Below are 72,089 nucleotides of genomic sequence, written 5' to 3'. Positions count from 1 at the left end.
AGAAACCCTCCCACTATGAAGAGGCACTGTAGCTTTTTGACTTGGATTAGTGGTTTCTAAATCTACCTTATTTTCATCGACTTATGTGGGTGAGGATGGAACAATAGTTTATCATTTTTCATATAAAACTATTTTTCAACAAGACTTAAAATTCATTATGTAGTCGTTATCCAGAAAAGTAGCATTTGTAGAACCAAACACTTTATTGTCTACTGGACTATAAAACAGACCACCCTGAGTACCTTTAGAATAGCCAATAAACAAACAAACCTCAATTCATTGTTCTAGCTTTCCTACCTTTTTCCTCAGGACATAAACAAGACACCCCAAAATTCCATAATGACGTAAAACAGGTTCACGACCATTCCATAATTCTAGTGGTATCTTGGAGACAACATTGAGACGACACAACATTTAAAAAATGTCACATGTGGTCTAGGTAGTATGTCTCCAGAAAATATATGGGTAAGAAATCGGTAGAGTTGAATAGCTTATCATAGAACACATATTTTAAAAAACGCTCAATTCACACCCTCAACAATACCGTTTTGTTGCAGAGTCCTTAGGGCAGTTGCTTTAGACAATTCTCCAAGTTAAATTAAATGATCTTGGTTCTGATTATCCAAATATCCTCCACCCCTATTAGATCGTAAGATCTTTAACATTTTTCCTAATTTGGTTTTAAAGTCATAGCAATGAATTCATTGAACTTCTAACAAATTCTCAGAATTCCTATGCTTTAGGTACTTACATGAGTTTCTAGAGAAATTTTCGATGAAGGTGACGAAATACTCATAACCACCCCTCACTTGAACATTCATATTGTAACGCCCTGGCTACCCCAGAACAGTTACGGTGAACGGTGGACTGGAAATTTGACTCATTGCCTGAGTCCTTTGGTCAAAAACGTGCTCTAAGTGTAATTAACGGGTTAAGGTATAAAACCAATAAAAAGGAAATGGAGATTTTATTAAAAACTGCTCTGCAGAGCTAAACAAAACATTTACAAGTGGTGCTCAGTACAAAAAGGTCACTATAGTTGTAAAGTTACAATCCCGCCGACCTAAGCGGCAAAATAAGGTAAACCCCCTAGTTCCTCTGAGAACTCCTTGGCCGTGGTGGTCAAGCGGCCGCATATGTACACAACACCACATCAGCTCTCCACTCAAGGCTAGGTGAGCTTTTCCTTCCCTTTACCTGCACCACATAGCACCCATGAGCCAAGGCCCATCAAGAAAACATAACACTTTCTATAAACATTATCAAATGACTATCATTATAATCACACTGAGCATAAAGCTTTCAACAAATGAGTGAACATCACACGAGGTCCTGATAAATCACACTGAGTGACTGACAAGCAAGTCACTAATTCAAATGGAAGAGTGGCTGATAGGTAAGCCACTAGCCTTCAACAGGCTCTGGTGAACCGTACTGAGTGACTGCCGTGCATGTCACTAACTCAGGTGGGAGAGTGGCTGCTAAGTAAGCCACTAGCCTCCAAGCGCTTATCTTATTCATCGACCCTCGGGGTCGGTCTGACATTAATGCTCCTTGAGTCATTCAATGCTGATAATCGATTAGATCAGATCTTATTGGCTTGCGTGACACACGCTAAGGCCGTCCTGACTAATGAGTCAGCTCAACGTGATCAGTGCCCAATACCACTGTCGAACCTGACTAATAAGTCACAGCTTCACAGTGATACTAGCACCTCTGCCAAACCTGACTAATAAGTCAGTACCATGTACAAGTGAGCAACATATGCTAAACATTCCATATTCAGTCCATGTCCATATTTACACAATCAACATGCTTCATGTATATCCATGCATGTCACACTTGGGGTGCAGCTTTCTTACCTCTGGTTCGAGCAAGAACGAATAAAAGAACAACCCTGAGAACGATCACCCTTTTGGTCCTTTAGTGGTAACCTGGTCATAACCAATTGTGGGATTCCATCAATAAAATGAACGATAAAAGATTCCCAAACCAAAACCTAACCTCCGGGACATCAAACACTACTCAACCGGGTAGTAGGTTCAGCCCCGAGGCCTTAGGCTTGAATCCCCATGCTAAAAACACTATTTTGGCAAAAATGCCCTGTTGGGCTGCGGCCCGCCCTAGCCGCGCCGCGGCGCGCCTCCAAACAGAGGTGGCCACACTCCTGACAGGCACCATGGGCCGCGGCTCGCCTAAGCCAGGTCGCGGCTCATTATGCCCAACAGCCCAGAAATCAGCACGCACCAGAAATTTCCCTGCGTCTTTCCCTCTCAAACCAGTCCTTCAAACCAACTCTAAACCTCTTCCAAACACCCATTTAAACCTCCAAACATCTCCCAAAACTCTCCCTCATCATAACCCAAGTAAAACACCACAAAAACTCCCTTTAATTCCAACTTTCCACACCTAAATCTAGAGCTGAAAACTTAAAACGAAAACAGGGTATAACTAGAAAAATAATGGATAAAACTCACCTCAAATTCAAAACCAAACCCTTTCCAACAACTGAACCAAGTTTACAACCTTAGCTCCTTGATCTCCTAGCTTAATTCCACCCTTTGAGCTCAAAACTTCAAAGAAGGAAAGAGAGAAATGAATGCACGGGAAAGATGATGGAAACCCTCTGTTTTTGCTCTGTTTTGTACGGTTCTACAACCATCTAAACATCACATATAACCCAGCCAAATGACCAATATACCCCTAGGTCTTCTAAAGCTTCTAAAACCACTTCAAGGGTAATTTTGGCACTTTCCACCTATACCGTTAATCCTAATTAACGCTTCCCAATTCCCGTTAATCTCAATATCCTCAAACCTCAATATTTCACATCCCGTTACCCTGTAATACCCGGTAACATTCTAATCATTAAAACACCCCAAGACTCGCCCCGAGTCCCGAGCTTAAGCCCGTTATGACCAAACCGTTATTCAACATTCCTTGATCGTCTCATACCAAATGGCTCGAACAAACCCACATCATAATGTGGTCTCAAATTATATCACCAACATGCGAACAAATAATCAGTTTACCCTCAACGGGCCAAATTACCATCACACCCCTGTGGATAGAAATATGGACTCACATGCATGCATTTCACATCATATCATAATATAATCAACATATACATGCATCTAATCAATTAATAACACAATTAAGCAAGTACGGCCCTCCCAGCCTACTATTCATGCCGTTAAACACATCGGAGGATTTGGGGCCTTACACATATGTCCCCAGAAATTTGAACATACTAGCCCTAGTGGTTCTTTGGCTCATTCTCCTATCATAAAGAATGGACACTTTGTCATTATTCCCTTGAGACTAGATTCACAAACAGGTAGGCACCCTAGGTGACTTCCCTCAAAAGCCCAGCCTTTGTTATTCTTTGAATCCTATAATAGAAAATATGACTAAAGCAAAGAAGCCAAAGGTACGTCATTTTTAACGTTATTGACATTTTGTCGTTTAACGGTCCTAGATTTAGCTATCTTAAACAACTCATTATTTAGAACATAGGGTTCGTTTAGTTACAATAGGTGCCCGTTTTTTATACATCCACCCCACAATTCACATCCATTTAAAGAAATAGGATTTTATTACTTGTGAAAGTAACTACAAATTGTTGTTGATGTAATAAGAAAAATTGAAATTACAATTTCCATTGAAAATCTAAATAAAATAAACATTGTCTTAAAACAATATATTTATTTCCAAAATTCGTTCAAGCTTATCCTTTTGCTTTTTTTTTTATACGAACAACCCTTGATGGATTCCAAGCTTTGGCTTTTTATCCTTCATGGCTTTCCCAAAGCTAAAATGGTGTAAAAAAAATACATGCATGTTTAGTAGATTTTGATTAAGTGATAAAAAACTGAAGTATCATCCTCTAAAATCACATCCATCCAACACAAATTTCGTTATCTTGGGTTCCATATGCCTTGAGTGTCGGGCAATCTTGTTCAAATTCCCAATCTCCATGCAGTTGGAAACACTCCCCTTTTTTTTGTGTACTTATAATCAGGCCCTGCTCCAAGATGCTTTGCAGCATTTTGTGCCTTGTTAGTGGACTTCTTCTTTTTTTGTTTGAAATTCTTGCTCATTTGCTCTTAAAAGAAGAAGCTTAAAGCAACTTCTCCTTGAGCTTGTATAGTAGTATTAGCATCGTTTCCTTTGTTCGAACCACCATCAACAATCCTCTTTGAAGGATTTGGTGATCATTTCATGGAAAAATAGGAATATCTTTCATTATCACGAACTCGATGTTGTCCATAATCAACACCATGCTGATGTTGGACAAACATTTTGTGAGGTTCACACCATAGAGTAACCTTTTAGAGATTAGAGAGAGAATGGGGTGGGAAGCCTAAAGCTACAATTGTCAACTAAGTAGAAATCAATGCATTTCTTGACAAACATTTATTCATTAAATTTTTAGAAATAGCATAACATACAAAATGTTTTGAGATAAGTAAACTACTAAAACACTTATCTTCTATTTCTTAGGTAGTTTAACTAGCCATGATTCCATGTGTCCCGGTAGGCGAGAGTCACAAATATTTTCACTTAGTCAAATAGAGAAACATCTCAATTAATAAAACATCATAGACTTTTATTAACTACATTTCCATCCAATCAAAGTAACGAAAACTAATGTGTCCCGGTAGGCGAGACTCACAAACATTTCTTACTTTATGAGTTTGACCCACTGTTTCGATTATTATAGACGTAATTCCTATAGTCACCGTAGGGATGAGTCTATAGAAGGTTCATCTATAACCATCTATCCTAAGAAATGTAACCATGTTAAGAAGTCCAGTGAACACCTTCTGTAGGGAGACAAAATCAAAGCGCAATGAGGCCCCACTGAGCTCTCACGTTGTTAAATCAACGGTGGAGATTGAATTCAAATTTTTTAAGACTCATTATTGAATCTTTTAGTATTTTATTCCTTGTTGAAAAATATCAACTTAGGTTTGCCAAATTATTAAAATAATTAATAAACCAACTCAGGTTTTCCAAATTATTGAAATAATCAATAAGCCATAGTTTTTATTTTTCCCATTAATTCTAAAATTACCATTGAAAATAAATAAATAAATAATAGAATTAATTTGTTTCTAATCAATTATTAGGTCCAACTAAAAATAATAACCTAAGACAATTAAGTCCAACTTAGGTAAATGAGCCTTAACAGTTCGAGCTTGCATGGAGAAGAGTTGGGTTCAATATGTTGGACTCACTACTAAGGCTCCCTAACTTTCACACAAAGCCTAGAAAGACAGGAATTTGAACTTTCGTTTTATTAATTTTTATTCAATTGATTAGGCCCAATCTAGCAATGCAAAGCAAATGGACCTTCATAAGTGGAACCACCCATAAGAGAGGAATTTAAACTCTACATGTTCAATTGGGCCCAAATAAAACCTAACATTTAATGAAAGTTTTATTTGAGTTTTCCCACATTTTTTAAACACAAAAATTGGGCCATCATTATAGTTATATTTAAAGCCCAAATGCAAAAAAATAACTTAATAACGATGTTTGATATGTTAATGATTGGATAGGCCTAACATGTTACTCTATAAGCACGTACTATTAAATTATGTAAATATACCACATCAATATACTATTTTGCAAAATACCATAATTAATTAGCACATAATTCATCACACAAAATTCAATATAAATAATTAAACAAGTTGCAAAATGTTAAATGAATTAAAATATAATTTATCAAAAGAAATTCAATTTCAAATAATTAATTTAAACTAGGATCTTAAGTTGTTAGGAATGCCAAGATATTTTATTTTTAAATATTTTAACCAATCTTAAAATATCAAAATATCTTTTAACCAAATTTAAAATATCTAAAATATCTAGAATTATCTGATAACCAATTTCAAATATTTTAAACAATAAAAATATCTTGAATAATCAAATAACTGATTTTAATATTTCATTTATATCAAAATAAAAAAATATCTTGATTATCAGATAACAAATTCAAAATATTTTAAAAGGAAAAAAATATATAAAATAATCAGATAATCGACGCCGGGTCCGGCACCGACGCCGTATGGCGACTTCATGTGTGCCCAGCACGCACACTGCCTAATCAGACAAAAAAAAATATTTTAAAAAAATCTGTGCAGTTTTTCAATCCAAAACAAGCAAAAGACAACCAAATTATTGTTAAACTTACATAACAAAACATATACATGCACCAATAACATGTACCATCCAATTAACACCCTAACATAGCAATCAATTTCATGCATGTTGATAACTCTACAAAATAGAGTTATTTTACCACATTTTATAAGCCAATTGTTGCTTAGTTCTTGAGTTTTTAATTAATTTATCAATTTTTTAAGTAATTTTGAATTTATTAGTTTTATTTTGATTTTATGTATTTTTATTTGTTTTTTTGTATTTATTTTGTTTAATTATGTTGTTACTAATTTATGTGTGTTTAATTTCTTTATGTAGGTGTATTTGTTGGGAGCAAATGAAATGTTGATAAAATGTTGGTATAAAGAAATGAAGAAATCAAGCCCAAAATGAAAGGCCCAATCCAATTCTTGACAATGCCATGTCATCAATCCATGTGCTTCTTTCTCCACCATTGGATTTGTAACTATAGGAAAAGATGACAATTTTGAGCATGAATCCATGTGCTTTTTTTTAGACCAATAGGAGTGTTATCCTTTACCAAAGAATTTATCTATAAATAGGAGTCTCATTTCACCATTTCAAGCACACCTTCTCTTACACCACTTCTTCCATCTCTCTATTCTCTCCATCTTTTTCTTTTCTTAGATTAGTTTTTATGTATTTTTAGAGGAATAATTTGGAGGTTCATCCTCCAAATTTTCCTATTTATGTTGTAATTTTTATTTTGTTTTTTTTTATAGTTATGGGTTTCTAATCCACTTAAAATTATTAAGGTGGAGGATGAACCAAGATATAACTATATAGTGTTTATTTTATGTTGACCTCCCAAAATGAGCAATAAAGTTTATGATTTTTCTTCTTCTAAATGTTTCTTTCATCTATAATATCATGTATTTTAGATTGTTAGAACATATTTTACTTGGTTCTTAATTGTGCAAAAGCATAGTATTCTTTGATTAAGATGTGTCATTAAATTGTTCACATCCAATGCTTAGAACAAAAATACTATATTTTGCTTTAGAAATAACATTATTTGATTTTTTTGTAGTTTCATTAAATTGATTCACAACTAATGCTTTGAAGTTATACTATTGAAGTGAAGGAAAATCTATATTTTTGAATTAAAGAGAGCTTAAAGGAAGTATAATGTTTTGGAAAAGGTAATTAAATTGATTTCAATTATCACTAAAAATTGGGAAGTCAACATATTAATAAATATTATTATTTATATTTTGTGGATTCTAAAATCTTAATAATTTTATAAATAACTATTAAAAACAAATCTTTTTAATTTATTTCTTTTAATTTTTTTTAGTATTTTTTTTCTTTATTTTAAAACAAAACACATAAATCTTTGGAACTAGGTTAGAAATTTATTTCACTTTGGTAAAAATAGTTTTCTCTTTTTGATTTAAGTCAACTCCTTTGGGTTCGACCTCGTGCTTACACGAAAACTATTCTATAAATACGATTCGTGCGCTTGCGAGTATAAATATTTAAAACATACCCGTTTTGGGTCCATCAAGTTTTTGGCGCCGTTGCCGGGGAGTTGTAAAGAAGAGAAACAATTTGTGTCAAGGTGAGTAAAATTCTTCTACTAGTTATTTTATTTTTATTGTCAAAAAAAAAAAAAAAAAAAAATATCTAAGTATGCTCTGTGGTTGCGGTTTCGACTGATCTTCCTCATCAGAAAATGTTTCTTGTCTTTGTCATTTAATTTTATTATTCATTTATGCTTGCTAATTGTGTTTATTTCTTGTAATTTTAATTTGCCAAAAAAAAAATTAAAATCTCTTGAAATTCTAATTATGCTCTATGGTTGCAATTTCAATTGATCTTCCATATCAGAAAAGGTTTCTTGAGATTTTCACAAAAAAAAAAATTGTCATTGAGTTATTACCATGTTTCCTGTTGGTAGCATAGGTTACATGAGCCAAAATGGATGCCCTTGGAATAGTACTAGGAATTTTAACAATGTATATCATCCTAGGGAAAGAGAAGACATCAACGCTCAAATCGAAAATTTGTTTAGAACACTAGATGTCTTACAAGCTAGGCAAACTCAAGATGACCATAGGGAGATAAACAGTGCATTTCACTCTCATCACCATGAGAATTGTAGTCATCCCTTGGAAAATCCCATTGATTTTAGTTGGAAGCCTGAGTACAACTATTATGCATCATCGCACTTTGATTATAATGAAACCAATGATGTGCATGCTTATGGGAATTCCTCAGAAATCCCATTTGATCCCACCTATAATCCAAATTTTACATGGAGTCAAAACTTGTCTCCAATGAACCATGTGCATCAATTCAACATGCCTAATCTAGGTTATGCCCAACCCGATCTGTCATATCCTCCTCAACAAGAAATCAATCCATCTCTAGAGGATACCCTACAACAGTTCATGCAGTCAACCCAACAAATTTTACAAAATCAGTCTCGATCCATTTCCAACATCGAGAAACAAATAAGTCATCTTGCAACTGTTTTGATAGAGACGGAAATACAAGTTCTTCCTAGTCAACCCATTCCCGACCCATTAGTGCAAACCGAGAGTGAAAAAATGAACAAAGTTTTCAAAGAACCTGTAATAAGCATCCAATTGCTAATTGAAACAAATGAGTTTGATGAATTGATTGATGGGGCTCATGAGGAAAATGAAAAAAATACAATTGTACCTCAAGAGCCAATAATTGAGCAAATTTTCATACATACTCAATTTGAAAAGGAGGATAAAAAAGATGTGCAATTTTCTTACTTCATTGAAATGCCACCAAAATTGCATGTCTCTAATTACTTTGTAGGTGTGATGCTTTCAATTCTCATTTATGGCATTTGCATCAACATTATAGTTCACCCTACAAATGAAATTCTACACCATCGATTGGGTGTAGGATAAAAATAAAAATAAAAATAGTCGGGCTAAAGACTATAAACTAAAGCGCTTTGTGGGAGGCAACCCATAAGTTTCAAGTTCCATTTTGTATTTCCTTTTGTATTTCACGTTTGTTGTGTGTTTGTTTCATGTTTTTCAAGTTCAAATAAGTTTGAAGGAAACTTCTAGCCCAAAAACGAAGGAGCCAAATCATGGAAGCATACATTCAAGGGAGTTTTCTTAACTTTTTCAAATTTATTGCTCATTGAGGACAATGTTTTGTTTAAGTTTGGGGGTAGTGTTGTGTGTTTTTTTTTATTTATTTATTTTTTTTTATAAAATGTTCAAAAAAATTTTTGGTGATTTTTCATTTTTAGATGATAAATTGAATTTGAATTTAGTTCTTAGAAAAATGTGAATATTTCTTAAGCTCTATTTTTAATCTTTGGGTTAGTCTTGCTTAGATATAGATTTTTCATAAAAGAACACTTTCTATCTTTCTAAGAATTTTTGTGTATTTTAGATTAATTTATATAAGCATAAAATTTTGTAAGTCTCACAAGTCCTAGAATTCGATTAATTATCTCTTGAGGCGAAATCCTAGAAAAGCACATCATTAGGGAAATGATTTAGGCTATCTTTGGAACGTTTGAGCCTTTTGACTTAATCACCGTTACACACATTATTCCCTAGTTTACCCCATTTGAGCCAAACACGAGCCTTGTTATTGTTTTACCCATATGTGAAATGTAAAACTTCTTCATAAATTTCATTCTTTACACATGAGAAAATATCATAGAGCTATGCATCTTGATTTGTTACCAAAGTGAAAATAGGAAAGAAATTCGGAAAGCCACATCTTAAAAAAAAAAAAAAAAAACAAAACAAAAATATTGTGGCAAGCTAAAAAAAAAAAAAAAAATTGAAGATTCCAAATGGGTGGAAAGAATTACTATGGAAATGTTATGGCGTATACTTGAAATATTGTGATGTCTAGTGAAAAGTTCGGAAATACTCATGTGTTAGGAAAAAGTGATCTAAGCTTAAATTCAATATCATTTTTCTCACCTTTTTCTTTACCCGCACATTACAAGCCTATAAAGTCCTATTGATCCTTGATTTTGTGTTGTTCTACATTAGTGGAGAGAGATAAGAAAAACGAACCTATGGGACTTTGGTACGAAAAAAAAAAATTAATTCATCATTCCTTGAGATTTAATTATTTTATCTTTGCATAAATTTTTCCAAAATTCCACATGATTACTTGGTAAATAGTTTTGTGTTTCCATATTGAAAATTAGTTGTTGAAAGCAAGATTGACTATTGGATTAATTACATGAGCTTAATGTCTCTTCATAATTTTCTTTGAGCTACTTTCATTATGCAATTTTTGAGGAAAACATTTGATATCTCCAATTAAAAAAAAAAAAAAAGTGTGTTTTTAATTTTTCTTTTCCTTGAGGACTAGCAAAACATTAAGTTTGGGGGTGTGATAACTCTACAAAATAGAGTTATTTTACCACATTTTATAAGCCAATTGTTGCTTAGTTCTTGAGTTTTTAATTAATTTATCAATTTTTTAAGTAATTTTGAATTTATTAGTTTTATTTTGATTTTATGTATTTTTATTTGTTTTTTTGTATTTATTTTGTTTAATTATGTTGTTACTAATTTATGTGTGTTTAATTTCTTTATGTAGGTGTATTTGTTGGGAGCAAATGAAATGTTGATAAAATGTTGGTATAAAGAAATGAAGAAATCAAGCCCAAAATGAAAGGCCCAATCCAATTCTTGACAATGCCATGTCATCAATCCATGTGCTTCTTTCTCCACCATTGGATTTGTAACTATAGGAAAAGATGACAATTTTGAGCATGAATCCATGTGCTTTTTTTTAGACCAATAGGAGTGTTATCCTTTACCAAAGAATTTATCTATAAATAGGAGTCTCATTTCACCATTTCAAGCACACCTTCTCTTACACCACTTCTTCCATCTCTCTATTCTCTCCATCTTTTTCTTTTCTTAGATTAGTTTTTATGTATTTTTAGAGGAATAATTTGGAGGTTCATCCTCCAAATTTTCCTATTTATGTTGTAATTTTTATTTTGTTTTTTTTTATAGTTATGGGTTTCTAATCCACTTAAAATTATTAAGGTGGAGGATGAACCAAGATATAACTATATAGTGTTTATTTTATGTTGACCTCCCAAAATGAGCAATAAAGTTTATGATTTTTCTTCTTCTAAATGTTTCTTTCATCTATAATATCATGTATTTTAGATTGTTAGAACATATTTTACTTGGTTCTTAATTGTGCAAAAGCATAGTATTCTTTGATTAAGATGTGTCATTAAATTGTTCACATCCAATGCTTAGAACAAAAATACTATATTTTGCTTTAGAAATAACATTATTTGATTTTTTTGTAGTTTCATTAAATTGATTCACAACTAATGCTTTGAAGTTATACTATTGAAGTGAAGGAAAATCTATATTTTTGAATTAAAGAGAGCTTAAAGGAAGTATAATGTTTTGGAAAAGGTAATTAAATTGATTTCAATTATCACTAAAAATTGGGAAGTCAACATATTAATAAATATTATTATTTATATTTTGTGGATTCTAAAATCTTAATAATTTTATAAATAACTATTAAAAACAAATCTTTTTAATTTATTTCTTTTAATTTTTTTTAGTATTTTTTTTCTTTATTTTAAAACAAAACACATAAATCTTTGGAACTAGGTTAGAAATTTATTTCACTTTGGTAAAAATAGTTTTCTCTTTTTGATTTAAGTCAACTCCTTTGGGTTCGACCTCGTGCTTACACGAAAACTATTCTATAAATACGATTCGTGCGCTTGCGAGTATAAATATTTAAAACATACCCGTTTTGGGTCCATCAAGTTTTTGGCGCCGTTGCCGGGGAGTTGTAAAGAAGAGAAACAATTTGTGTCAAGGTGAGTAAAATTCTTCTACTAGTTATTTTATTTTTATTGTCAAAAAAAAAAAAAAAAAAAAATATCTAAGTATGCTCTGTGGTTGCGGTTTCGACTGATCTTCCTCATCAGAAAATGTTTCTTGTCTTTGTCATTTAATTTTATTATTCATTTATGCTTGCTAATTGTGTTTATTTCTTGTAATTTTAATTTGCCAAAAAAAAAATTAAAATCTCTTGAAATTCTAATTATGCTCTATGGTTGCAATTTCAATTGATCTTCCATATCAGAAAAGGTTTCTTGAGATTTTCACAAAAAAAAAAATTGTCATTGAGTTATTACCATGTTTCCTGTTGGTAGCATAGGTTACATGAGCCAAAATGGATGCCCTTGGAATAGTACTAGGAATTTTAACAATGTATATCATCCTAGGGAAAGAGAAGACATCAACGCTCAAATCGAAAATTTGTTTAGAACACTAGATGTCTTACAAGCTAGGCAAACTCAAGATGACCATAGGGAGATAAACAGTGCATTTCACTCTCATCACCATGAGAATTGTAGTCATCCCTTGGAAAATCCCATTGATTTTAGTTGGAAGCCTGAGTACAACTATTATGCATCATCGCACTTTGATTATAATGAAACCAATGATGTGCATGCTTATGGGAATTCCTCAGAAATCCCATTTGATCCCACCTATAATCCAAATTTTACATGGAGTCAAAACTTGTCTCCAATGAACCATGTGCATCAATTCAACATGCCTAATCTAGGTTATGCCCAACCCGATCTGTCATATCCTCCTCAACAAGAAATCAATCCATCTCTAGAGGATACCCTACAACAGTTCATGCAGTCAACCCAACAAATTTTACAAAATCAGTCTCGATCCATTTCCAACATCGAGAAACAAATAAGTCATCTTGCAACTGTTTTGATAGAGACGGAAATACAAGTTCTTCCTAGTCAACCCATTCCCGACCCATTAGTGCAAACCGAGAGTGAAAAAATGAACAAAGTTTTCAAAGAACCTGTAATAAGCATCCAATTGCTAATTGAAACAAATGAGTTTGATGAATTGATTGATGGGGCTCATGAGGAAAATGAAAAAAATACAATTGTACCTCAAGAGCCAATAATTGAGCAAATTTTCATACATACTCAATTTGAAAAGGAGGATAAAAAAGATGTGCAATTTTCTTACTTCATTGAAATGCCACCAAAATTGCATGTCTCTAATTACTTTGTAGGTGTGATGCTTTCAATTCTCATTTATGGCATTTGCATCAACATTATAGTTCACCCTACAAATGAAATTCTACACCATCGATTGGGTGTAGGATAAAAATAAAAATAAAAATAGTCGGGCTAAAGACTATAAACTAAAGCGCTTTGTGGGAGGCAACCCATAAGTTTCAAGTTCCATTTTGTATTTCCTTTTGTATTTCACGTTTGTTGTGTGTTTGTTTCATGTTTTTCAAGTTCAAATAAGTTTGAAGGAAACTTCTAGCCCAAAAACGAAGGAGCCAAATCATGGAAGCATACATTCAAGGGAGTTTTCTTAACTTTTTCAAATTTATTGCTCATTGAGGACAATGTTTTGTTTAAGTTTGGGGGTAGTGTTGTGTGTTTTTTTTTATTTATTTATTTTTTTTTATAAAATGTTCAAAAATTTTTTTGGTGATTTTTCATTTTTAGATGATAAATTGAATTTGAATTTAGTTCTTAGAAAAATGTGAATATTTCTTAAGCTCTATTTTTAATCTTTGGGTTAGTCTTGCTTAGATATAGATTTTTCATAAAAGAACACTTTCTATCTTTCTAAGAATTTTTGTGTATTTTAGATTAATTTATATAAGCATAAAATTTTGTAAGTCTCACAAGTCCTAGAATTCGATTAATTATCTCTTGAGGCGAAATCCTAGAAAAGCACATCATTAGGGAAATGATTTAGGCTATCTTTGGAACGTTTGAGCCTTTTGACTTAATCACCGTTACACACATTATTCCCTAGTTTACCCCATTTGAGCCAAACACGAGCCTTGTTATTGTTTTACCCATATGTGAAATGTAAAACTTCTTCATAAATTTCATTCTTTACACATGAGAAAATATCATAGAGCTATGCATCTTGATTTGTTACCAAAGTGAAAATAGGAAAGAAATTCGGAAAGCCACATCTTAAAAAAAAAAAAAAAAACAAAACAAAAATATTGTGGCAAGCTAAAAAAAAAAAAAAAAATTGAAGATTCCAAATGGGTGGAAAGAATTACTATGGAAATGTTATGGCGTATACTTGAAATATTGTGATGTCTAGTGAAAAGTTCGGAAATACTCATGTGTTAGGAAAAAGTGATCTAAGCTTAAATTCAATATCATTTTTCTCACCTTTTTCTTTACCCGCACATTACAAGCCTATAAAGTCCTATTGATCCTTGATTTTGTGTTGTTCTACATTAGTGGAGAGAGATAAGAAAAACGAACCTATGGGACTTTGGTACGAAAAAAAAAAATTAATTCATCATTCCTTGAGATTTAATTATTTTATCTTTGCATAAATTTTTCCAAAATTCCACATGATTACTTGGTAAATAGTTTTGTGTTTCCATATTGAAAATTAGTTGTTGAAAGCAAGATTGACTATTGGATTAATTACATGAGCTTAATGTCTCTTCATAATTTTCTTTGAGCTACTTTCATTATGCAATTTTTGAGGAAAACATTTGATATCTCCAATTAAAAAAAAAAAAAAAGTGTGTTTTTAATTTTTCTTTTCCTTGAGGACTAGCAAAACATTAAGTTTGGGGGTGTGATAACTCTACAAAATAGAGTTATTTTACCACATTTTATAAGCCAATTGTTGCTTAGTTCTTGAGTTTTTAATTAATTTATCAATTTTTTAAGTAATTTTGAATTTATTAGTTTTATTTTGATTTTATGTATTTTTATTTGTTTTTTTGTATTTATTTTGTTTAATTATGTTGTTACTAATTTATGTGTGTTTAATTTCTTTATGTAGGTGTATTTGTTGGGAGCAAATGAAATGTTGATAAAATGTTGGTATAAAGAAATGAAGAAATCAAGCCCAAAATGAAAGGCCCAATCCAATTCTTGACAATGCCATGTCATCAATCCATGTGCTTCTTTCTCCACCATTGGATTTGTAACTATAGGAAAAGATGACAATTTTGAGCATGAATCCATGTGCTTTTTTTTAGACCAATAGGAGTGTTATCCTTTACCAAAGAATTTATCTATAAATAGGAGTCTCATTTCACCATTTCAAGCACACCTTCTCTTACACCACTTCTTCCATCTCTCTATTCTCTCCATCTTTTTCTTTTCTTAGATTAGTTTTTATGTATTTTTAGAGGAATAATTTGGAGGTTCATCCTCCAAATTTTCCTATTTATGTTGTAATTTTTATTTTGTTTTTTTTTATAGTTATGGGTTTCTAATCCACTTAAAATTATTAAGGTGGAGGATGAACCAAGATATAACTATATAGTGTTTATTTTATGTTGACCTCCCAAAATGAGCAATAAAGTTTATGATTTTTCTTCTTCTAAATGTTTCTTTCATCTATAATATCATGTATTTTAGATTGTTAGAACATATTTTACTTGGTTCTTAATTGTGCAAAAGCATAGTATTCTTTGATTAAGATGTGTCATTAAATTGTTCACATCCAATGCTTAGAACAAAAATACTATATTTTGCTTTAGAAATAACATTATTTGATTTTTTTGTAGTTTCATTAAATTGATTCACAACTAATGCTTTGAAGTTATACTATTGAAGTGAAGGAAAATCTATATTTTTGAATTAAAGAGAGCTTAAAGGAAGTATAATGTTTTGGAAAAGGTAATTAAATTGATTTCAATTATCACTAAAAATTGGGAAGTCAACATATTAATAAATATTATTATTTATATTTTGTGGATTCTAAAATCTTAATAATTTTATAAATAACTATTAAAAACAAATCTTTTTAATTTATTTCTTTTAATTTTTTTTAGTATTTTTTTTCTTTATTTTAAAACAAAACACATAAATCTTTGGAACTAGGTTAGAAATTTATTTCACTTTGGTAAAAATAGTTTTCTCTTTTTGATTTAAGTCAACTCCTTTGGGTTCGACCTCGTGCTTACACGAAAACTATTCTATAAATACGATTCGTGCGCTTGCGAGTATAAATATTTAAAACATACCCGTTTTGGGTCCATCACATGTTCATTCATGAAAATTGTTAACTCCCTTTTTCGCAATCAATAAGAACACAAGGGTTTTTACGTGGTTCAGGTTATACAAGAACCCTAGTCCACGAGTCTCTGGTATTAAGAGGAATGGAAGCTTGTGATGGCAAGCTCTAATGGTCTATTCTCAGGCAGCGTCTAGATTGCTCTAAGTACAAGGTGTTTTCTCTCTAGAAAATCAAACCCTTTACACTAAGACTCCCAGCCCTATTTATAGAGGCTGGGGTCATTAATGCTAATCATCAGTAATTAATACGCATTCTTCCCATTACTAGGGGATTAATATCAATTCAATGCATTGGGCTACATTGAATATAGACCACACCCCAAGCTAGATTTGTGGGGTCCACTGTAGAAAAGTACTACTTTATGGGGAACATGCCTCAGGTACTGTCAGGGCGTGCTGTAAGTACTTCCATGTCAGACAGCGTAGTGGGAGTGCAAGTTGTCGATTCATACACTCGACAACACTATTGACGGATCGCCCATAAAGGTTGTCAGACGATCCTCTGGCTCTGAAAACCCGCATTTGCTGACACATTGCGCTTTACCTTAGGTTTGAGAACCAGAACCTCATACCTGTTAGACGACTGGGAGATGAGAGCCCCGCCTTAATTGTACGAGCTTAAGAACCTCCAACTCTGAGGACAAACCTCAGAGAGTAATCTACCAAGGCATCCACGGCCCACTGCCAGAGGAAGGTCTCACTTAGGAGGACCCTCACTCCGACTGGAGGCCTCAGGCAGTAACATCCCCCGATGATGTCTGCGAACTTCTGAGCCAGCCACTGGGGGTTGCCATGTGTCAGAGGTGAAAATACAGACAACATTTTCCCCCAAGTCTCTACTTGTCCTCGGGCAATGGAGACTTAATTTAAGGGTGATTTTAAAAAATGGAGGGAAAGACATTTTGGACTTCCTCTGACATCACTCTGAAAAGCAAACCCATGTATCAATGCCCCATTGCTGGCCCTATCAGTCTGTGCATTTAATTAGGGTTCAACTCTGAGATCCCAAACGTCCACTTTGCACCTGAGGCGTCTTTTCCCAAAGAAAACGATGATTGATCCGCGCCTCTTGAACCCTAACCATTGGATCATTCGCATGATCTCACCAAGTCAAGCCATCCGACGGTCATGGGGATACTGCTTCCCTCGTAAGTTTTACTGGGTATAAAAGCCAAGGAAAGCCATTTTCAACCTCACACGGTAACCATACAAAAATCAGAAAAAACCTCTCCCATAACCTTTTCTTCTCTCGTGCCTACCCCTCATATTCAATCCTTTTTTCTAGGAGCTCTAGACGACTGGCGTGAATCGTCATACTTCTGGGCAGACGACAAACAATACTTTAAGGTCAGGACTCGCCTCAGCACGTACCTTCGTTTCATCTCGCGACCCACCTTTTTGTTTTTGTGTGTGGTTGAGGTTTTTCGATATATGTTTAGGGATGCCAGTGGTATGGAATTTTAAACTTTGTTTCTAGTTTTGACTAGTAATTTTAGGCACCTTTTGATGTTAGGGACATTCAAAATGACCCTCAAAAGTCTTTATGTCAACTTTGCTTGTCTAAGCCTGTGACCAAAATCTGGGAATTTCCCAGATTTTGGTAGGTTCATCCCTTCCAGCTTGTCCTTAGGCATTAGGGATACCACGCATTTCCAAAACTTTTCTATTCTTCCTGAGCAATATCCCTAGAGCCATGCGTGTTTTGGCCATCTTTCCTTTGGTCAGAATACTAACTGCTTGGTTTTTGTCTCAGATGTCCGAGGAACTCCGACAACTACACAAACATAGATTTTATCTCTTCGACTAGGAGATTTCTGACATGGCCCGAGTACAAGGTGCCTCCGAAGGCAACACAAGGACGGGAGCCGAAGAGTCAGCTGGAGAGTTAGTAGTTTTCCCTGACACCCAAGTGGCAAAGAGGCCTGACACACTCAGAGGCAGTGGGTTAATCGTGGAGGAGGTTAATAGGGCCTTGCTTCCACACCCTACACAAAAGTACGAGGGTGATGCATTCAAAGCAAAGGATTACCACACTCTGCTCCAACACCCTGATGCCATCGAAGCCATCATGAGATAATATTCGGTCGGAGACAAGTGCCTCATTCATCTCTGTCAGGAGTCCAAAGAGGGTGCACCGTAGCGTCAACGACCTAGGCACCTGGAGCCAGGCCCACCTAATGGCAGGGTCTACCCTACCCCTCAAGCAATACTTTGTGAACTTCCTGAAGTTTGTGGGGATAGCCCTTTTCTAGCTTTCCCTCAATGTCTATAGGGTGCTTGCAGGGATGTACATTATGTACTAGAAGCAGAAATGGCCCGAGCCTTCACCGGCAGAGATCCTCTACTTCTACAGTTTCTGCACCACTCCTCGAAAGAAAAGCTCCAATTAAGATGGGTACTATGCCTTGCCAAAATACGCAGTCTCGTTGCTTGACTACAAGGCTCCTCACCATAACGAGAATCATTCTTGAGATTACAAGGATGCCTTCTTCTTCACGAACGACTTCCCGACTCTCAGTAATTCGACCATGATTCTCGACTTCGCCCGAGTTGGTGAGTATCTTCCCAAATGCATTATCCTTTACTTTATTATGACTTTTTTGTCTTTGATACTTAGTCAATTCATTTTAAATAGGACCCTTCCGCTGAACCCACTACGTCCAACTCTTCGAGGATCATCTCTAGGCGATTAAGGCTCTTCCTGATCGAGACTTCGACCATAGCGTCTAGGTAAGCAAACCTCATTAGGTTGGGGCTTCTCAGCGTAGAACAATGAACCAACAACTTGGAGCTGACCAAGTATCGCCAGTCCAAAAAGTCTCGGGAGTTTGCGTCCCGTCACATCAGCCACATAGACGGGTTGGCCAAGAAGGCTTTATAGAAACAGTTGGCGAAGGAGAGGCTGGTGAATGCGCACACTGCGAAGGAGGCCTGAGAGGCACAAGAGGATCGGGAGCATGAGGAAGAGCTTTAAGCAGGAATGGAAGCTTCCCACCTTGACTTAGGTAAATCAACTCTCACCCTGACTTATGCTTCCTGAGTAGGTGATAGGATAAGTCCCAAGCACGTTTGGGGTTCTCCAGCTCTCCTCCATTGTGGTCAAATTTCACATCGGCACTGGACTAGGGAAGAATTCTAGGATTACATAGATTTAATAGATGTGTACCTCCACCACCCGAGGAGGTAATAAACTTCTCAGGGCTTCATACCTCTAGAGCGAGTGACGTCTTTCAACTCGAGCTGGTTTTGCCAATATGGTACCAGCTTTAGTTGTGAGGTGGGGAATAGGATAATACACCCTCACTATTTGCAGTGAGGCTCAACTCACGGTGGGCCTCCGAGTAGCTTATGTTATTGCATTACCCTACTGTGTAGAATGTACGCTAACGGTTTAATTTGTTCCTATAGCTCATATGGGATTGGCAGACATTGCCCAGTTTGTGCTAAGCTTAGGAGCACCCCCAAGCTCTTCGACGGAAGAGGGGAGACGTTATTCTCTGCCATGCTAGGGGAGATTGTCGCTCCTCTTGTCGCCGAGCTCCTTTAGGGGGTCAACTCCACTATGTGTGAGTAGACCACCCAAAGCTTCTCCAAACTAGGCGACAACAACGAGGCTTCTCTGATGGCCTCGTGTTGATATGCCTTTGTCCGGGTAAGTTACTTATTCCCGCACTTGAACTCTACTCAACAAGGCGTTATTAGGCTAACACTTTCCCTCTTTCTAATTTTTCATTTTGTAGTCTGCGTTGGCCTGTCAGCGCTTGGGAGACATCATGATGGAGAAATTGTTTGCAGTCCAAAAGTCCCCTGACAAAATTGTCTCCCTTAAGGAGAAAATAAAAGGCCCTCGGGAAGAACTTGCCCAGGCCAAGGTTGCCCTTGAAGCCGAGTGTAAATGCTATCGGGAGCTTAAGGAAGCTGTCCAGAAGGCCACCGGGGACATGAAACGGGCCAAAGAGGAGATGAAGGCAACCATTGAGAGCATCCAGCGAGCCCAGGAGGAGGCTAAGAACGCCACAGTTGAGGTCGCCAGAGTGGTCCTGGAGAACTCCCAACTTCAGGAGCAGGTTAAGGAGGCCATCGATTGAGATGAGCTAGCAGAGAAAAAGGCCCTCCAGGACATGGAGTTGAACAGGTCCACTCAGCGTCAGGTGGAGAAGCTTGAAAAAGAAACCAAGACTATTGTCGAGGATGCCTTCTACGTGGCCTGGTATCACAACCAAGACATGAGCTTGGATTTTTCTAGGAAGCTCGAGAAGTACATACTCCTTTTCAATGAGCGCCTCCGAGTGACCCAGGCAGTAGAAGTGGCTTCAGCTGCCGAGGCGACCCAAGTGGCTCCAATGGCTGAGACGACTCCATCTGCCAAGACCACTCAACAAATTGAGGTGACTCCAGCTGCTGAAACAGCCCAGGCAGAGGGTGCCCTAAGTGGAGATCTGATCATTGTACTGGTGGTGGAGGTCCTCGAGGACTGATTGTAATTTTTACACTTAGGTTTGCGTGCGACAAACCTATTGGGTTACAGACAAACAATCTCTCAAGCCCTCGAGGTTAGTTGTAACTATTTGCCCGTTTAAGATTTATGTAGCTTGCCTTGCTTTTTATTTGGTTTGGTTCTATGAATTCACCGTAACTTAAATTTCCACGAGAGTAAGCACTCAAACCTATCTAACCACTTTGTTCTATAAGTCTAACGTGGCCCGAATTCCACGAGAACAAGAACTCAAGTCTATTTTAAACAGTTGGTTCTGTGAATTCAACGTAACAGGAATGTCACGATAACAAGAACTCAAATTGTTTTACAGGTGGTTCCTACGTTTATTCCCTTGTAGGCTCATAGTCCTAGAAGTAACTTTGACGTGAAATTTACCATTGGTTCTAACTCGACATCCTATGCCCCTACAATCCAAAGATTTGGGCTTCCAGGGGTCCTATCATGTGAAACCATCTGCCCCCCAAGAATGCACTACTCGGGAGGTCTGTCATGGGTTTCAACACTACTTTCTGAGTGCATATCTCATGACTTCCAGACCATCTCGCACCTCCTCGGGAGGTGATGTTAACGAGGAGCCCAAGCATGGGCTGCCTGGGTATCTGCTTGTATCTCGTAGATTAGGATTTGGTTATTACTCTATGGGCAAGCGCTATCGTCGGGAGGTAAGTTGAATTCTTAACAGTGCGTTATACTGGGTTTTCTAGCTATGGGATATAGTGACACTAGGGGCGCTTCGCTTGTCGACTAGCCAATCTCCCTATGTCATAGATTCTCGAGGCCAAGTATGGGGTACTCAACCTCCCGTTCGCATCTCGAGATCAATAGACTTGGTTAGATCTCCTCGGGCTCGATGTCCACGGGAGATGACAAAAGTCTATTCTCGTGCTACTTGGGTTATCTAGCTCCTAGGTGCTAAGCTCAGTTATGCCTGGAACAAGCTGCCTTCTAGGCTAAACTTGACTAGTTTCCTAGGATTTTTTATTCTCGGGTTGGCGAAGCTAAGCTTACTACTCTTGACAAGTTTAGTTTCCTAGGTCATTCCCTGTGAAGCGTTATGCTGCCCTAACTCCATGCCCCCTAAGTGATCAGAGGCTAGTCTACGATCACTTGTCCAAGCGAGCGAGTGCTCTAACATAGCATTAATAAATTATAAAGGAAACCAAAGAATACAAGCAAATAAAAAATTTCTTACCGTGTTTTAGATACGCGGTTTCCATTACATGTTCTTGAAGGCTACAGGGGGTATTTTAAAAAATAGACAATGTTTGATGCTCATATTACTGGTAATACCGCTGAAGATGGTCGACATTTCAGGCATGGGGAATCAGCTCCCCACTTAGTCGAGCTAACTTCTATGTTCCTGGACACATAACGCTTTCATCTTGGTATAGGCCCTCCAAGTTGGGTCCGAGCACTCCTGCATCGGGGTCTCAGGTGGCTAAGAACACTCTTCGCAACACCAGATCTCCGACCCCAAATTTTCTATCTTTCACTTTGGATTTAAAATATCTGGCTACCGTCTGCTGCTAGGACGCTACTCAAAGTTGAGAAGCTTCGCGTATCTCCTCCACGAGGTCCAGGGACTCCTAAAGTAAAGCATGGTTCGTGGTCGGGTCATACGTATCCCGACGGTATGTGGAGATTGCTGCTTAAACTGGGAGCATAGCCTTATATCCGTAGGCCATCGAGAAGGGAGAATGGCTAGTGGAGGTCCTGGAAGTGGTGCAATAGTTCCACAATGCCCTAGGAAACTCCTCGGGCCAAGCTCCTATTGCCTGCTCCAACCTTTTCTTCAAAGTGGACTTGAGTGTCTTGTTAACTTCTTCCACTTGGCCATTGGCTTGCGGATGGGACATGGAAGAGAAGTTCTTGATGACACCATGCTGTTGACAGAAACCTGTGAACTCTTCACTGTCAAACTGCAATTTTTTGTCGAAGACTATCTTCCTCGGAAGCCCATACCGGCAAACGATGTTTTTAATGAGGAAATCCAAAGCCTCTTTGGAGGTGATTGTAGCAAGTGGCTTGACCTCAACCCACTTCGTGAAGTAGTCGACGTCCACTATGGCATATTTCACTCCTCCTTTCGCTACAGGGATGGACCTGATAAGGTTGATGCCCCAGACAACAAAAGGCCATGGGCTGGTCATCTGTGTAAGCTCATTTGGAGAAGCTCGGGGGATATTGGCAAATCGCTGGCACTTATCGCATTTCTTAACATAATCCATTGCGTCTCCATTCATGGTGGGACAAAAATATCCTTGCCTTAAGATCTTCTTGGAAAGCCTCTGCCCCCAGCGTGATCTCCACAGAAACCTTCATGTACCTCTCGGAGTATTAAACTGGCTTCTTGCTTGGACACACATCGAAGCAAGGGCAAAGAATAACCTCGCTGATACAGCCTATTGTGCATGATTACGTATCTCGGTACTTGAAAAAGAAGCTTCCGAGATGCCTTCTTATATTGGGGAAACTCCTCGGAGATGAGGTATTTACCTATTGGCTCCATCCACCCATCTTGTGGTTGTATAGATTCCACCTCGTCTGGAGCCGAGATACATGGAGACCCCAAGTAATCAATGGGGACCACATTGAATAACTCAACATCTTTGGTCATGGCCAGCTTAGCCAAGGCATCAACATTGGAATTTTGCTCTCACAGTAGCTGCCGAATAGTGAATCTTCGGAAGTTATCCAACATTTCTTGAATCTTTGCCAAGTACGCTGCCATCTTTGTTCCCCAGGCCTAGTACTCTCTGAGAACTTGGTTTACCACGAGTTGGGAATCGCTAAAGATCTCAAGTCCCTCGACCTTCACCTCCAGTGCCACGCGGAGCCCAACGATTAAGGCTTCATATTTTGCTTCATTATTAGAGGCGCTAACCCCAAAGTGGAGGGCACAATGCACCCTATGCCCCTCCGGGGAAACCAAAATAAGTCCCGCCCTGGTTCCATTTTCGTTCGAAGATCCATCTACGAATAACTTACAGGCTGGTCCGACCACTGGGGTACTCTCTGTCGTCTCCTAATTCTTGTGCACTCGATGATGAGATCGGCGAGTGCCTGACCTTTTATGGCAGTCCTCGGATGGTAGGTGATGTCAAACTGATTTAGCTCCACCGACCACTTCAAGAGCCTTCCCGATGACCTGAGCTTCTGAAGGGCTTGTCTAAGGGGATGGTTTGTGAGGACCTTAATGGAATGCACCTGGAAGTAGGTTCTTAGCTTTCGAGAGGCCAACATTAAGCATAAGGTTAACTTCCCCATCAGCGGGCACCTAGACTCTGCCCCGAGGAGTCTTTTGCTAACATAGTAGACGGGGGGCTGAACACGGCTTTCTTCCCTTACCAATGCGGCACTAATGCCATCTTCCGAGACAACCATGTAGAGCAGGAGAGGCTACCCGTCTACTGGCTTGGACAGAATTAGAGGGTATTCCATGTGCGCCTTGAGCTGTTGGTGTAATGACCCAACTATTTCTAAGACCTTGGACCATTAAAACTACTAGACATAGCTACTATTTTGGGAAACATACATTATAAATAACATAACTTTATTTAAAACCCAAAATATAGTACCAATAGAAAATAAGGTAAAAATATAAAATAAAATGTGATATGGTATGAGATCCCATTGTTTATAAAACATAAACTTTAATTGTGTAAATACTAAATGCGGAAATACATAAAGACATAAATAAAAAGACTTAAAAACAATGTCATCCTCGATTTTGATCGTCACGCAGTCCATTCATCCTCAACACACAAGCCAACCTGCCATGAATCTTTCCGCCTTCCATAATCATTTCCCAGCAACAAGCTAAAAATAAAGGAATAAGCCTAATGCCCAGTAAGGAAAATCTACTAACATATATCATAAATGATAAACATAAGACTATAACATAAACATATAATATAAAACATATGACTATAAAAATGTATATCATATAGGACTACAACATAATGGCCATTAACTCATTAACATGGCATGTGATAAAACCATCTAAGTCCTCTGTCTACTAATCGAGGTAGGATAGATCACATGGTAGTATATGATAACCCATCTAGGTCCTTTGTCTACTAATCGAGGTATGGTAAATCATAACTCTAAACAATGAAAATGATAAAAATTCTTGGGGCTTGCTATCTAAGCAAGTCATATGCCCAAGCGACTATAAAACATATTCTTGGGGCTTGCTATCTAAGCAAGTCATATGCCCAAGGACTACAAAACATATTTATACATATACATATTATAGCATAAAACATATCATAACAAAAACATATAAACACATATAATCTATCCTATTTTCCTTACCAAAAACCGGGATATTTAAGAATAAGAACGGGATTGGAACACTCCTAAAAACCAACATCAAAACCATGAGTATTTCTAAAGAATGAACATGAAAAGATAACTAAACCATCCAAGTAGAAACTTACTGAAAAGAACCTTAAGTTTCAAGAAACTTAAACACCTAACCAAGAATTATAAACAATAGTTAGGACCTGAAAAGAAAAAAAAAACTAAAGAACCATAAAGAATTGAACATAGGGATAAGAATACCTTGAATGAACTTATGAATTGATCTAAACCTCGATACCGAAATCTCACTATATCTCACTTCCCAAGTGTTTAGAAAAGCTTAGAATGATAAAGCTTTTACCCAAAACCCAAGTGTTTCTCTCTATAGTAACCTTAGCAACTTGGAGGCTCTGAACAAATGCTTGAAGAATGAAGAAAATGGCTGAGTACTAGGTCCTATTTATAGAGTTCAAGGAGTTAAACTAACCCCTTTTAATTTGAATAAATAAATGAATATAAAATGAAAAAGATTTGAATTTTCGCTCAATAGACGCCCAGAACTCGGTCAAAATCGTTAAAAGGCATGTTTATGTGGTTAAGGCTATTTTTAAATTGAAAATTCCTCAAACTTCTAAAGATGAGAGTTGGATCTGATATATCGCCTCCCCAATATTCCCGAGCCTCGTTCGATCGTTCGTACGAAGTCGACGTGTTTTCCGTATCTTCCGTAGGTGATATATCGGCCCCTAAAGCTGCGATATATCGGCATGCGTTGATATATCAAACATGTATTTGCACTTTTTTAGCATATTTTGAATTGACAAAACTGCTTTGACTAAGTCTAATGTGATCCTAACAGTTTCTGGAAGGTTCTAGAGGTTCTAGATCTTTCTTTTATTTAATCTATTCATCAAAAATACTTAAATCCTAAATAAACATGATTATGACAAGTGTCACATTCTTAATAATTATATCTAAACTTAGGTTATAATAAATATATTTCTTGGACAAGCAATATTAATCAAACCTTATGTTATAATTAATATTCTTAAACTATAGGTTAAACTTATAAAATCCATATATGTTGCTATGAATGTCCAACTAAGTCCCGGCTTGAACCAAAATCCATGGTAACTAACATACTATAAACTAACACTAACTGCTACTACTATCTAGCTAAGTAAAATTCTGGGACACTATAATTCTCCCCTACTACCAAGAATTTTTCCCCCGAAATTTACTTACCAAAAAATTATGGATATCGTGCTAACATGTCTTCCTCCAACTCCCACGTTGCCATTCAGAACTATTACTCCATAGGTCCTTAACTATAGGAATACTTTTAAACCGTAATTCATTCATCCCTCTATCTAGGATGCTAACCGGTTGTTCCTCGTAACTCAAGTCTTTCTGGAGTGCTATCGTATCATACTTGAGGATGTGAGATGGGTCTGACATATATCTATGTAGCATTAAGATGTGAAACACATTGTGGCTATTTGCTAGAGCTGGCGGTAGGGCAAATCTATATGCAACTGTTCCCACCTTATCCAATATCTCAAAAGGACCTATAAACCGGGGACTAAGCTTACCTTTCTTCCCAAACCACTTCACTCCTTTCATAGGAGATATCCTTAAGAAGACTTGATCTCCGACTTTGAATTCCACATCACGCCCTTGGCATCCACATAACTTTTTTGTTGGCTCTGAGCAGCGTGCATACGCTTTCTAATCAGCGCTACTACATCATGAGCCTCTATAGCAGCTTCGGGTCCAAGAAGTTTCCTTTCTCCTACCTCGTCCCATTGTAACGGCGATCGACATCTCCTTCCATAAAGTAACTCATAGGGTGCCATCCCGATCGTTGACTGGTAGCTATTGTTATAGGAGAATTCTATAAGCGGCAAATACTTACTCCATGATCCTTCGAAGTCAAGTACATAAGCGTGCAACATATCCTCTGAAATATGTATGGTACGCTCGAACTGATCATCGGTCTGAGGATGAAATGTTGTCTAAGACTTAACTTGGTACCCATAGCTTGCTGCAAGCTTCCCCAAAAACTCGATGTAAACACTGATCCTATATCGGATACTATGGTCCTAGGGATTCCATGCAGTCGTAATATTTCTCGAACCTAAATGTCTGCGTACTGGTTAGCAGTGTACGTAGTTTTGACAAGCAGGAAGTGAGCTGACTTGGTTAGTCTATTTACCACTACCCAAGCCGAGTCGTGCTGCTTATTTGTTCGTGGTAATCCTATCACGAAGTCCATGGCTATGTCTTCCCACTTCCATTCTGTAATACTAAGTGGTTGCAATAAGCCTGCAGGCCGCTGATGTTTTGTTGTCACTTGTTGGCATACTAAGCATTTAGACACATACTCTGCTACATCTTTCTTCATTCCTAGCCACAAATACAATGCCTTAAGGTCGTGAGTCATCTTGGTAGACCCTGGGTGAACTGAGTATGGGGTATTGTGTGCTTCTTCTAAAATCTTCATCTTAATTCCATGATCATTTGGCACGCATACCCGGTCCTTATATCTCAAGAACCCCTGTCCCGATATAGGGAAATCTGTGGCCTTGCCATCTTTTACTGCAGCTATGTGAGATACTAATGTGTCATTATGCCCTTGTTCGATCCGTTTATCTTCTAACAGACTAGAATGGATGGACAAGTTAGCCAGTTTACCAATGACTACTTCTATTCCAGCATTGATCAGCTCTTGTTGAAGCTGCTTTTCTATTCTGAATATTGCTGCTAGATTCCTATAACTCTTCTTGCTTAGCGCATCAGCAACTACGTTTGCTTTTCCCGGGTGGTATAGGATTTCGCAGTCATAATCCTTTACTAATTCTAACGACCTGCGCTGCCTCATGTTGAGCTCCTTCTGCGTGAAAAATATATTTTAAGCTTTTTGTGGTCCATATTAATCTCACATCGTTCTCCATAAAGATAGTGGCGTCATATTTTGAATGTGAAGACCACCGCTGCCAACTCTATATCATGCGTTGGATAGCGTTGCTCGTATTCCTTTAGCTGCCTTGAGGCGTAGGCTATTACTTTGTCATTCTGCATTAGCGCATAACCCAAACCTTGCTTCAACATATCACAGTAGACTACAAACTTGTCGTTGGGTGTCGGTACACAAAGTACTGGTTCTAACCATAGCTTATCCTTAAGCAACTGGAAGCTATCTTCACACTTATACATCCAGTTAAACCTTTTCTATTTCCGGGTCAGGTTGGTAAGCGGAGTGGCTATCTTAGAAAAGCCTTCTACAAACCTCTGATAATAGCCTGCTAGCCCAAGAAAACTTCTAACCTCTGTTGCATTCTTAGGTCTTAGCCAATCCTTTACAACCTCTACCTTAGCTGGGTCTACAGCAACTTTGTCCTTAGATACTATGTGGCCAAGGAACGCTACTTGCAAAAGCCAAAATTCACACTTCTTTAACTTGGCGTAAAGTTGATGCTCCTTCAGTCGCAACATGGTCATTCTTAAATGTTCCTCATGCTCGACTTCGTCCTTGGAGTAAACCAAAATATCGTCGATGAACACTACGATGAATTATTCCAAGTAATCCTTGAAGAACCGATTCATTAAATCCATAAATGCGGCTGGAGCGTTGGTAAGACCAAAAGACATAACTAGAAACTCATAATGTTTATATCGAGTTCTAAAAGCTGTCTTGGGAATATCCTCTTTCCGTACCTTGAGCTGGTGATACCCAGACCGTAGATCAATCTTAGAAAACACGGTCACTCCTCAGAGTTGATCAAACAAGTCATCAATCCGGGGTAGCGAGTACTTATTCTTAATTTCCACCTTATTCAGCTCGCGGTAATCTATACACATTTGCATGCTTCTGTCCTTCTTCTTCACAAATAGAACCGGTGCTCCCCATGGTGAATGGCTTGGTCTAATGAAACCCAATCCTCTGAGTTCTTCTAACTGCATCTTTAACTCCTTGAGTTCGGTTGGTGCCATCGGGTATGGTGCCTTTGAGATAGGCTCGGTTCCTGGTACTAGCTCGATTGTGAAGTCAATTTCCCGAGTCGGCAGCAACCTTGGTAAGTCGTCAAGAAATACTTCTGGGAATTTCTTTATATAGTGGATGTCTCCAACCTATAGTGGCGTTTTCTTTACCACATCCGTGACGCTGGCTAAGAATGCGTGACATCCTTTTTCTTTCATCTTCTAAGCTTTGAGGGATGAAATAAGTGGTGTTCGTAGTCCTGAAACCTTCCCCATAAAGCATAGTTTTTGACCATCAGGAGTTTCAAAGATCACTTGCTTGCATCTACAGTCGATGGTTGCACCATGCCTTGCTAGCCAATCGATGCCCAGTATTACGTCAAAGTCTTTGATCTCTAGCTCTTTCAGGTCTCCTTCTAGTTCTACATCCTTAATTTTGATCGGTATGCCTCGTATCTGTGATGATAGGACTACTTCGCCCAAAGGCAATTCTGTCACAAACCTAGTTCTAAATCTTTCACAAGGTTTGTCTAATTTCTCTATCATTCCTAACGAGATATATGACTGTGTTGCTCCCGAATCAAATAATACTGAACATATATTATCGAGGATAGGAATCTGACCTATGACCACTTTGTTACTAGCTTCAGCTTCTCCCTAGGTCAAGGCAAAGACTCTGGCAAGAACCATCTTGTTGTCCCTTTTCTCTTCTTGCTTGAGTTGTGGACATCCCTCTTCCGATGACCTTCCTGGAAAAAATTGTAACATCCCTTAGTGTTTGTACTGCCCTCGCCAGGATGTTTCTTTTGACATTTGGAGCACTACGGGTATACTACATAACCCGACCTATTGCCTCCATTGTTTGTCTGTGCTCTTTTGTCATTGTCGGATTGCTTGTTGTCAGGATGCCGTCTTTTCTGACCATTATTGTTGCTATGCTGATGGCTGTTGTTGTGGTTTCGACCGTTCTGAGGTTGATTCTGCTGTTTAGGTTCAGGCTTACTGGCCTCCTCCTTACTAACATTTGCTTGAAGCTTTTCCACTTCTATAGTCGTTTCTAGAGCATCGGCGTAAGAAGTGGTTCCATGATTTGCTAGTCTGACTCCTTGCTCAATCTTTGGTCTGGGTCCCCTAACAAACTTGGTGACCCTCAGGAAATCGGTTGGGACCAACTCTAGTGCAAACTTGGCTAGCCGGTCGAACTGTCGAGCATATTCTGCTACTGATAAGTTACCCTGCTTCATATTGGTGAACTCTTCCACCCTCGTAGCGATGACTACCGAGTTGTAATACTTCTTGTGAAAGAGTTCCACAAATCTAGTCCATGTCATGGTGGCGACATCATGAGTCTACTGAACTAAATCCCACCAGATTCTAGCATCCTTCTTTAGAAGATAAGAGATGCAGGATATGTGGTCCGCGTTGCCGAGATTCATATGAGCTAGGATCGGCTCTACATTCCTGAGCCATTCTTCTTCCTCGAAGGGGTCGGTTGTCCCTTCAAAGTTGGGAGTGTGTTGCTTATGAAACTGCTCGTAGATTGGCTCCATGTACTGAGCTAGGTAGGGCGTATATTTCACCATTGGCCATCCCCCATAAGGACTTACTTGTTGGGGCTACGGCTGCGGTTGTGGCTATGGCTGAGTTTGCGGTTGCGGCTGAGACTGAGTTTGAGTCTTTGGCTACGGCTGAGCCTGGTGTCGTTGTTGCTACAGCATTTCTTCCACTAATTGCTGTAGCCTGACAATTTCAGTGGTGTTGTCAACCGGAGGCGGCGATGCACTTCTTTTAGCAGTAGTATTGGTAGCATGTGTTTCCCTTCTTTGAACTGAAGAGGCTTCACTAGTCTCATGAGCGATGTTGGAGGCATTGGCATTTGTGTGTGTAGACCTTCTAAGATACATCTTCAGCGGAATTCTAACAGTCGAGAAAAACATTTTAGAACTTACCCTAATAGACTCGAAGGCAAAACTTAATCTAAGCAAACATAACTCAGACCTACTAGTTATGATTTCTTATGAAGTATTATGTAAGCCTTCTTTATAATTAGGGTGTGTTTCTATACATAGAAAAATAAGCCATCTTTATTACTTTCTTAGTCTGATCCTAATCATCCTATATGACTTAATTCTCAGGCTCGAAACTCATTGCTATTCCAAAGTTAACCATATTGAGGGAGGGCTAGGATCAGTAAAATCGTTCCCACTACTATGGCCCCCTAACTCTCAATATAGAACCCAGTCCATTGATTTGTATCCACCCTCATCAAACTTGGTCATTATTCATTAGAGAAATACAAACCTCCAAACTATTAAAAAGTAAATTACCAAATATGAGTTAGATTTTATATTCTCATTCCCACCAAACTAAACTCCCCATCGGAGACCGTGAATCGAATTCCTATCCCATCACAAACACCAATGGATAGGATAGCACCAAAAGTAGGAATGCGACCATACTGATTCAACTTCCGAACAAGAATTTTAAGACAAGGATGGTGGACCATCATCTGCGCTTATCACATCGGTAGAATCCAATCTTCAAAGTAGGCACTCCCACACAAACTAACCATTAACATTTTCAACCTTGCAACTTGTCTTTAGCTTTTTCTTTTCAACTATTATAATATTATATTATAAATATAGGAAAAATAAACCTATTTTCTAAATTGGAAAAAAAAAATACTCACTAATACATATATGTTTGTAATATAGTAATTTATAAAATATATGTTTTTTTAACTGTATAAAATATATGTTTATATATGTAGCTAAGCAAAAATGGAAAAAGTTAGGTAGTTTTTCAAAAAATGATACAAATAAAGAGTAATATATTATATATAAATATAAAATTATAGGGAACGACAACGCATCCTTTTTTTTTGCAACACCGGTACATCCTTTTTCTATTTCGGTACCTGGATAGATATAATCCCAAATTTTTTTATATGACGGTGTACATTGTAATAATTTAGAATATCCTGCAAATTTTCAAGAAATTCTGAATAGTTTACGAAGCCGAAAACAGAATTCAAACTGTCAAATTTTACACGCGTACACAAAAAAACAGGCACGTGTGCAACAGACAGTTTAGATCATGTTTCGGTACCATAATTTATTCAGAATTTCTTGAAAATTTGTAGGATGTTCTAGATAGCTATAATGTACACCATCATCTAAAAAAATTTAGGATTATAACTATTCAGGTGCCGAAATAGAAAAATGATGCACCGGTGTTGCAAAAAAAGAGGATGCGTTGTAGTCGCTCCCTAAAATTATATATATTTATAGTTATTTTTCTAATAATTAAAAAAGAAAATGGAAAACTTTTTTTTTTGGACAAAAATGAAAAATGGAGCAAATGGACAAGAGTGCAAAAGAGAAGGGTATGGGAGAACTCTTTGTAAAAAGACAAGGGTCTCAAATGTTGTTTGTCGATATATATATATATATAAATATGTGTGTTTAAATAGAAAATGCATTGCTTGCTAAAGCAGATGGAATGCTAGCTTCTCTTGGCAAAGAAAGGGCTTGGTTTCTCTATTCTACTTCAACAATGAGAAGACATTTTTTCAACTCTTCCATAGTCTTGTTCAAGTTTAGATAGACTTGTAAATTGTCATCACTTTCTATCTTCATTCCTTTGCTTGTATCCATTTTTGAATCAAAAAGCAAGTTTGTTGAAATCAAACTTTCATTCAATCTAAGCTCTTTGTATATCTTTTTTACCAATTCCATGTACTTGATATCCTTTTCCACCATCAATATTTTCACCTCATGATCAACATATTTGTTGTTTGCATTCCATCTTCCGTTAAAAACTACAAATAATATTATCTTGTCCATTTCCTGCAATAAAAAATAACCCAACCATGTTTATCTTTGATAGAAATGTTTAAAAAAAAAATCAATTCAATAATCTTTTTGCATTAACTCCACTCAACTTAAGACAAGTTGAAGAAGAGTTAAATCAAAGGATGGTCTCCTCAGAACAAGAAGTATACTTCATGGGAGATGAAAACAGAAGATATTTGGGAAAGATTGTTTGAGGCAGATAATATGGTTGTGGTTTCAATGGGAATTTCAAAAGAGTTGTTGGGTCGATTGCAGATACTCCAGCAAAGTTTGAATAGTTAAGCTTCTCGGCTAAGATCAAAGCTTGAAGGTTCCAAGGAAAAACTGAAGGCTAAAGAAAATTCTTTGAGCAAGCTGGAAAGCAGCAATGCAAAATTTAATGACTTGCTTGTTGCATAGACAAACGAACTAAAATCCAAATTGAGAGATGCTGAAGATAAAATAATTCTTGCCAATTCAAAAGCCTTTACTTTGGGTGAAAAGGTCAGATTGCTTGATAAAGAGCTAAAAGAATCTGAGTTTCTGCTGCTGAATGCAAAGTATTCTGCAAATGGTAGTTAGGAAGAGCTTAATGCTCTTTGTTGCATAATCAATGAAATGGAAAATGTTATTGCAGTTTGAATTGAGGATATGTAAAGAAAAAAGTAGGGCTAAAAATGCTGAAACCAAGTGTCCAATATGGAGATTAATGAAGAGCTGGGCCTTCTTAAGAGTGGTGCCGGTGCCTCTGACAAGGTTGATTCCCTTGAGAGGCAGTTAAGAGAGTCTGATCTTCAGCTACAATGTGCAATCACATATGCCAAAGCTAGTCAAGAGAAGCAAAACCTTCTGTATTCTACAATAGTTGAGCAGTGAGGGCGGAGAAGCCAGACAAAGGAGTTTTCATTAGAGGAGCGGGAGATTCTACCACTGGAGCATTATTGTGAGAAGTGTCGGAAGGCATTGAAGAATCAAGAAAGTAAAAGAAACAAGGGAAAGTTGAAGAATAGGATCGATGTTTTTGGCTGATAGCATGTAAAGAATAGAAAGTGTTTGGTAAAGGCTCTGATCAAGTAATGGATTGAGCTACTGAGCTTTGTATTTATAGAGTTTCATTAATACACCAAAACAATATTTTAACAGCTCTAACCAAACCCAGCTGTTCATTTAGGTAAACAATTACATAAAAACAAACTCTAAATTAATTTAACAAAACCTTAGTATAATATCTAATACAATCATGCCAAACAACGAAAGCTTTCATTGAGTTAAAGCTACAGACCTTCAACTTTAATGTCAGGATAAAATCTAATTCCTTGTTCAAGCAGACCGCAGGTGGTTGTTTACTTAGATCAAGACCTGGTCTGTCAAGTACAAACCTATAGAAAATATAGAATGAATTAAACCAACAATTTTGGACAAAAAGGCTAGCACTCATGTCAAACATCAGAGAGGTTTAAGAATTTATTACAGTATATTTAATTCCAAATCAAAGAGCCAAATGTAGCATTAAAATAAAAACATATAAATCCAAAATAATATAAACAAAGATCAACAAACATAGTTGCCAACACTTAGATATACCATAAATTTCTAGTTTACATAGAGGCATTTTATCAAACACCTAACACTATAAATTTATGAAAATGAAGAAAAACTCTCCATGATAATGATAATAATCCCAGTGGCAGTTATTTTGCAATAACATATTCACAGTTTTTTTGAGTAATTTTAACAAACACTTAAAAGACATTTTAAATTATGTACAATATGGAATCTTCAATTTCATATAACTTCAGTAAATTTTTATACACACATGAATGTTCATTTATATGTATGATTGCAACAAACACATACACTTCAAAAAAATTTAAAAAAAAAATTGAGGAGGGAGGAAGAGAGAAATTTAGTCTCAAAAGAATGAAGAACTCACCAAACAGATAATAGGGTGGCTGTGGCAGAGGAACAGAAGTGGAAATTCGATGAACAACAGTGCAGTGGAGATGGTGGAACAACAGTGCAGTGGAGATGGTGGTGGAAAATCGATGGGAAAGGGAGAAATCGTTGGAAAATCGATGGTGGTGGAGATAGTGGTGGAAAATCGATGATGGTGGAGTTGAGAAGGGAGGAAGAGCTAATTATGTGTATTTGAGTAAGGGTAGTATAGGAAATATAACTATAAAACTGAGTATAAATTAACTAAATATTGTTGCTGGGTATATTTAGTTAATAATGTCTAAAAACGGGTAAATATGAAGTTATCCCTATTTTAAAAGGGAAATTTGACTTTTAATGCATACAAGGAGATTGTATTTAAAAAAATATACTATCACCTATATGTCTCATTTTTGTCTTACTATTTACCTTAGTACCCAAAATACTCCTGCTATTTGTTTCGACTCTCTCCCTTCTCTTTCGGTCTCTCTATATTTCCTCTCACTCTTGGTCCCGAACCAAAATAACTCTCAAAACCCACATTTGAATCTGTCACAACCCAACGAAATCAGAGAAGAGAAGCATTGTCGGAGGTCTTCGGAACCAGCACTTGAACATCGGACCGAAATCACCCAGAGGGAACCAAACAACTCTGAAGTAGGCGAAACAACTCCCAAGTACGCGAAGGTGAGGGTTTTCTTTTTAATCTGCAATGTCTAGTTTTTTGTTGATGTTTTGTTCATAAGATAGATCGGGGCTGGGTAACTGAGAAATCTGAGTTTTTTTTTTCAAAAATTTTGACCTACCTCGATCAGTTTTGATAGAACTCGATAGTATATGTTAGGTCTATTTTTTATTGTGCCTCGATTAACCTCGATAGGACTCGATGCTATTAGATATTTCAGTTTTACGGTGCCTCGATAAGCCTCGATAGAATGAGACATAAACCATGATTTAGCATCTGCCTCGATAGGCCTCGACTGACCTCTCGATGGTATTAGTCATATGACTGATTTAGCCCCTTCCTCGATAGACCTCGATGATAATAGACATATGATTGTTTCTAGCATCTTCCTTGACAGGCTTCGATATGCCTCGATAGAATAAAACTTATGGTTGTTTTAGCACCAACCTCGATAGGACTCGATAGGCTTCGATAGAATTAGATATATTATGATTTTGCCTTACTTCGATAGGCTTGATGAAAAAAAAATTGTATAATAAACTCATATAATATCCATAAAAATATTGGGAACACCAAGTTAGTAAGTATACTAAATAGATATGTGTTGCTTAGTATACTTGCTAAATGAATTATTTTCTTGTAATATAAATCTAAGAATTAGAAATTTCATTTATATTTTTAATGTTTAACTAAACCCTAGGTTGGTAACCTCATGTCCAAGGTTAGAATGTCTCCCTAATTATCGGGACGTATTGCCGGTCTCCCATGTGGTGTTAATTCTCATAGTAACAATCTTTCCATTTTGCCTTTTAGATTTATTTTTACTGAGTTTTTCCTTCAATCCAATTTTTTTTATTTTCTTGAGCACTAGCATGTGCTTACTCTTTGTAAATTGCAGATATTATTAGAACCAAGCGTGAGGTGTGTTTTTCAGGGAGAGAAACAGAGAGAAAGTAAGAGAGAAGTTTTTCTTTAGTTGAGTTTTGTTTTGAGAGATATATTCACGAAAGGGTTTTGAGAATAAGAGTTGCCAAAGACAAATTGCTTTGGCTGGGTTTGTAGTGTTCTTACTAATTTGTAATGGATTGAATGGGACTCGTGTGTGGACGAGCTCATTGCTGGATGTAGGTTCCAATCATGGAGCTAAACCAGGGTAAATCTTTTGTGTTGATTTAGTTTTCTGCAGTGTGATTGATCAAGTTCAAGCCTTATTGTAGTTCAATTTTCAACATCCCATATTAGTGGTGGTACTCATGTCCCTTAATGTTAGTGATGGTATTTTTGTTTCTTTTCATTGTAAAAATGTTCGATACTTCTTCTTCCAAAATTGTACAGCCACTAATAGTTCTTATATTGTAAATAGAATTGAGAATCATTGATGGCTTGGCTTGGTCCTAAGGGGATGTTTGGTATGAGGTTTGAGTTTGTGGGAGTAAAGTTAGAAGGAGTTTAAATAACTCGTGTTTAGAAAGGTTAATATTACCCTCAAATCAAACTAAAAAATAGAATTCACTGGGAAATACAAACCTCCAAACTATTAAAAATAAATTTACCAAATATGAGTTAGATTGAACATTCTCATTCCCACCAAACTAAACTCCCCATCGGAGACCGTGAATCGAATTCCTATCCCATCACAAACACCAATGGATAGGATAGCACCAAAAGTGGGAATGCGACCATACTGATTCAACTTCTGAAAAAGAATTTTAAGACAAGGATGGTGGACCATCATCTGCGCTTATCACGTCGGTAGAATCCAATCTTCAAAGTAGGCACTCCCACACAAACTAACCATTAGCATTTTTGAGCCTTGCAACTTGTCTTTAGCTTTTTCTTTTCAACTATTATAATATTATATTATAAATATAGGAAAAATAAACCTATTTTCTATATTGGAAAAAAAAAACTCACTAATATATATATGTTTGTAATATAGTAATTTATAAAATATATGTTTTTTTGACAGTATAAAATATACGTTAAGCAAAAATGGAAAAAGTTAGATAGTTAGTTTTTTAAATAATGATACAAATAAAGAGTAATATATTATATATAAATATAAAAATATATATATTTATAGTTATATTTTTTAATTATTAAAAAAGAAAATGGGAAAACTTTGTTTTTTTGGACAAAAATGAAAAATGGGGCAAATGGACAAGAGTGCAAAAGAGAAGGGTATGGGAGAACTCTTTGCAAAAAGACAAGGGCTCAAAAGTTGTTTGTCAATATATATATATATATATATATATATATGTGTGTGTGTGTTTAAATAGAAAATGCAACTTGTGCTTGAGCACAGCACACTGCATAATGAAAACCGCGTTTGGTTTGAGTACAATCATTCAAACTTCACTCTACAAACACTCCACTCTTCTCACAATTCATAGTTTGTAAATAATATAACATAATGGCAAGAATAGTAGATTTTAAGTATAAAATAACTGAATCCATAGAATTATGGGAATGAATATATATATTTTCTATGCATGTGAATTGGTTACATAACATGGATTAAGCTAAAGACCTTAAGACCCTTTTCATATTTTTTGGAACCAAAGGTAGGGTTGGTTGGACAAGCATTTTGGAATTTAATGCCTATTTTATATCAGATATAGGCTTTGTACATCTGTATAATGGTGATATATCTCTATCTGTCAGTTCATCTCCAGGGTAAGAAAATTTGTCTTCAAAAAGTCAAATTTGAAGTCTTCATTGTTCGAATTCATACTTCACATCTGTAAGATATCTTGATATGAATACAACTGACATTATGGGGTCTTACTACTTGCCAATATTTTATTTATATATAGCAATAAATACAGACATGGTTATTTAGATTGAATCATTATTTAGTGTTCTTATTGCAGCTAATAGCAATGGCTTCCTTACAAAGATTTAGATTGAATTTAATAATCATAACACTTGGTTATTATGCTCTTGTTACTTTTGTTCTATCAACTCAAACCAACTTGGAAACTGAAGTTGAGGCCTTAAAAGCCTTCAAAAGCTCCGTCACCAGTGACCCAGTTGGAGCACTAGCAGATTGGAAACATGCGAGCCACCATTGCAACTGGTCCGGCATTGCCTGCGATCCCATATCGAATCGTGTTGTCTCAATTTCTCTGGTTGATAAGCAGCTCAAAGGCCAAATATCTGCATTCCTTGGCAACCTTTCAAGCCTTCAGGTTCTTGATTTAACTCAAAACTCATTCACAGGCTCTATACCAGCTCAACTGGGACTTTGCTCCCAACTTTCTGAGCTAACTCTTTATTTAAATGCTCTTTCTGGTCATATCCCACCACAGCTAGGAAACCTGAAAAATCTGCAGTCTCTAGATTTAGGTGCCAATTTTCTTAATGGAAGTATCCCTGAGAGCATTTGTAACTGTACTTCTTTGTTAGCTTTTGGAATCATTTTTAATAATCTCACAGGATCTATCCCTTCAAACATAGGGAGTTTAATCAATCTTCAGATGTTTGTAGCATATGGAAATAGTTTGGTAGGTTCCATACCACAATCTATTGGCGAGTTAGGAGCTTTACAAGCTCTTGACTTGAGCCAAAACAAGTTGTCTGGGGTGCTGCCATTGGAGATTGGTAACCTGTCAAATTTAGAGTACTTAGAACTGTTTGAGAATTCTTTCCATGGGGAAATACCACCTGAAATAGGTCGTTGTAAGAAGCTGATTTTTCTTGAACTAAATACCAATAAGTTAACTGGAGGCATTCCTTCAGAGCTTGGTGAGTTGGTTCATCTAGAGAAATTGCAGTTGTATGGAAATAGGTTGAATTCCACCATCCCACTTTCATTGTTTCGATTAAAATCGTTGTTTAAGTTAGGACTCTCAGAGAATGAGTTGACTGGAACTATTCCATCTGAGCTGGAACATCTAAGATCTTTACAAATATTGACCCTCCATTCCAATAAGTTTAGAGGGAAAATACCACCTTCGTTGACAAAGTTGAAAAATCTCACTTACTTGAGTATGGGCAACAATTTCCTTACTGGGGAGCTTCCATCAAATATAGGATTGCTTCATAATCTGAAGAACTTGAGCATGCCTTCCACTCTCCTTGAGGGATCAATTCCATCTAGTATCACCAATTGCACCAAACTTCTAGGCATAGATTTAGCAAATAATAGTTTCACTGGAGAAATTCCACAAGGTTTGGGACAGTTGCAAAATCTCACTTACCTGATTTTGGAAAATAATAAAATGAATGGAGAAGTCCCAGATGACCTCTTTGATTGCTCAAATCTTGTGAAGTTAGCTTTGTCAGGGAATAGTTTTAGTGGATCATTAAAACCAGATATTGGCAAACTCTTCAATCTCCAGCTATTCCATGCTTCCTCAAATTCCTTTATTGGACAAATTCCACCAGAGATTGGTAACTTAACCAACCTTTTTTCCCTGACACTTGCTGATAATAGTTTTTCAGGACAACTTCCACCAGAGTTTTTTAAGCTCACTCAACTCCAAGGTCTCTCTCTGCGTGACAATGATTTAGAAGGTGGCATCCCAAAGCAATTTTCTGAGCTGAAACAGCTTGCTATACTCGTTTTGCAGCGCAACAGATTTACAGGTCCAATTCCAGATGCCATCTCAAAACTTGAGTGGCTTACAGAATTATATCTTCATGAAAACATGCTCAACGGATCAATTCCTAGAAGCCTAGGAGGTCATGGTCGACTTTCAGTTTTGGATCTCTCCCACAACCATTTCTCGGGATCAATTCCCACGTCTCTGATCACGAATCTAAAAGGCATGCAAATGTATTTGAATCTTTCATTCAATCACTTGGAAGGAAGTGTTCCACAAGAGCTTGGCATGTTGGAAATGGTGCAGGAAATTGACATGTCGAATAACAAACTTACCGAGATCATTCCCAACTCCATCAAAGGATGCAAGAATTTAGTTTCACTTGATCTGTCAAGCAACAATCTCACAGGTCCAATTCCAGGGGAAGCTTTTGCTAGAATAGACCTGCTTACCAACTTGAACCTTTCAAGTAATAGCTTAGATGGTGAACTACCTGAAAAATTGGCCAGCTTGAAGCACCTTAAATCTCTCGACCTTTCTCACAATCAGCTCGAGGGAAACATCCCCTTGAGTTTTTCCAACTTTTCCACCTTGATACACTTGAACTTGTCTTACAACCACCTTGCCGGCCATGTTCCCGAGGCTGGAATTTTCAAAAGCTTAAATACATCAAGCTTGGCAGGGAATTCAAACCTTTGTGGAGCTAGACTTCTGAAAGCGTGCAGCCAGACCGGTTCACACCGGTTATCAAAGAAAACCGTGGTGATTCTCATTTCACTTGGATCTGTTGCTCTACTTTTAATTCTCATGTTAGCTGCTCTGTGCCTTCTTTGGTGCACAAAGATTCCTAAAGCCACGAAAGTTGAGAATCCAGAACCAGATAACTCTTTGGTGTTGCCCCTCAAGAGGTACAATAGAAAGGATATAGAAATAGCTACAACTTTCTTTAGTGAAGACAATGTGATAGGTTCCAGCAGTTTGAGCACTGTCTACAAGGGCCAAATGGAAGATGAAAAGATTGTAGCTATAAAGAGATTGAACTTGAAGCAATTCTCTGTTGAGTCAGATAAGTGCTTCTATAGAGAAATGAAGACCCTGATCCAACTAAGGCATAGGAATCTGGTGAAGATACTTGGCTATGCTTGGGAGAGTGAAAAATTGAAGGCCTTAGTTTTGGAATACATGGAAAATGGGAACTTGGACAGCATCATTCACAACCATAGGGTGGATCAATCAAGATGGACATTATCAGAGAGAATCAATGTTTGCACTTCAATTGCCAATGCATTGGAATACTTACATTCTGGCCATGATTTTCCCATTGTTCACTGTGATTTGAAACCTTCCAACATCCTCTTGGGTGGAAATTGGGTAGCCCATGTGAGTGATTTTGGAACTGCTCGAATTCTTGGTGTTCATCAACAAAATGGAAGTATTTCATCATCATCAGCTTTCGAAGGCACTGTTGGGTATATGGCACCAGGTAACTCTTTCACAACCCAACTATTATAAATCAGACTTCCATCTTTTATCCATTAGATTTAATGCTTCCATGAGTAGTAGAGTACCAATCAGAAGACTTAGAGGCGATTGGCAGTGCTAGTATCATTTTTATGAGGGTATCTAAGAAGAACTATAATACGGTGTTATGACAACAAATTTATACTTGCTTTATTCAGGAATTTCATTTGAAAATAAATAAATTGACTATGTAGAAGAGTAATAATGGTTAAAGGGTAGTATGCATTTGCAACTTATTTGAATTCATCTGTATTTCTTCCATCTCTAAACTTCTAATCATTGGAGTTCATCGCTTTAATCAATATCAATTGACTAAAACATGTCTCTATTCTCATCAGAATTCGCATATATGAGTAAAGTCACAACAAAGGTGGATGTGTTCAGCTTCGGCATAATTGTGATGGAGTTTTTCACGAAGCAAAGGCCAACAGGATTTATTGAAGAGAGTGGGATACCTATCAGTCTGCGCCAACTAGTGGAGAGAGCGCTTGAAAATGGAAGAGATAAGATGCTTCAAATTCTAGACCCAGAGCTGGTTTTGAATGTCTCCAAACAAGAGAAGGAAATACTAGAAGAGCTGCTGAAACTAGCCTTGCTCTGCACCAGCTCAAATCCTGAAAATCGTCCCAACATAAAAGATGTTGTGACAATGCTTTCAAAGCTATGAAGAGTATGAGAAATAATGTTTATTAGCCAAAAAAAAGTGTCTTTCTTTTCTTTTCCTATTGGTGCATTGATATTACCTCATTTTAACTTAAAATTTAGTATTTCAAGAGACTAGTCTGATGGCATAGAAATGTTCTTTTAAGGTCAGGATTCAGGCTTTGTGCTCTTAGCTCAGATGTATAGAAAAAGGGATTGTGACAATCATTTTGTAGACTTCACCATGTAATACTAATCCAAGAGCAATGCAAATTTGAGTTTACAATCAAATTCATCTTCACAAATTATAATACTGCTTTACCAATTCCATTCCTGGATGTTAAATGTACACGTAACATATTCTAATTACACAAAAATGAAACTTGAAAGCAAGAAGAAGAGTTAGAGAAGTGAAAAAACAACTCTTGTTGTAGTACTTTTAAGAATGCTTTATTCATTTATTTACAGCATGCAATGTGACATTTTTTCACTTGACATAACATTATTATTCTTGAAAAAGAAAGAGTACAATCACTAACTAGTTGATAGTGAATCCCTTCTACACTAGTTAATTTAAGAAGTTCGAAAGAGAAATGAATCACAGAAAAGTAAGGAGAACAAAACAAGAATAAAAACACAGTATGCAATAATTCATGGAAGATGAAGGCCTACGTTGTTGGAGGAGGATCATTGAGTAAAAATTCCTCAATAGTTGATGGGAACTCCAAGCCACCAAAACCACCATCAGCACCTTGAGAAACAAAAGCAGCTTTTCCCAAAAGCAAAAGTGACAACCTGAAAGGCTCAATCTTTTCCTCCCCATCGTTCCCACCATTCAAAAAGTAGTCAATCCAACCCTCCAACCTCTCCACTTCCTTGGCACATTTTGGCCCCTTCACTTTAGCAATTTTTGAGTAAAACCCATTCTCACAATGGCAAGAAGAAGCTTCCTCTTGCCTTTCTTCACCATTTTCAGACAAACCCAGAAGTTGAATCAACCCTTCAATATCACAAACCGGGTCAGATTGGGTTTCAGTGACTGGTTTGGGGAGCTCTGGAACATTAGACTGGATTGGGATTTGATGTGTTGGGAGGAACTCAGGGGAACATGAGAGAAATTGTTGAGGAGGTTCACTGCTTTCTTGGAGTGTAGAAGAGTCTTGGTTGTGGTTTGAGTGGTTCAATTGGAGATATATAGGTGAGCTTAGTGATGACTGTGTTGATAAACTGTGAGTGGATGGTTCTGGTTGTGGATGTGATTGTTGTTCTTCCAACTTGAGTCTCTTCTCAACCTGTGATAGTTATAGACTGTCAAAGAAAGAATGTTTTAAATCAAAAGAAGAAACATCAATGAGAACACTTGCATAAAACAGAATAAAGAAAGCAAAAACTGAGACCTGTTTAAGGGAGGAGAAGAAACTAGAGTGCAGAGATGGAGGTGGCCTCATATTTTTGGCAATACTTTTGTTTTTGCTTTTCTTCCTTGAAAAATACTAAAGAACTCTCAGTCATCTATAATGTTTTGTAAAATACCATCTTTTTAACGAGTACTTTACAAAAATAGCATTAATTAGTTTGAATTGGGGCTATGACAAAACGTGGAGAAGGAAAGTGATTTTAAGGGTATCGAAATCGAATCGAAATTTGGCGGGAAGAAGGAAAGTGACTTACGATGCGAAGAGCAGAGGAGACAATCGGCGACGAACAACTCTGTCTGATTCAGAGGATTCCAATGGGGTTTGTTATTGTAGATGATCACACCACCATGGTTGTTTACAGCATAGCATGATTTGTACGTATATTTTCGAATTGAAAATGATTTGTGATGGGTCTGGCTCTATGAGTATTCGTAGATTTTTTCATTAGGGGATTATATAGAAACTGATACTGATACTGAAACCACCACCATGGCTGATATATAGACATATATATATATATATTTATATATCTAACTCAATCCAAGCTTGGGGTTCTGATATTATGCTTCTTCACTGTAAAGGGGCGCCTGGGTCGAGGAGGCTTTTGCAGCTTCATGAGGTTCATTCAAACCAGGGATCTTCTTCTTCTTCTTCTTCTCTCTAATGGTGTTGTTGTACCCAGGCAAGAGGGGCACTGAGAAAGTTCCTGTTTGCAACTTCCATGAGATACTTTCACTTTGATTGTTTCATCTTGATTTGGCTATGTTGTATTGCTAAAAATCAAAACTTTAGGTCTTAGAAGATTACATTCTAGACAAATTGTTCCACAATTCTGATGTTGGGAGTTTTGTGTTTTCTTTTGACTGATATTAGGCCTCTTATTAGTCCCTTTTCATATGGTATTTCTTTTAGGACTATTGAAGATTGATCAAATTGATTAACTTCACTGCTTTTGTTATAATGGCATTTTCCTCCTTCCTTGTTGCTCTATTCATAATTGGTGTTTTTTAACAACTTAAATATTGGTAAATATTCTAGTCAATGGTCAACACTATTTGTTATCTGATTTTGTATATCCCAACTAATTGAAAGAATATATTAATTTGTGGCAGAGACTATGATGGAATGTCTCGTCTTATAAATATAAAGTATCGGTCCCCCAAGTTCACTGTTTATTCTGACTTTCAGTAAGTGAGAACTTGGATGACCGTCTACTGATTTTAATTTATCTTCGAGATTATCAATAACAATGACTGGAGATACACATATTCAATCATATTAATTTATATATAATAATATGTTTATTCCGTATTAACAAAATATTCATTTGCTAAGGTAAAAAATTGAAATGTTACAGAGTATATATATAAGCACTCACAAAGCTTAAAAAGATTTATTATTTTAAATTAAAAATAACAAACAAAAAACAAAAATATGAAGCCAAAATGACTAACCTAACCACCAACTAATTAATCAATTTTTCTATAATCTATTTATCTTTTTCAAAAATACCATAGTTTTTATTTGAGTAACCAAACACAAACACAACTGATCATGTTAAGAAACAAATATCAAACTCACCAATTCTACATGCAAAGCAAGATTTTGAAGAACTTGAGAAAAAAGAAAGAAAGAGAAATTTCATATCAGTCACATCAACAATAATAGTACAAGTAATCCACATTCTTGAATCAATGACCAAAAACATTAAAAAAGAACTCTTCACTTTCCGGGGACGAAGTTGGTGGCGTATGACCAGGCATTGTTGTTGACTGGGTCAGCAAGGTGGTCAGCCAAGTTCTCCAAAGGACCCTTTCCAGTGACAATGGCCTGAACAAAGAATCCAAACATGGAGAACATAGCCAACCTACCATTCTTGAGCTCCTTAACCTTGAGCTCAGCAAATGCCTCTGGGTCATCAGCCAGGCCCAATGGGTCAAAGCTGCCACCTGGGTAGATTGGGTCAGTCACCTCACCAAGAGGCCCACCAGCAATACGGTAACCCTCAACAGCTCCCATCAAGATCACTTGGGTGGCCCAAATGGCCAAGATGCTCTGTGCATGGACCAAGCTTGGGTTCCCCAAGTAGTCAAGCCCTCCCTCGCTGAAGATCTGTGACCCAGCCTTGAACCACACAGCCTCACCAAACTTCACGCCGTTCCTGGACAGCAGCTCTGGGAAGACACAGCCCAAGGCTCCAAGCATGGCCCATCTGCTGTGGATGACCTCCAGCTCACGGTTCTTGGCAAAGGTTTCTGGGTCAGCTGAAAGCCCAGCAGTGTCCCAACCATAGTCACCAGGGAACTCACCAGTCAAGTAGCTTGGGGGCTCACCAGAGAATGGGCCCAAGTACTTAACTCTGTCTGGGCCGTACCATGGGCTTCCGGATGACACCTGCTTCGAGGCGGATTTCCTCATGCTGACACGTCCCCCACCGGAGATTTTGTTGGCGGTCGGCGCCAGCTCGACGGCTTTTCCGGCGAAAGCCGGGGAGGAGAGAGCCATGGTGGAGGCAGACATGGTTGAGAATTTGAAAACAAAGTAAGAGCTTCACCAAATGTGTTTGTTGTAGGGGGTTGGATATGTGAGCTAGTGTTGGAATGAGAAACTTTGGTAAATTTTGTCACATATTAATAGGGGTTGGGCTTCGTGGCATAATCCATTATGAAAAAAAAAATAGATGATGTGTGGATTAGAGGGGAAAAAAAAGGGTCCTTATCTTAGGAGATTAAAATGTGTAATCTCATTGGTTGTGACACTTTTTTAGTCTGATTTTCCAAGCCCATGTGGCTCTCTTTCATCCACTTAATTCAATACCCACTTGGATTATTTTGTCTGCCAATGTACCTCAAAAAAAAATCTCTCCCAAAGCTATATTTCTTGATAGATTGGCCAATAGGATTTGTACACTTGTTGCTTTGGATATATAGCCTTTATCTTAGGAAAAAAATTGAATAAAAACAAAAATTATTTAATATTTTTGTGTAAATAAACAGAACCACATATATGTGTGGTGGAAATGTTTCTATGTAATATAGATACGTTAGAACTCAAAAAAAAAATGTTTGTGTATATATATATATATATATATATGAGAATTGTTTTATAGGGCTTCACTTTAAGCTCTACTGGTAGGGCTTTCAGTATTCGTGACCTTTGAACAGTTTTCGGCGCGATTTTTTTTATGACCGTGTATATTGTAGCTATTCAGAGCATCGTGATTTTCAGAAAATTCTGAATAGTTTACAATACTGAAAATTTGGTTCAAACATGCTATTGCACGCGTGACTAATTTTTTTATGCGCGTGGAAATCAATATGTTTGAACCTAGTTTTTCAATATTGTAAACTATTCGGAATTTTCTGAAAATTTGTAAGATGCTCTAAATAGCTACAATATACACGGTCATTAAAATAAATTTGTGCCAAAAACTATTTACGAATCGAAAATCACTAAAAGTCCTATTGATAAAGTTTAAAGTGAAGCTTCTAATAAAGAATTATCTATATATTTATTTTTACTTGCGAAAAAATTAAAGAAATTCATGTTGGTGGTGATAGTTGGTTGTATTCACTATTCAATGTCATTTTTATACAAGACATTTGATATGAATACTTGGTGATTTGTCAAAATGTAAAAATATCTCTCAATGACTTATTGATATTTGACAACTTTTTTTTTCTTTTTCTTTTTTTGACAAAAGAGAATTAAATGAAGACAGATGTTTTCAAATCACTTCATATTTACTAATTAAAAATAATAATATATATAAGATGTTTTTGATAGTTAAAGACCATTATTTGTAATAAAAAAAAAAGTATATAACATATAGCTCCCATAAAAGCCTATAAAAAAAAATTAATTGCTGAGTTGACAGTATTTATTATCTGTTTTGAGTAAATTACCAACTTAACTGATCACAACTATGGAATGAAAATATAACTGTTAAAATTCAAATAATTTATAGATAAATATTCACGTAACATTTGTATATATTTACTAATACTTGAATATATCTGTTAGAATTTTTTTGAATTGAAAAACATATTGATAATTAGAGGATTTTGTTCTCCTTTTGGCCTATATAAGAAAGCCTCTTGGCTAAGTACTTACACATCAAAATCCTTAAATTTAAGGTATTATAAATATATTAATTATATTTATATTATGTTTTTAGTTAAAAGTTTTATATTCTTAGTATGGTAGAGTTCAGACATATTTAGTTCAACGAAATAATTAAGTTACTTGTCGTTCTCCGTTGTATTCTGTTGGAGGCGACAAATCTGTTTTAAAGAAAGTGTATGCTACACAACCCTCCATTTTTATTTTGTTGTTATTATTGTTCATTATAATTATTGTCTAGATTAATTATAATTATTATTTATATTGTTTTATTTATCATTATAATATTTATATATATTTAATTTAATAGATATAAATATTGTATTTGTCATATTGTGTTTATTCAAGTATTAATTGTTATATTATTTTAAATAATATAATGTTAGATTAAATAATGTGACATAATGTGATTTGTCACACTTTGTAACATATTATTGAGAGTCACAAAATTGGGCACATGTATGTGCCAAAATATGACATATTTTGGAGTTACAAACTTGTAACTCCCAAATATTACCCAATAATGTGTAGATTTGATATTACACATTTTGATTTGAATTTCTTAAAGCCATATGTGAAATATGGCTGTTAGAGATGTGATTTTAACTCACATAATGTGTATGAAAGTTACAAAATCAAGTGAGAATGAATTTGGAACGTTTTGGCAAATTTGGAAAATTGGTTGCTGAAAAAACGACTTGGGCCGCTGCCTATGTTTTTCAGGCCGCGGCCCAAGAGGCAAAAATAGGCAAAAACACACCGTGGGTCGCGACTCGTGTTTTTCAGGCCGCGGCCTGAGCGGCTGACAGCATTTTCCAACTTCGGTTTTTATCCAATTTTGAACGTTTCCAACAACCAAGTAACTCCCAAATCTCTATTTTAATTCCATAAAACATCCAATTAATCATTGGTAACAGCCATGGGGGTTGGTGGAATTTGAAATTCAAAGGGTGTCTCAAAATTCTATAAATAGGAGCCTAATGCTCACTTGTAAGACACGCCATTTTTTCATCCACAAAGCACTTGGGTGAAAAATACACCTTGAGGCTTGATTATTCCAGAGAGTTATTTCCTAGAGAGATCCCTTAGTGCTTAGAGAATAGGGGGAAATAAGCTTTTGGACAAAGGTCTTGAACCTTGTTCAAGTTGGTGATCCCCACTACTCTACACTTTGGTTGTGTGAGAGTTTGTTTGTGTTTTCATTCTTTTGTTCCTCTTGTTCTTTTTATTTACTTGTATTTTGAGCAATTGAGTTGTAATATTTATTTAATCAATTATCTTGTCTATTGTATTTTTTGCATAGAGTTGTATTTGGTTTTTCCATAATTCCATTGAGCAATAGTATATATTCTCTAACAATCAAAAGCTTATGTTCCTTTTCAATAGAAGGAGAAACCATGGAAATCTTGTGAGGATCCAACCTTGAAAAAGATGGTAAGATAAGGTAATGTTCTTCTTTGTTTTCTTAGAAGATCTAATAGTTTTCATATAGTGATAGAAATGAGAAGAAGAAAAGTTTTAAATGAGGCTCATTATTTTCTAATCTCCTTTGTTTTTAGTGGTTAGATTAGAAGATAATATAATATCTTGAGTTTTTTTTTTATATGTTATTAATGTATAAATAATCAAGTAGATTATTGGGTAATATGCTAGCATGTTATGTAATTGTCTTATTATGAGATAATGATAAATTATTAAGATGAAAATTTTATGAGTTTTCTATGACATGCCTATATATTGATTTTGTGAATCAATAGAAATGTGAAATCATATGTATGATATTATTAATTCATGTTTTCATATTAATAAAGAGCCATATTAGTATGATATTAGTCATGTATGTTGACAACTATGTAAAATCATAATCATACAAACATTTGTGAGATGTTAATAGGTTTTATCCTATATTATTGTTAGTATGTAATTTGTGAATAAAAAGAACAATATGAGAAATTAAAATTCTCAATTAAAGTATTGAGCATCTCAATTATGAGATAAGAAAAGATGAACCTAAGGGGGTTACATCTTTTGATAAGTGTCTTGTCATTGCAAGAAAAATGAATCAAAGTGGATTCAAAAATTGTGGGATGACATATTGACTCAATAGACTTATAGTCTAGAGTGTGGTCAAATAAAATATATTTGAGAATTATTTAGTGACAAAATTCTTAAATATTCAATAAGAAGACATTTTCAAAATTGGAGAAGCAATTTTGAATCTTTACATCAATGGTGAATAAAAGATAACTTTATTCATTTTGATTAAAGACGGTGATATGTTTAAATTAATCTTAATGAGGAGATAATTTTAAACAAAAACATAAGAAATTAAAGTGTTTAAATAAATTAATGAGGGTTTATTTTCTTTGATTTAAAGTGTTTAAAAAATTGACATTTTTATTTTGATTTTGATGAGAAAATCAATGGATGTCAAATTGATGTTTTCAAAAGAAACTCAAAGAGACTCTTAGAAAATACACAAAAGTTGTTTAAGTGATTTTGAGATTATTTAGACAACTAAAAGTAAAAGTTGCTTTGAAAGAAGTGTGCCTTGTTTTAGAAAGTAAATAAATCAAGATAAACATTGAGGTTTTATCTTGAGAGTTTGTCATGTGGCATAGAGGACTCATTATGAACTTTGAGAATCATAGGTCTAGATTTATCTTGGAGGATAAATGACTTATTAAAAATGAAAAAATTTCTATTTTAATGTGATATTTTATTATCATTATGTGAGAAATGTGGGGGTGATGCTCCAAAGTTAATCAATTTATTTTGTTGTTAAATTTGGTCATCCTATCAAATAGGTGATTTGGAATTCCACATTCTAAATCACATTGGCTATATGTGTATAGAATGAACAAATCTAGACATGTTTGGTGTCTAAAGTCATTGTTTGTAATATTTTGATTCAAGAAGGAATCAATTTAAACATAAAGGAGAATTTTAGAAACAAAGAGATTTCTAGAATTAGTATTCAAGGAAAATGTTTATCTTGGATATAAAATTATAAAATAGTGAGGGTGTTGACTATGGTCAAAATCACTATTTTAAAGGGGTAACTATTTTAATCAAATTATGGCTAGCAACAAAGTTTGAATAAAATAATGAGAGTGTCTAAGTATGCATAAATGAGAAAATAAATTATTCAAATGGAATCATTTCTACATCTCAAGCGATGGGACTTAGACTCCCTAAAGAGATTCACGGTTGATGGTAACCTATCTTAATACTAGTCACCAAACTAGTATTAGGTTCAATAGGTAATAACAAGTCAATCAAGTGAATAGTAATATTACTCAAATTTTGTCTCATCTGAGATATGAGTACTAGTGTGTTACCAAAATGAGGGTTAAAATCGAAAGGTTTTTTAATAGAACTTAGTCTTGTGAAGACAAGTATTTTAGGGTAACAAAATACTGTAAGAGTTCTACCTATATAGACCTAGGGGTGGTGCCGCCCCTCATGAGAATTGGGAGTCATTCTCAAGAAAAGTCTATGAATGGAATGTGCACATGGCCATTAACGGTGCAAAAGGGAGACTTTGAGGTCTCAAGTGAACATAGCAAAGGTGTGTGTGTTATCACTGGTTTGTTATCAAGGGATAGTGGTTCAATGCTTCGACAACCAAAATTTCAACAAACTTTGTGATAATTATACTAAGGTAAAATTCAAGTCGAAAGACATTTTACTATATGCACCAATGCAAATGTTTCTATAGAGAGTGATTATTTAATCAAGTGGGGGAATATTATATTTTAATATAATGTTTTGATTGATTAAGTAAGTGTTACAAAAAATGATTATTTAATCTAAGTGGGGGAATGTTATAATATTTTAAATAATATAATGTTAGATTAAATAATGTGACATAATGTGATTTGTCACACAAATGTGATTTGTCACATCTTGTAACATATTATTGAGAGTCACAAAATTGGACACATGTATGTGCCAAAATGTGACATATTTTGGAGTTACAAACTTGTAACTCCCAAATATTACCCAATAATGTGTAGATTTGATATTACACATTTTGATTTGAATTTCTTAAAGCCATATGTGAAATATGACTGTTAGAGATGTGATTTTAACTCACGTAATGTGTATGGAAGTTACAAAATTAAGTGGGAATGAATTTGGAACGTTTTGGCAAATTTGGAAAATTGGTTGCTGAAAAAACGACTTGGGCCGCTGCCTATGTTTTTCAGGCCGCGGCCCAAGAGGCAAAAATAGGCAAAAACACACCGTGGGTCGCGGCTCGTATTTTTCAGGCCGCGGCCTGAGCGGCTGACAGCATTTTCCAACTTCGGTTTTTATCCAATTTTGAACGTTTCCAACAGCCAAGTAACTCCCAAATCTCTATTTTAATTCCATAAAACATCCAATTAATCATTGGTAACATCCATGGTGGTTGGTGGAATTTGAAATTCAAAGGGTGGTTGGTGGAATTTGGTGGAATTGGTAATGCTCACTTGTAAGACACACAATTTTTTCATCCACCTAGCACTTGGCTGAAAAATACACCTTGAGGCTTGATTATTCCAGAGAGCTATTTCCTAGAGAGATCCCTTAGTGCTTAGAGAATAGGGAGAAATAAGCTTTTGGACAAAAGTCTTGAACCTTGTTCAAGTTGGTGATCCCCACTACTCTACACTTTGGTTGTGTGAGAGTTTGTTTGTGTTTTCATTCTTTTGTTCCTCTTGTTCTTCTTATTTACTTGTATTATTATAGTATTGAGTTTGTAATCTTCTTCTTCTACATCTTTTTATTTATTTGTATTTTGAGCAATTGAGTTGTAATATTTATTTAATCAAATACCTTGTCTATTGTATTTTTTACATAGAGTTGTATTTGGTGTTTACCGAGTTTTCGGAAACGAATACAAACAAAATAATAAAAAGATAAGAACTGTAGAAGTGCAGAAATATAGATAGACAAACAGGTTTTTTACGTGGTTCAGGCGTTAACGAGCCCTAGTCCACGAGTCAATGTTATTATACTTGCAGAGAATTACAGTAAAATGGCTGGTGTACGAGAACCTCACAAACTCACAGTGTTTCTCTCGGGTTCCCTTGAAGAAGCTAGAGAGATTTTGGCAGAGTTCTTCCTCTCTCATTTGTTGGCCCCCCCTATTATAAAATGAGGGGGTCTTTATAGCTAGGGTTTTGGATTAGGGTTTTACTCTGCCCCCCTGAGTCTTAATTACACCAGCCATAAATAGGGGATACAATTACTGTAGTAGCATGGCTACAAGGCTCTACGTAGGTATAATTACATGAAAATATGGGGAATGTAAAAAGGCAGCTGTCTTTTCCAGGCCGTCAGCGGAACAGTAGGCGAAAAGGCACTTTTAGGCGTGCTGGGATGTGTGCGGCCTCGACCTGTCAGGCGTGTCAGGCGGGATCCTGTGTCAGGTGAGTATCATTCCAACTATGCCTCCTCTGTGACTCGACCGCTTGGTCTTCTTCCGTGCGAGGCACGGAACTAGATCCGCGAAGGTAACCTGAATAGCTTCTCCTGGAAGGACCTTCCCCGAAGGATATCCCTTCGGGAGTCCGGGAGAATTGACGAGCTTCTGGGTCGCGGTTGCTTGAAAGAGTGTGCTAGACACTAAACGGGAGAGGCGAAGCCTTTCTGTCCATCCGCGAGCCCTGGTCACCCTCCGTGAAAGACTTTGACAATTCTGCTTCCCCGAGGCTATCCATCTAAACGCTATCCGGAAATCTGGATAACATTTACCCCCCAAGGTCACGGAGCTTGAGAGGTCCGGGAGCTTGTACAGTCCTCCGGGTATTCTGGTCTCTAGAATAGGTGAGGGATCACCTCCTGTGTTCCTGGAAGGGTTTCTTTTTCCCGTCTGAGTGTTAGTACAAAAAAAGGAAATTTCTTCTGTTTGAACTCAAGTACTCAAGTGTGGCAAGGGCCACGCGTCATGCAGGGGATGGCTCTGTGACCAAGACGCGTGCGTGAGGCGACTGGCTGAGTGTGCGTGCGTCAGGCGTCTGAGTAGTGATTTGACGGCATTTAATGGTACACCGGGCCCGAGATGGTGCAATGATGGGAAATAAATACTTTATTCCCATCCGAGGAGTCATAAATGGGACCGGCACTTCATCCCCAGCCGTCGGATCTGATGCATGCGGTATGGGAAGATCGGGACCGTCCATTTGTGGAATTCGAAATGACTTCGTTCCTGCTATAAAAACGAGGGAACGGACCCTTCTTCCTCTTTACGCTTTCAAATTCTCGAGCTTTCAGATTCTCAGATTCCCAAATCTTCGACCTCTCAAGCTTCCAAGCTTCCTTTCCTTCGAATTCGCCACTACTTTTGGTAAGGAATCCATAAACTTTTCTTTCGATTTGGCAGTAGGTTTGTTCGCCGAAGTTCTAGGTTTGAATCGTTGCTTGTCTTTGCAGCCTTTACTTCGCGTGTTCGTGCGGTGCAGTGACCCGGTTACTCCCTCAATCTTCAACTACCCGAATATCAGTAAGTATTTTTGCTTTGCTTTTTCCTTCTAAACCTCAGATTGTTGGTAGTTGTTAGGGTTGAGTTTTCTGCCGGTGTCATCTTTATGCATGCGTGAATAGGGCTTTGATAGGCATGTGACTGATGTGAGTCAATAAGTCATTTCTTTGCATGCTTTGACGATTTGCTTTTGGAAAGTTGTTTCTCGTCTGCTTGTGCTGTTTTGGTTTGTTATTTTAGGGCATAAGCGTGAACGCCTTTAGGGTGTCTTCCCCTGGGAAAACACTTCTCTCGGCGGGCTTAGGCTCGAAGTTTGAATCTGGTTCCTTGCTGTCCTTCGGGTGGCATGGTGCCAACCCCTCGGCAAACTCGGTGGGAGCCTCTCCAAGCAGTTTTTGGGGAGGGTCTCCCCGACGCCTTTGATACCGTTAGGGTATGACAAGGGTGCTGACTGCTTGGAGTGTTTTCTTCTTTGTTTCTTTTGCTCAGTGACGAACACCTCAAAGGAACAAATCATCGCTGCGGTAGAGGCTGAATCTACCCAGGAGCAAGGTTCCCCTGTCGCCGGCGCAAAGGGGAAAGCAAAAACTAAGGTGGCCGCGGCTAGCTGATTAGTGCTCAAAAGATGTCATTTTATCAAGTTTAAGTTCAAATTAAATTAAGTTTTGAATAATATTTTCTTGAATTTATTATGATATATTCTTTAAATGGAAAATATTAGTTTTAATTTAATTTACATGAATTATAATGCATTTGAGCCTAATTAAAAGAAAAAAATATAAAAAAAGAAAAGAAAAGAATTAAACTTGAAAAATGACATTATTGTAGTTAACTTATTTCTTTTTGTTGTTTCATTTGAAGCCCAATCAATGGAGGCCCACGGTTCCATATTCCTTCCCAGCCCGAGCCGAGCCGCCTGAGATTCGAGCCGCGAGCCGAGCCACCGAGCCTCCCTGCCAAGCCACCGCCTCCCTGCCAGCCAATCCTGCCGAGCCACGTCGCTGCCAACAGCTCCTTGCACCCCTTCAATCTAACGCCTCCATCAATTAGCAAAGTGTGACTTTGTTTCCCTCCAGGCCCAACGGCCCAATCCACCCTTCAGCCAACATCTCAGCTTCACCAAGCGGCCCAAATAAAGCAAAGCTGAGGCCCAAACGAGGCCAGCCTCCATCAGCCCATCCGAGGCAGCCCAATGCCAGTCCAGTCCGAAGCAAGCCAAACACCCTGCCTACGTGGCACATTTTTATTGGCTGGAAGTGGGTCAAAACCCACTTTTGCCACAGCCACCTTCAACCCATATTTTGTGGGTATTGGGTTTTGTAAATTGCTATTTTGAGCTTTATAGATCATGTTTTTGTGGTATTTTAGAAAAAGAGCATTTTGACTATACACAAAAATAGCTAGGGTAATATTAATAATAAGATTTGATTTTTCAAAATCATATTTTATTGTTAATATTTCAGATTTATTTTGTAAACCCCATTTTGTTGTTTAATTTCTTTTTAGTCCTTTTCCCCATCTATAAATAGGGACACTTTCTTCACATTTGGGATGTAATTTTTAGAGTAATGAAACTATAGCAAAATTTCTACTCACTTTCTTCTCATATTTTCTTCTTAGAATTTTGTGAGAATCATGAGCATAATGGCCTAATCTTCCTAGGAAGGTTAGGGATGATTCCATATGCAAGTGATGTTATTTTGCTACTTTGATTTACTATGTTTTTAATGTAATATATTTGAGTTATTTATGTTCTTTCATCTCTATCTTTATTTTGCTATCTTTATTTACTTATGCTAATAGTATATAGGATTAGTCATGCTCTTTCTATGTGCTTCTAATTAGTAAAAGTAATATTGATACAAAATTTTATGTCTAATCTTCTATTACATTATTGCCTTTAGGTATTTTGTCATTTTTAGATTTTTCATAAGATTAACATTGTACTTTTAAAGTAAAGAACTTTATAACTCAAATGAACTTTTGTTAGAAAAACTATGGATTTTAATGTTAGATTTTCCAAGTAAATGTTGGGATGTGAACCATTTACTTGTGTATTTTTAAATCAAGTAACCAAGTAACTAAGCAAGCATATGGATGATTCTTGAAACCTTTCCATTTCTCAAACTCTTGATTACATCTTACATTCATCTCACCTATCTCACTTTATCATTTCATCAAAAAAATACAATATCAAAATCTCAACCCTCTTTCCATTTACAATTTTATTTATTTCTTGTTACTAACTTTTTGTGTTATTTTCTACTAATATTTTGATTTAGGTTACCTCCTTGTGGATCGACCGCCCGATTATACTACAACCACCGCTTAGTGGTTGTCACATTTTGGGCGTTAAACAAATTTTGGCGCCGTTGCCGGGGAGGTAAATTTTCAAAAGTTTAGTGAAATTTTTACAAAAATATTAGTAACTTTATTTGTGTTTTTGTTGGAATAAATATTGTGTTAGTATTTTTTTTATTTACTATTTTTTTTAATTAATTAGATTATTATTATAACAAAAATAAAAAGAAAATAAAAAATTCTTTACTTATATATATTCTTTTTTTTCTTCTTTTCTTTTACACTTTCTTTTTTTTTTTTTTTCGGTAACCAAAAAAATATACATATATATTTATATTTATATTCATATATATATATATATACATATCTAAAAAAAAAAAACTAAAAAAAAAAAAAAGCAAAAACAGAAAATATATATATATAGTTATTCTTATTTTTATTTCTTTTTTTTTCTTTTTCATTTCCCTCTCTTTTTGTTAAAAAAAAAAAAAAAAAAACCATATATATTTATATAAATTTTTTTTTTATTCTTACTCAATTTTTCTTTCTTAATTTCTCTTCTATTTTTTATTTTGTCTTGTGTTTTTTTTTATTTTGTTGCTTAGTTTAGGTTTTTCTTTTTCTTTTTGTCTTAGTTTTCCTTAGAATTTAGGTTCTAAAAAGAAAAAAAGGCATAAAATTGTTCATAAAATTTCAATCATAAAACACTTAGTATTGGGAACAATTGTGTAATATTACAAATGGTAGAAACCGATATTGTTCTGTCTAGAAAGATTGGTTGTTAAATAAGGTTTGTGATAGCGTTACCCTCCACACTTACCTGGGAACCTCGGGGAGTTCTGTCTAGGCAAGTGTGGGTCTAAAGCGGTACCTTGGCAACCTTCCCAATCGGCCTGGGAACATTTCGAGCATCTACATTTGCACTATTACATTGTTGAACTTATTACTATAAGAAAACCAAGCTTGTTCTGTCAAAATAAGCAATTCCACTATGCTTAAAGGTTGTTTGGTCGAAAAGGTTGACTTGTGATCCACCATACTTACTCATCAACCTCGGGGAGTTCTAGTAAGGCGTTGGAGATAACCCGAAAACCTCCAAATCTACCTGGGAACAAGTTTAACAAAAAATAATAATAATAATTCAAAAAAATCAAAAAAATCAAAAAAAAAAAAAAAAAAAGACATAAAATAAATCTAATTCTGATTCCCGAGGGTGGATGAGTCATCACGAAACTTCCAGTGACACTTCTTCCAATTCATCTGCCACTCATACCGGAACTCCGTCCACCAATCCTGCTTCTCCACAAACTTTCGCTGATAATAACCCATTCGCAATGGCTCGCAATGATGAAATCCAACCAAGAACTCTCAATGACTACCTCCATCCTACTCGCACTTCCACACCTTCATGCATTATCTTCCCTCCTAATATGCCCGCATTAGACTTTAAACCTGGCATGATTCAACTCTTGCCTACATTTCATGGAATGGAAAACGAAAGCCCATACGTGCATATCAGAGAATTCGAGGAGGTGGTAGCCACGTTCTATAACCGAGCCGACAATGCCGATGCTGTCCGACTAAAGTTCTTCCCTTTCTCCTTGAAGGACAAAGCCAAAAGCTGGTTATACTCTTTGAGACCTAGGTCGATTGGAACATGGGAGGAGATGACCAAATCTTTCTTTCTAAAACACTTCCCCAGCCATAAGACCAACAGTCTAAAGCGACAGATTTCCACATTTTCCCAAAAAGACAATGAAACGTTCTATCAAGTCTGGGAAAGATTCAAAGATCTGTTAAATCAGTGCCCGCACCATGGCTATGAGAACTGGCGCTTGGTCAGTTACTTCTATGAAGGCCTCACGAGTCGTGAGCGCCAGTTTGTAGAGATGCCATGCAATGGTGAATTCCTCGAAAAAGAGCCAGACGATGCTCTTGAATATCTCGAAGAAACTGCAAAAAAGTCTCACACCTGGACTGGTCCAAGTGCTACTGACAGCACCAACCGACACAAACCATCTGGGATCTATCAACTTCGAGAAGAGGATAGTATTAAGGCCCAACTCGAAGCTTTGAAAAAGCAGTTTGAGGTCTTAATGACGAAAAATGGGCAAAAGTCGCACATGATCGCTCAAGCGGAACCGCAAGAACCTTGCTTTGTTTGTGGAGGGACGGAGCACTTAGCTAAGGACTGCTTAGCTTTGAATGAAATGAGGGGGGTTTATGAGGAGCAATGCAATGCCTTAGGGGCATATAACAAGCCATTCTCCCATACGTACAACCCTGGTTGGAGAAACCACCCAAATTTCAGTTGGAGAGAGTCCAACCAAGCTCAATCGTCTGGAGGCCAATGGAGAAATGAGCAACAAGTTCAACCATCAAAGGTGTATTCTGCACCTCATTACAATGCTCATCCACAACGCAATTCTCTCGAGAATACTCTTCATGCATTCATGGAGGAACAATCCAAACTGAATCGCCAAATGATGGAAGAAATCAAGGAAATGAAATGTCAATTTTCAAAATTGACTGAATCCTTGGCCATTCCTGAAAAAGGCAAACTTCCTTCCCAACCGAAATTCAATGTTCAAGGCCAACACATGGCCCAATCTTCAAATTCAAATGATCAAAACGTCAAGGAAGTGAATGCCATCACGACGAGAAGCGGTAAAACTTTGTCAGACCCACCCCTTAAATCCAACTCTCCCAGTATTCCAAAAGTCATTTCCGAAAATCCACCACTCAATGCCACCCCAAAGGTACCATTCCCCCAGGCTTTGAAACCTGTTGGGAAACTTCCTGATAACCGAGCTGAACTCCTTGAGCACTTGACACAAGTGAAGATTAATCTTCCTTTGCTTCACATCATTAAACAAGTGCCTGCTTATGCCAAAATCATCAAGGATCTTTGCACTGCAAAAAGGAAGCACCATGTCAAGAAGACTGCTTTCTTGACCGAGCAAGTGAGTGCGGTGATTGAACAAAAGGCACCGCCAAAATACAAAGATCCCGGTTGTCCCACCATTTCTTGCCAAATTGGGACCCATGAAGTCAGCTAAGCCTTACTTGATCTTGGCGCGAGTGTCAATCTCATGCCTTATTCTGTATACTCGCAACTCGGTCTTGGAGAAATGAAGCCAACATCTGTTGTACTACAGCTTGCTGATCGTTCCACCAAAAAGCCTAGGGGTATCGTTGAGGATGTATTGGTTCAAATTGAAAAATTCTATTACCCCGTGGATTTTCTTATTCTTGATACCCAATCTGTGGTGAACATGGAGTCTAAAATTCCTATTATCCTCGGAAGACCATTCCTTGCTACTGCAAATGCTTTGATCAATTGTCGGAATGGTCTAATGAAGATATCGTTTGGAAACATGACTCTTGAAGTCAATATCTTCCACATTGGGAAACAACCCCGAGAAGATGATGAATGTTACCAAACATTCATGATTGACTCTTTAATTCCCGAGGAGGTTCAATTGCGAAACAACTTTGATAATCTTGATGAACTCCTCCTTCTGTCAGACAATGAAAGTCCCAGTTCTATTGAGTCTGCTCTTGCAATATCAGATCGCATAGACTCACGCAATAGAAGGACTCAGTCTTGGCAACCTCGCTTTGAAGAGCTACCTCGCGAGAGGGCACAGCCGAAAACTTCAGCCGAAGAGGTTCCAACTGTTCAATTGACCCAACTTCCTGAGGGTTTGAAACATGCCTTCTTGGGAGACGGTGAAACCCTTCCAGTTATCATCTCATCCAACCTTCAAAATTCTCAAGAATTGCAGTTACTCGAGCTACTGCGAACGCATAAATCTGCGATAGGTTGGACGCTTGCTGATATCAAAGGTATTAGCCCGTTAATTTGCTCCCATCGAATCAATCTGGAGGATGAAGCCATTCCTCGAAGAGACCCTCAGCGGCGACTGAATCCCACGATGAAGGAAGTTGTAAAAAATGAAGTTTTGAAATTGCTAGATGCTGGTATTATTTACCCGGTAGCAGATAGCAAATGGGTAAGTCCAACTCAAGTTGTGCCCAAGAAATCTGGTGTCACCGTTATCCAAAACGAAAAAGGGGTCCTTGTTCCCACAAGAACGGTGACGGGGTGGCGCATGTGCATTGATTATAGAAAATTGAATGCCGCCTCCCGCAAAGATCATTTTCCACTCCCATTCATTGATCAAATCCTTGAACGCGTAGCTGGTCATCCTTTCTATTGCTTTCTTGATGGTTATTCTGGCTATTATCAAATTGAGATTGCATTGGAGGATCAAGATAAGACCACTTTCACTTGTCCCTTTGGCACGTTTGCCTTCCGGCGTATGCCATTTGGCTTGTGTAATGCACCAGCTACTTTCCAAAGATGCATGATGAGCATCTTTAGTGACATGATTGAAAAATCAATGGAAGTATTCATGGATGACCTAACCGTTTTTGGCAACTCCTTCGAGACATGTCTTATTCATCTTGAAGCTGTTTTAAAACGATGCATCGAGAAGGGACTTGTCCTCAATTGGGAGAAATGCCACTTCATGGTACCTTCTGGCATAGTCTTAGGTCACATTGTTTCCGAAAAAGGAATTGAGGTTGATCAATCCAAAGTCGACCTTATCTCCAACCTGCCGACTCCTAAGACTGTCAAAGATGTTAGGTCATTTCTTGGTCATGCTGGTTTCTATAGGAGGTTCATACAGAATTTTTCAATGATTGCTCGTCCGCTGAGCAACCTCCTAGCCAAAGATGTTACCTTTGAGTGGACACCTAAGTGTGAGGAATCATTCCGAGCGCTTGTCAATTCGCTCACTTCCGCTCCCATCATTCAGTCACCCGATTGGAGTCTTCCTTTCGAGATCATGTGTGACGCCAGCAACTTTGCTGTGGGAGCTGTGCTAGGACAACGAAGGGAGGGGAAACCCTTTGTTGTCTATTATGCAAGCCGAACTCTCAATAGTGCCCAAATGAACTATTCCACTACTGAAAAAGAGTTGCTTGCCGTTGTCTTTGCCCTTGACAAATTCCGATCTTATTTGATTGGATCGCCTATTACGATCTTCACAGATCACTCCGCCCTTAAGTATCTCCTTTCCAAAAAGGATGCTAAGGCGCGGTTAATACGGTGGATCCTTCTCCTGCAAGAATTTGACATAACGATCAAAGACAAGAAAGGTGTTGAAAATGTCGTCGCGGACCATTTGTCCCGACTTGAATTCAGCGATCCCGCTGACGGTCCACCTATTCATGATGATTTCCCCGATGAACAATTGCTTTCTGTTGCTAAGTTGCCGTGGTACGCTCACATTGTCAACTACTTAGTAACAGGTGAACTCCCATCTGAATGGAGTTCACAAGACAAACGCAAATTTCTGGTCGAGGTGCGCAATTTCTTTTGGGATGACCCATACTTATTCAAGTATTGCCCCGACCAAATCATGCGAAGATGCATCCACGACGATGAGGTGTCTAGTGTGCTGAATTTTTGCCACAATGATGCTTGTGGTGGTCACTTCTCTGTGAAGAAAACCGCTGCAAAAATCTTGCAATGCGGCCTTTACTGGCCCACCTTGTTCAAAGACACCAATGATTTCTGTCGTTCTTGAGTAAGGTGCCAAAAGTTAGGATCCTTATCCCGTCGGCACATGATGCCCTTGAACCCAATTCTTGTTATTGAAATATTTGATTGTTGGGGGATAGACTTTATGGGACCGTTTCCACCTTCTTTTGGCTACCTTTACATTCTTCTCGCTGTGGATTATGTTTCCAAATGGGTCGAGGCTGTACCATGTCGAACCAATGATAACGCTACAGTTGTCAAATTCTTGAAAGAAAATGTGTTATCACGGTTCGGTACCCCTCGCGCTATCATCAGTGATCAAGGCACTCATTTTTGCAACCGCTCCTTTGAGGCTCTTATGCGCAAGTACGGTGTACTTCATAAAGTTGCAAATGCCTATCATCCACAGACCAATGGTCAGGCCGAGTTATCCAATAGGGAGATAAAACACATTCTGGAAAAGACGGTAAATCCCGACCGCAAAGATTGGTCTACACGACTTCTAGACGCTCTTTGGGCATACCGCACTGCTTTCAAGTCCCCTCTTGGGATGTCTCCCAATCGGCTCGTCTTTGGAAAAGCCTGTCATTTACCTGTCGAGCTCGAGCATAAAGCATATTGGGCTATCAAAGCCCTAAACTTTGATCTGAATGCCGCAGGTATCAATCGCAAACTCCAGTTGTCCGAAATTGAGGAGTTGAGAAACGATGCATATGACAATTCCAGGATTTATAAGGAAAAATTGAAAATCGCTCACGACAAACAAATCCTGCGAAAACACTTTGAGCCAAATCAAAAAGTGCATCTGTACGACTCTCGCTTGCACTTGCATCCTGGTAAACTGCGATCGCGATGGACTGGTCCATTTGTAGTGAAACAAGTATTTCCCAACGGTTCAGTGGAGGTCGAGGATCCAACCGATGGGAGAATTTTTCGCGTCAATGGCCAACGGCTGAAGCATTACATTGAGAGTGTGAGTCATGTTGAAGAGGTCCTTCTTAAGGACCCAATCTATACACTCTGACGTTCTGAATGGTTTGTTGTTGTTCTTTTTACTTTTATTTTTCATTAGCTTTATTTTTCTGTCTTTCTTTTATTTTTGTATGCTTTTCGTTTTTGTATTTTGTTTTGGGGTTTTGTTACCAGGCTATTTTCGCTCTCACCTCATGGACATGGTCATCATCCAGGTGTTCTCTTTCCTTATCTTTTTCATTGCTTATTCATTTTGACATTGAGGACACTGTCTGATTTTTGGTTGGGGGTGGTGAGCATGCATTAGCATTCATTTGGAAAACATTATTGTCTTGTTGAATTTTTAAGTCAAATTTTCTCAAAATTATCCAAGCATGAGTATAATTTGTTGGTTTGAGTCAGTACTTACTATGTTTAGCTATTAAGAAGTGATTTTCAGAGTTCTTTTGTGCACTTTCCAAACATATGATAAATAAATTGGTTGTTAACACAAATATTTGAGAGAAATTTCAAGTTTAAAGTTTTTCATTTCTTGGTGAGTTGTGAGAGTTGAGAAAACAACTTTTTGAACTTTTATTGATCATTTGAGTTGGTAAAGTCACATCTTTGGAATTTAAAACATGACATTTACTAGAGGGATGTTTTGCATTTAAGAAAAGTCTTTGTAATAAGTTTGTGTTGTCTTGTATTTATAATTTCCTTGTTATCTTTGTGTTGTCTCTTGTCAAAAAAGAAAAAAAAAACAAAAACAAAACAAAACAAAATAATGAAGAAAAAAAAAAAAGAAGAAAAAGAAAAAAAAAAATAATAATAATAAATAATTGAAAAAAAAAAGAACAAGAGCAACACTTCCTTCTATTATTTTGTAATTGTTAAAGAAAAAAAAATAATAGTATATATATTTCTATTACTATTATTCTGTGTAATTGTATTAAAAAAAAATATAAAAAAATATTACTATTATCATTATAGTTCATTTTCTTATTTATCATTTCTAATTAGTTGTCATTTTGTTCTTAGAGCCTTCTCATGTAAATCCCAAAGGTTGTTTGTCATTTGAATTCCAATAAGTTGATTTGCCTATCTTGTGATCAATATTTGTTCAAATTGATTGTCCTAAAAAGTTTATCTTTTCTCAATTGAGCGTAAACTGTTACATTTCCAACTCCAAGAGTGTGATCCCTCCCATAAAAACACTTTCAATGCCCGTGAGGAATTTGGAGTTGAGATCTTTATACTTTTGAGATTTTTCGATATTATTTGTGTTATGACTTGTGAGAAAACGAATATGGTTTGGTGCACACACACACAACTCTGAAATCACAACTATAGTAGCTTCGATAGTAATTTTTGACTTCTCGCTGATAATTTGAAAATGCTTAGATGATTTTGCTTGGTTTGACTTGATTATTCAACTTGACAATTTTCTTTTTCGCTTGAATTGCTAGGGACTAGCAATAAGCTAGTTGGGGGTTGTGATTAGTGCTCAAAAGATGTCATTTTATCAAGTTTAAGTTCAAATTAAATTAAGTTTTGAATAATATTTTCTTGAATTTATTATGATATATTCTTTAAATGGAAAATATTAGTTTTAATTTAATTTACATGAATTATAATGCATTTGAGCCTAATTAAAAGAAAAAAATATAAAAAAAGAAAAGAAAAGAATTAAACTTGAAAAATGACATTATTGTAGTTAACTTATTTCTTTTTGTTGTTTCATTTGAAGCCCAATCAATGGAGGCCCACGGTTCCATATTCCTTCCCAGCCCGAGCCGAGCCGCCTGAGAGTCGAGCCGCCGAGCCTCCCTGCCAAGCCACCGCCTCCCTGCCAGCCAATCCTGCCGAGCCACGTCGCTGCCAACAGCTCCTTGCACCCCTTCAATCTAACGCCTCCATCAATTAGCAAAGTGTGACTTTGTTTCCCTCCAGGCCCAACGGCCCAATCCACCCTTCAGCCAACATCTCAGCTTCACCAAGCGGCCCAAATAAAGCAAAGCTGAGGCCCAAACGAGGCCAGCCTCCATCAGCCCATCCGAGGCAGCCCAATGCCAGTCCAGTCCGAAGCAAGCCAAACACCCTGCCTACGTGGCACATTTTTATTGGCTGGAAGTGGGTCAAAACCCACTTTTGCCACAGCCACCTTCAACCCATATTTTGTGGGTATTGGGTTTTGTAAATTGCTATTTTGAGCTTTATAGATCATGTTTTTGTGGTATTTTAGAAAAAGAGCATTTTGACTATACACAAAAATAGCTAGGGTAATATTAATAATAAGATTTGATTTTTCAAAATCATATTTTATTATTAATATTTCAGATTTATTTTGTAAACCCCATTTTGTTGTTTAATTTCTTTTTAGTCATTTTCCCCATCTATAAATAGGGACACTTTCTTCACATTTGGGATGTAATTTTTAGAGTAATGAAACTATAGCAAAATTTCTACTCACTTTCTTCTCATATTTTCTTCTTAGAATTTTGTGAGAATCATGAGCATAATGGCCTAATCTTCCTAGGAAGGTTAGGGATGATTCCATATGCAAGTGATGTTATTTTGCTACTTTGATTTACTATGTTTTTAATGTAATATATTTGAGTTATTTATGTTCTTTCATCTCTATCTTTATTTTGCTATCTTTATTTACTTATGCTAATAGTATATAGGATTAGTCATGCTCTTTCTATGTGCTTCTAATTAGTAAAAGTAATATTGATACAAAATTTTATGTCTAATCTTCTATTACATTATTGCCTTTAGGTATTTTGTCATTTTTAGATTTTTCATAAGATTAACATTGTACTTTTAAAGTAAAGAACTTTATAACTCAAATGAACTTTTGTTAGAAAAACTATGGACTTTAATGTTAGATTTTCCAAGTAAATGTTGGGATGTGAACCATTTACTTGTGTATTTTTAAATCAAGTAACCAAGTAACTAAGCAAGCATATGGATGATTCTTGAAACCTTTCCATTTCTCAAACTCTTGATTACATCTTACATTCATCTCACCTATCTCACTTTATCATTTCATCAAAAAAATACAATATCAAAATCTCAACCCTCTTTCCATTTACAATTTTATTTATTTCTTGTTACTAACTTTTTGTGTTATTTTCTACTAATCTTTTGATTTAGGTTACCTCCTTGTGGATCGACCGCCCGATTATACTACAACCACCGCTTAGTGGTTGTCTCATTTTGGGCGTTAAACACTAGCCCACCGACTATCAACAGTTCCATCTGGGAAATGGACCAGAAGCCGAACCTGTTCAGGAACTACGGCATGCTGGAGCTGTATTCCTCAGAGGCAGGCCTGAAGAACATCCCAGGCCTGATGTGGCACCGTCTGTCGGTGCTGGGTGAGTCTGCCAGCCAGAGTCACGAGGGTTTTGGTGCCTGGAGCTGGGCACACATAGTGTGTGGGGCACACTTGCCTCTAAGAAGTTATTTTGCCAAATTCTGCGTGAAGGCGGGGATTGCCCCCTTCCAGTTGATTCCCCCCAGCTACAAGCTTCTAGCGGGGTGGTATATCTTTTGCAAGTCCCGGGACCTGGAGGCCCCTACCCCGGAGGAGATGCTATACTTCTATGGGCTGAAGTCTCAGCCCATGAGAGGTCATGCAGACAAGGTGGGGTTTTATAGGCTGGAGAGGTATCCGGACGTGATGTGTCCCACATGTCATACCGCGAGGGTTCCAGATCTCCGGGAGTACTGGTTCCTGACGACTGGCTTCCCATTGAAGAGGGTGCCAGCTCTTTCTTTGGACTTCAAAGTCCCTGGTAAGTGCTCCTTCCTCTCTTTTTTAACTTTGTTTCTTTACGTTTGGTTTGCCTTCTGGGAGGATCTCTAGCACTCGTGTTTGGACTTTGCAGAAGCCGTCCCACGAACACCTCGCTGTGCGGAGATGATAAGGAGGTCAAACTTCTACGAGGGGCTCTCGGAGGAAGAGCTGAAGGTGGAAGGACTTGTGACCACCGAATCTTTGAGGGAGTATGGGATACTCGCCTCTTTCCAAAATATTGAGCCAGTGAGTGGCAGGGGGCAAAGTCAGGTGTCAGCTGACGTCCGGGAGCAGATTGCCCTGAAGCTGTCCAAGGTGATCTGCCAGGCGGCCCAGGATGAGAATAATTTATCCCCCAGTTGGGCGGAGAGGTTCCCCGACCCCCAGTCGGAGGAAGAAGAAATCGAGGCTCGCCACGCCGCAGCTTACCCCAATGAAGGGACTCCGGGAGCTGGTACCTCCGGGAAAGGTAAGACTAGCTTTCGATTGATCTACACCCCCAGCCTGTCTGAGGTTTCCCGGACTTCTCAGATGGGGTTCGATCCCCGCTTCCTTAGGCTAGATCCGCGTAGGATACCCTTTGACAGATATTGCAATAGGGTAGATGAGCTCCTCGGGTGTTTGAGTGACGGTAGTCTGCCAGAAGGTGTCACCATGGTTGACCCTTCTTCCCTCAGCATGTCATTCCCGGACTTCAAGGAGTACGGAAGCTTCCTGGAGCAGGAAGCGGTGTCTTGTTTTGCTCGAGGAAGGCCATCCACGTTTCTCGTGCATGGTCGTCCCTTTCAAACTTTTCTCTTTTTGGTTTCTTGTTCCCGGCTGGTGGACTTGTTTGTGCTTTTATGTTGTTGCTTGTTTTGTTTTCTGCTTATCTTTTTTTCACATCGCTTGCTGGTTGGTTAACCTTGCTTCGTACATTTCTTGCAGAACATCCCGAAGCAAAGATGTTGGGGAGAGCTACCTCACTTATCAAGAAGGCCGCCACCAGCCAAGACCCGTCCAAGGGGAAAGGACGAAAGGCCAGAGCTGGTAGGGGAGGTAAAGCTGCCACACCCAAGAAGACAAATGGCGAGGCGCAAGTGTCTCCGGTGGTGGAGAGGGCAATCGTGCCCGTGGTGGAGAAGCCTCCTGTCAAGGGGCCTTCCGAGACCATGGTGGTCTCGAGTAGTAGCAGCGAGGGGGAAGGTCTTGTGTTCCCCGCGAAGATGACCGGGGTGAGCAAGCGCCCCGGAGGGGAGGCTGAGGGCGACAAGAAGAAACGCCTTAGACATTCTTCTCCCGGAGGTGATGGAGACCTCCGGGCTGCGCGCAGTCCCCGCCAGACTACCCCCACCCAGCAGCAACCACAACCCCAACAGCGAAAGCAACAACAACAACAACAACAACAACAACAAAGACAACCAACACCGCCACAGAAGCAGCAAAAACAACAGCAACATCAGCAGCAACAACAAACCGGGGCGGTAGTGTCTTCGCTACCGTCCCTAATACCCCGTCTACCTCCTCCTCCAGTCCAAAGGGAGTCCACCCTTTCGGGGTCTCCTTCTTCTCCTTCTCTTCCACTTTCTCAACAAACAAGCCTTCCTCAGCCTGGCCTGAAGTTCCACTTCCCTCAGAAACCAACCCGTTTCCCCGCTGCCCTCCTGGAGGGTGTAAGACGGGCTGATAATTTTTTGAAGAGGCGGTTGGAGGCCGAGAAGGCTGTTATTCAGGGAAGGGCAGACAACCTGTCTACCGTGAAGAGAGCTGAGCTGGCAGAAGGGGTGAGATCCCTTCACCCGGATGGAGCGGTTTTGGATGGCCCAGCCTTGGAGAAGAGGCTGTTGCCTAGGCTCGGACGTGCATTGGCGCCGTTCGGAGCGGAGATGATGGAGGACATGGCCCTGAGCTTGTGCGAGCTCAATCTGAGAAATGGGCCATCAATAGCAGTAAGGACCCGCTGTTGCTGACACATTCCGTAAAGCAGCAACTTTCTGGGGTAAGCTGTCAGTTGCTGTGTTCTGGGGTCATTGGTCTTAGTACATTTGGTTCTGCTTAACTCATTCTGTTGTCTTTCCTTGCAGGCATCTCTCATCGCGGAACGCTCGTTCCGGGAGGTGGGTGCAGTTCTGGTTCAGCTGGAGGAGAGCCAGGCGGCTCGCCAGGCCTTGGAGGCGGAGAAGCAGAAACTGACCCAACAGGTCGAGAGCATAAAGGGGGAGGCTGTGGAGAAGATTAACCAGGCCCGGCGCAAGGCTGAAGAAGAGGCGGACAAGAAATATCTTGCCAAATATCTAGAGTACCGGGCCAGCGCGGAGAATGAGTTCAAGCAGCGGTCAGATGACTTGAAGGCCAAAAACTCCAAGCTCCAGGAAGAGCTATCCCAGGCCAGGGAGGAGAAGGATACCCTGGATGCCCGCTTGCAATCGAAAAATAATCTCCTCCTTAAGCGGAACGAGGAATATGCCACTCTTCAGAATAGGCTGCACGAGGAGGAGCAAGATCACAAGAGGAGCAAGGATCTCGCGTCTATGCAGGAGTTGGGGCTCGCTGAGAAGGATAAACAGATTGGAGCCTTGCAATTCACTGTCAGGGGGCATGTGACCGAGAAGCAATCCTTGCTGGATCAAAATAAGGTGCAGCGCAAGGAGATTGATTCCCTTAAGGGAGAGCGGGATGCATCCAAGGATGAGCTGGAAAAACTGGGGGCTCAATTGGCTGTCGCGGAGGCAAAGCTGGCGACCTCTGAGGCGGAGCGCTTGAAGGAGAAGGAATATGCCGAGGTGGTGCTGAATAGAACGATTAATCTATCCCACGTGGTCCTCATGCACCAACTTTGGAAAATAAACCCGGAGGTAGTAGGCTACCTGGGAGAGGACGCCACCGCCATGAGGGAAAAGATACAGGTGTGGGATCAAAGCCCAGAGGTGTACGTCCAGACTTATAACATCGACGAGCCTGCTGGAGCCCCTGAGGCAGAAGATCCCGAAGAGGCGGGGACCTCTGAACCTGCCAGTGATGAAGTTCCACCTTCCAATGAGCCGACTCTGCCAGCCTCAGTTGAAACCGCTGTCTCCGAGGCCCCGGTCGTGGAAGCCGCTGCCACCCCCAATGCTTGAAGGGGTCTTATCCTTTGTGTATATATAATAATAATTTTTTTTTCTTTTGGGGCGAAACTCCCTGTACTCTTTAATTGCGGGAACATTACAGATGCCCGGTCCGCAGGGCCTTCATTGTAATAATTGTAAACTTCTTCTTTCCTTTTCTGCTGAGTTCCTTGTTTAATTTTGTGCTTAGGGTAGAGACTTTTATACGATAGAAACTGCTGTAGGGGCGCATGAGGTTTTGGTTCCAACGGCCAGAACCTATGCATTTCTAACTTGAAGCTCCAACGGCTTATGTCTTTTCCCACGTAGTTTCTAGGTTACGGAGGGTTCTTGGTTCCAACGGCCAGACTCCCTCTTTCATCGTACTCAGCTTTCCTAAGGTAAATAGCCAATCCCGGGACTTGTAGTTATACCATTCGCTGGGATGGCTAAGGTGACCCGTTCCATCTTCCCATCGCGATCTTTACAAAGCTTGCGAGGCCAACACTTAATACGATTCCGCGGGATGGTGCCGGAACGGGAGTTCTTTTGGTGAGCGTCGCTAGACTTAGGGCTAGATCTTTGCGAAGCAAAACTAACTGGCGTTGCGGACCTCACGGTGGCCGACTTCAGGGACTTGGCATGAAGCCTTGCGAGGCAAAGTTCGTTGCGGTCGAGGAAATCATCACGCCTACCATGTGCAATCCTGGAGCAGGGGCTTTGCGAAGCAAGGCCTGCTGTAATTGGGGGATCGATTATATTTGCTCCCAGAGCTGAAGCTTGCGAAGCGAAGCTTGCAGTGGTCGAGGAGCTCGCCATGCATTATTTTGTGAGACCCGGAGCTGAAGCCTGCGAAGCAAAGCTTACAGCGGTCGCGGATCTTGCCATCTTTCGCCTTGCGGGACCCGGAGCTGGAGCTTGCGAAGCAAAGCTCTCAGCGGTCGCAGATCTTGCCATGCATTACTTTATGAGACCCGGAGCTGAGGCTTGCGAAGCAAAGCTTTCAGCGGTCGCGGAGTATTCTGCGAAGGACTTGTCAGGAAGTTGGGGGTGTTTCGGCGTAGCTCTCTGAATGTGCCCCGACCACCAGTCCTGTTCATCGCTGGGCTACACAGGAGATAATTTTCATGATGCATAATGGCAGATATTTTCATGGCAATTTTCACATAACCACATAATGCACACATGACACGTAATGCAAATATGTTCATGGCAACAAATCAACCTAAGCTTAACAATTTAAAATTTTCAAACACAATGCTAGCACATAAGTGGTGTTCTCTTTATGTTTTGTTCAAGGGGCGTATGGCTATGCCTTAGCCATGTATACCCCCCCGAGTGAGCGTGGGGTCCGGACGTCTCCGGACCGCGTGGTCACTTGTTAAAACACAGCTTGGAACAAAGGGATAAAAAATGCAGTAAAAGCGGAGTGAAACTCTCCGTGTTTTATTAAATTAGCCTGTTAGGCATGTGTTTTACAGCTGGGAGGATTATCTCCATATTTTACATTTTTGCTACGTCCACCAAGGACTTTCGACTAGATAGTCCGGGGCCTACTGATAGTAACGGCGGAGGTGCTCCGCGTTCCAGGCGCCCGGGACTTTAGATCCGTCTAGTCTCTTTAAGTGATACGTCCCATGGCCTACTTTTTCTTGGACTTCATAGGGGCCTTCCCAGTTGGGTCCGAGGACTCCCACTCCCGGATCCTGTGTAGCAGGAAATACTCTCCGTAGGACAAGGTCCCCAACTTCGAATGTACGGCTCTTGATTCTTGTGTTGAAGTGTCGGGCTATCTTGCCTTGGTACATTTTGAGTTGGACCTGTGACTGCTCCCGGAGCTCTTCGATCATGTCCAGGGACTCCTGGAGAAGGGCGTGGTTCCGGGTAGGGTCGTAGGTGTCCTGCTTGTGAGAGGGGATCATAGTTTCTACTGGGATGACGGCCTCGCAACCGAAGGTCATGGAATAAGGTGTGTGCCCCGTCGAAGTTCTCTCTGTTGTGCGATAGGCCCAAATTACTCGCGGAAGCTCTTCCGGCCAGTGAGCCTTGCATGCTTGGAGTTTTTTCTTCAACGTGGTCTTTAAGATTTTGTTCACTGCTTCCACTTGCCCATTAGCTTGAGGTCTGGCGACTGCGGAAAAGCTTTTGATGATTCCATGCGAAGCACAGAAGTCCGTGAAATGCTCACTATCA

The 72,089-nt window shown here is 38.0% G+C and overlaps 5 protein-coding genes and 1 non-coding gene across 6 annotated transcripts; 3 read left to right on the top strand and 3 right to left on the bottom strand.

Annotated features, from left to right (window-relative positions):
- Window positions 1-7,770: 7,770 nt before the first annotated feature.
- On the top strand, window positions 7,771-15,563 carry LOC133800480 (uncharacterized). The gene is made up of 2 exons (XM_062238446.1): window positions 7,771-12,019; window positions 15,021-15,563. The coding sequence occupies exon 1, from the start codon at window positions 8,076-8,078 to the stop codon at window positions 9,078-9,080; it is 1,005 nt and encodes a 334-aa protein (XP_062094430.1). The 5' UTR covers window positions 7,771-8,075; the 3' UTR covers window positions 9,081-12,019; window positions 15,021-15,563.
- Window positions 15,564-33,061: 17,498 nt separating this feature from the next.
- On the top strand, window positions 33,062-33,757 carry LOC133799380 (WPP domain-interacting tail-anchored protein 2-like). The gene is made up of 3 exons (XM_062237401.1): window positions 33,062-33,179; window positions 33,366-33,455; window positions 33,573-33,757. The coding sequence occupies exons 1-3, from the start codon at window positions 33,062-33,064 to the stop codon at window positions 33,755-33,757; spliced, it is 393 nt and encodes a 130-aa protein (XP_062093385.1).
- A 4,334-nt stretch (window positions 33,758-38,091) lies between these two features.
- On the top strand, window positions 38,092-42,502 carry LOC133801856 (LRR receptor-like serine/threonine-protein kinase FLS2). The gene is made up of 2 exons (XM_062240085.1): window positions 38,092-41,531; window positions 41,908-42,502. Exons 1-2 carry the CDS (start codon window positions 38,384-38,386, stop codon window positions 42,234-42,236), a joined length of 3,477 nt encoding a protein of 1,158 aa, XP_062096069.1. The 5' UTR covers window positions 38,092-38,383; the 3' UTR covers window positions 42,237-42,502.
- On the bottom strand, window positions 42,049-43,976 carry LOC133801858 (uncharacterized). The gene is made up of 4 exons (XM_062240087.1): window positions 43,883-43,976; window positions 43,609-43,704; window positions 42,884-43,503; window positions 42,049-42,183 (listed from the first exon to the last, which is right to left on the bottom strand). The coding sequence occupies exons 2-4, from the start codon at window positions 43,657-43,659 to the stop codon at window positions 42,177-42,179; spliced, it is 678 nt and encodes a 225-aa protein (XP_062096071.1). The 5' UTR covers window positions 43,660-43,704; window positions 43,883-43,976; the 3' UTR covers window positions 42,049-42,176.
- Window positions 43,977-45,252: 1,276 nt separating this feature from the next.
- LOC133801857 (chlorophyll a-b binding protein of LHCII type 1) lies at window positions 45,253-46,246 on the bottom strand. The gene has a single exon (XM_062240086.1). The coding sequence runs from the start codon at window positions 46,147-46,149 to the stop codon at window positions 45,352-45,354; it is 798 nt and encodes a 265-aa protein (XP_062096070.1). The 5' UTR covers window positions 46,150-46,246; the 3' UTR covers window positions 45,253-45,351.
- An 11,990-nt stretch (window positions 46,247-58,236) lies between these two features.
- Window positions 58,237-58,343, bottom strand: LOC133802933 (small nucleolar RNA R71). The gene has a single exon (XR_009877676.1). It is a non-coding gene; the product is annotated as a small nucleolar RNA R71 (small nucleolar RNA).
- Window positions 58,344-72,089: the final 13,746 nt, after the last annotated feature.

Source organism: Humulus lupulus, chromosome 9, assembly GCF_963169125.1.
Source record: "Humulus lupulus chromosome 9, drHumLupu1.1, whole genome shotgun sequence".
NCBI lineage: Eukaryota > Viridiplantae > Streptophyta > Magnoliopsida > Rosales > Cannabaceae > Humulus > Humulus lupulus.
This window is presented reverse-complemented; position numbering and strand designations above follow the sequence as displayed.

Coding starts and splice junctions, on each gene's coding strand:
- LOC133801856 (XM_062240085.1), top strand. CDS start 38,384: ATGGCTTCCTTACAAAGATTTAGATTGAATTTAATAATCATAACACTT. Junction 41,532..41,907: donor TGTTGGGTATATGGCACCAG/GTAACTCTTTCA, acceptor TATTCTCATCAG/AATTCGCATATATGAGTAAA.
- LOC133801858 (XM_062240087.1), bottom strand. CDS start 43,659: ATGAGGCCACCTCCATCTCTGCACTCTAGTTTCTTCTCCTCCCTTAAA. Junction 43,504..43,608: donor TCTTCTCCTCCCTTAAACAG/GTCTCAGTTTTT, acceptor TAACTATCACAG/GTTGAGAAGAGACTCAAGTT.
- LOC133799380 (XM_062237401.1), top strand. CDS start 33,062: ATGAAAACAGAAGATATTTGGGAAAGATTGTTTGAGGCAGATAATATG. Junction 33,180..33,365: donor ACTCCAGCAAAGTTTGAATA/GTTAAGCTTCTC, acceptor CCAATTCAAAAG/CCTTTACTTTGGGTGAAAAG. Junction 33,456..33,572: donor TGCAAAGTATTCTGCAAATG/GTAGTTAGGAAG, acceptor GCTGAAACCAAG/TGTCCAATATGGAGATTAAT.
- LOC133801857 (XM_062240086.1), bottom strand. CDS start 46,149: ATGTCTGCCTCCACCATGGCTCTCTCCTCCCCGGCTTTCGCCGGAAAA.
- LOC133800480 (XM_062238446.1), top strand. CDS start 8,076: ATGTTTCCTGTTGGTAGCATAGGTTACATGAGCCAAAATGGATGCCCT.